Genomic DNA, 72,089 nt, shown 5'->3' with positions numbered 1-72,089 from the left:
TATCACCTGATTGATAGTGTGAATATGATCTATTGTTGAGTAGCCTTTACGGAATCCTGCTTGGTCCTTTGCTTGACAGAAGTCTAAGGTGTTCCTGATTCTATTTGCGATTGCCTTAGTAAATAGTTTGTAGGCAACAGACAGCAAGCTGATCGGTCTATAATTTTTCAAGTCTTTGGCGTCCCCTTTCTTATGCATTAGGATTATGGATGCGGATTGTATCACTGATTAACGGGTGTTTCGCAAAGTCCAGCGCAGGCTTCCAACAATGCGTAAAATTGAATGCTTTAGAAGTGGAAAGGGGGCTCGAAATCTTATTTTACGCTCGATACGGAGATTATTTACATAGTGCACTTGCGCACATTATTACACGTGGCAGTATTTTCTGAGGTGTGTCGCTCGACAAAATTTCTTACGACGCATCCTGATATCAGTATAGCTAACGAGGCAGCCATTCCCGTGCTTGATGTGGCAGTCGGCCGATGCGAATTGTTGCATCGACAAACGAGCGTTTTGCAAGGTCCAACATAGGCTTCCTACAACGCGTAGAATTGAGCCTTTTAGAACTGGAAAGCGTGCTTGAAATCTCACTTTACGTTCGATACTGAGATTAGTTACATAGATGACTTGCGCAGCTCGTTACACGTGGCAGTATTTTCTGAGGTGCATTGGTCGACAAAAGTTGTTAAGACGCATCCTGATATGAGTATATGTTACGAAGTGGCCATTTCCTTGCTTGATGTTGGCGGTCGACCGATGCGAATTGTAGCGTCGACTGAGGGGCGTTTGGCAAGGTCCAACGCAGGCTTCCCACAACGCGTAATAGTGAATGCTTTAGGACTGGAAAGCTGGCTCAACATCTCATTCTACTTTCTATACGGAGGTAATTTACATAGTTTACTTGCGCACATGATTAGACGCGGCAGTATTGTCTGAGGTGCATCGCTGGACGAAAGTAATTACGACGAATCGTGATAAGAGTCTGGGTTACGAGTCAGCTATTTCCGTGCTTGTTGTTGGCAGTCGGCCGATGCGAATTTTAGCTTCAACTGACGGGCCTTTCGCAACGTCTAACGCAGGCTTCCTACTTTGCGTAAAATTGAATACGTTACAGCTGCGAAGCGGGCTTGAAATCTTATTTTACGTTCGATACGGTGATTAGTTACATAGTTTACTTGCGCAAATGGTTACACATGGCAGTATTGTCTGACGTGCATCGCTCGACAATACTTGTTACGACGCAATGCGACATGAGAATAGGTTATGAGGCAGGATTTGCGTGCTTGAAGTTATCAGTCGGCCGATGCGAATTGTAGCATCGACTTAGGGCGTTTCGCAAGGTCTAACGCAAGCTTCCTACAACGCGTAAAATTGTATCCCTCAGAACTGGAAAGCGGACTAGAAATCTGATTTTACGTTAGATAGGGAGATTATTTACATCGCTGACTTGCGCAAATGGTTACACGTGATAGTATTGTCTTAGGTGCATCACTCGGCGAAAGTTGTTACGACGCAATGTGATCTGAATCAAGGTTACGAGGCAGCCATCACCGTGCTTGTTGTTGGTAGTCGGGCGATGCGAATTGTAGCATCGACTCACGGGGGTTCTGCAAGGTCTAACGCATGCTTCCTCCAGCGCGTAAAATGGAGTCCTTTAGAGCTATAAAGCGGGCTTGAAATCTCATTTTACATTCGACACGAAGGTTATTTGCAAAGTTGACTTGCGCATCTGGTTAGAGGTGGTAGTACTGTCTGAGGTGCATCGCTCGACGAAAGTTCTTACGATGCATCGTGATATGAGTCTTGGTTATGAGGCAGATTTTCCGTGCTTGATGTTGGCAGTCGGCCGATGTGAATTGTAGCAACGACTGACGGGCGTTTCGCAAGTTCCAACGCAGGCTTCCTACAACGCGTAGAATTGAGTCCTTTAGAACTGGAAAGCGGGTTCGAAATCTTATTTTACGTTCGATACGGAGATTATTTACATAGCTGACTTGGGCACATGATTACACGTTGCAGTATTGTCTGAGGAGCATCGCTCGACGAAAGTTGTTACCACGCAATGTGATCTGAATCAAGGTTACGAGGCAGCCATTGGCGTGCTTTTTGTTGGCAGTCGGCCGATGAGAATTGTAGCATCAAGTGACGGGCGTTTCGCAAGTTGACTTGCGCACATGATTACACGTGGCCGTATTGTCTGAGGTGCATCACTCGACAGAAGCTGTTACGACGCATCCTGATATGAGTATAAGTTACGAGGTGGCCATTTTCGTACTAGATGTTGGCCATCAGCAGAAGCGAATTGTAGCAACGACTGACAGGCGTTTAGCAAGGTCTAACGCAGGATTCTATACGAGTATAATTGAGTCCTTTAGAGCTATAAAGCGGGCTTGAAATCTCATTTTGCGTTCGACACGGAGATTGTTTGCAAAGTTGACTTGCGCATGTGGTTAGAGGTGGTAGTTTTGTCTGAGGTGCATCGCTCGACGAAAGTTCTTACGATATGCATCGTGATATGAGTCTAGGTTATCAGGCAGATTTTCCGTGCTTGATGTTGGCAGTCGGCCGATGCGAATTGTAGAACGACTAACGGGCGTTTCACAAGTTCCAACGCAGGCTTCCTAGAACGCGTAGAATTGAGTCCTTTAGAATTGGAAATCGGGCTCGAAATCTCATTTTACTTTAGATACGGAGAATATTTACATCGTTGACTTGCGCACATGGTTAAATTTGGCAGTATTGTCTTAGGTGCATCAGTCGACAAAAGTTGTTACGACGCAATGTGACCTGAATCTAGGTTACGAGGTAGCCATTTCCGTTCTTGATGTTGGCAGTCGGCCGATGCGAATTGTAGCAACGACTGACGCGCGTTTGGCAAGGTCTAACGCAGGCTTCTTACAACGCGTAAAATTGAATGCTTTTGAACTGGAAAGCGGGCTCGAAATCTCCTTTTACCTTTGATACGGAGATTATTTACATAGTTGACTCTCGCACATGGTTACACGTGGCAGTATTGTCTGAGGTGCATCGCTCGATTAAAATTGTTACGACGCGTCGGGATATGAGTCTATGTTACGAGGCAGCCATTTTCGTGCTTAGTGGTGTCAGTCGGCCGATGCAAATGGTAGCATCGACTGAGAGGTAACATCGACGGGGAGATGGAGACCGACGAGTGTTTAAGCTTTGAGGAACAGGAGATGAAGGAGCGAAGTGCGGAACTGGCGGCGAATAGCGGGACGTGGATTCAAGTGTATTCCTTCGATTTCTCGCAGTATCCGGGGGATACTGCGAGAAACCCTCATATACCCCTCATATCTCTTAGGTAATTCAATAATATCATCTGTGACCTGTAATAAATACTTGGGGCTTATCTTAACTCAAGATCTTTCATGGTCCTCTCACATTGCTAAAATAACTAACGAGGCTAACCGCACCTTAGGCTTCCTCCGGCGACATCTGAAATTTGCCCCTCCTCCAGTAAAAACTCTTGCCTACAAATCTGTGGTAAGGCCCAAACTTGAATACGCATGCTCAATTTGGGACCCTCATCACACTAATCTTTCTAACATGCTTGAATCTGTCCAAAACCGCGCAGCCCGATTCATTTTCCATGACTATTCTTCATATACAAGTGTCACAGCACTAAAATCTAATGCGAATCTTCCTAGACTACAAGCGAGGCGTCAAGTGTCCAGGCTCATTCTATATCACAAGTTTTATCATTCCCCGATTGGTAACAGCGTCATATCGCCAGCTCACCGCCATTCATCCCGGACTAATCATTCAAAGTCAGTGTACCCCCCGCATGCGCGCACATCATCCCATCTTCATTCGTTTTTTCCACGTACAGCGAGAGACTGGAATGATCTGCGTGAAGAAGCAGCGGACCACTCCAGTGTGACTGCATTCAGGACTGCCATCGAACGCATTTTCCTTTGAAGCAGCCCACCCCTTATGTAAAACCCCTCTCCAGGGGCATTTGAGCAATAAATAAATAAATAAATAAATAAATACCATCCCTGGTGGCGGCAGAGGCGTGCCACTTGGCCAGCAAAGCCACACGCGAAGCAGATCGGCCGGTTGTCTTGGGTACGCCACCACTTATCAACAGGGGCCTAGGTAGCAATACACATTTCTGGGCTGGGCGTAGTGGCTGCGGCGGCGCGCAGAAGCCGCTTCCGGCCAAGTAATACGCAGCTGGAGAAGGCGAGGCGTAGAAGCCGTTTATGGGGGGTAGTGCGCAACTTCAGGCGGAGATCTTGGCCTGGCAACAATGGCACCGTACGTGAGCGGAACCGGCGCTGAAGGTGGCTGATTTGCGAGAGGTAGTGCGTCACTGACTTGTTCATATATGACGCGTCGGAGTTCCGGGGAGAACGAGGACTCAGATGACTGGGTAGCAGGGAGCAGTGACAGTTGGTGCGTGACTTCTTCGCAAACGAGTTGCTTGATTTGGTCGAGGAACGAAGAGTGGGCGGGAGCAGTACTGGAACTGTCAGTTGGGCCAAAATCGTTTCGTCGGGCGCGGCAGCTCGCCGCGCAGTAAGGCGTTGTTAGCGGAGCTCATCGTAGCTCTGGCACAGTGTAATCACCTCGTCAATCGTTTGAAGATTTTTCGCCAAGAGCATTTGGAAGGCGTCATCCTCTATGCCCTTCATGACAGCCTTGATCTTTTCAGAGTCGTGCATGGCGGGATTAATGTGCCGGTAAAGGTCAACTACGTCTTCAATGTAGCTGGTGAAGTTCTCACCCTTTTGCTGAGCGCTGCCACGGAAGCGTTGTTCTGCGTGAAGCTTGCGTAAAGCAGGGCAACCGAAAACTTCTTTGAAAGACAGGGTAAATGCTGTCCAGGTGGAAAGGTTAGATTCTTGATTCGGGAACTAGAGATTAGCGACTCCAGAAAAATAGAAGATGACGTTAGGCAGTTTAGCTTTGTCATCCAATTTGTTATGCGCACTCACGCGATCGTACGACGAGAGCTAATCCTCCACGTCATGGTATTTGTTGCCGCTGAAGACCGGAGGATCTCGTTGGCGTAGAGCAGCCGAGTAGACGACATGCCATGCCAGGGGAGGATCGGGCTGCGCAGCGTCCTGAGGCGTGGCAGAAACGGTAGGGAGTGTACGGCTGCGGAGTTCCAGGTTTGGGAAGGGCCCAGCACGTCTACCAATCGTCAAGAGGCGTTATAGTTCAATGGATAGCTCAGATAGCAGAGCACCGCAGCGAGAGGACACAGAGGTTCGGCAACACAGGCACACGGCTTCGAAGCACTCGTCGTCGTCGTCTTTCTCGTTCTTCTCCAGTACGATATATACATATATTGTTTAAAATAGAGCATTTGGGATACACTCTGTAGAGGACTGCCAAAAAGGCAATTAACAGTCCTTACATTAGTGTAGTTTTGTATTTAGTGCAGAGCTGATCGTATGACCGGTCCCACTCGAATATTCTTTCCTATATGCCTCAACTTTTAAGTAATATTTTCTTCTTTAAATTATTAAAAGTACACTCATAATTTAGCAGAAAAATTTTTTCACTGGGATAAATATTCAGCGCTAGGTCAGAAACTTGTGGCGTTGATCGCATTCGCTATGAGCAATTATTTTTTACAGTAGTAGAAGGAAGACATTATGGTTGCATTTGATTCGCGATATATGACCCTACCTGTTTTGTTCGATAATGTGCGCTTGCAATACATGTGCCAAAAATTTATTTTCGATCGCGAACAAATTTTTCTACATGGCTATCTTCCGCGGCTGGCGCGAATGAGCAAATCGCGATCAATAAATAGTACCCCGATTCTTATTGCACAGTGACAACCGTATAGGACATGGTATGTCACCGTTCCCGATATTTAATCTCAATGATGTTACCATACAACAAAAAGCCGGACGGGGACTTTAAGTTTAATAGAAACGGCTGCGGCATAAGCCATGCTGCTACGTTACCAAATTGAAACAAATATATATTGCCGTATTACGTGCCACAATCATAATCTCATTCTGAAGCATGGCGCAGTGGGGGAGTCCCAGAATAATAGTGAACCCACGGGGTTGAACCGGGCTCGTAAATATGAATACAGGAGCGGTTTATGTTTTCTGCCCTATCGAATGTTTTCGCCATTATGCTTTGCCCCATTATGTTTTCGCCGCAACCGAACATGTGACTTCGAGCTCGCAGCGAAAAGCCATAACCACTGAGCTACCGCGGCAGGTATACGCACGTGCATGAGAATACAGGAACGATTGCCCGCGTTTCAGGTGGTTTCGTGCAGTGAAATTTATGGGGTTTGACCATGACCAACCAGCACCATTTATAATCCTCCTACATAGGCCAGGCCGCGAAACCGATAGATGTCCCGCACCTTCGCGCTCGAGTGAAAGCGTGTGCGACACGTTATGCCGTCAACCCGGACATCACGCCTGCGCAGCACTAGCACCGCACAAGCTGTTATGACACAGGCGCCGTGCACCACATGTGAATGAAACATTCAGTTGGGAGTACCGTATGAACACACAACATGCGAAAAAAACTCACCGAAGACAAGAACTATCATCGGGGCCACTGGTGTACAACTTCTTCCTTCCTACACGCTCGCACGCTCACACGCAGCAGTCGGTGGCAAACCTCCACGTTAGTCGATTCATGAATTCATGCATTCAAAAACTTTATTAAAGTCCTGAAGCTCTGTCTTTCAGAACAAAGTGGGCCGCTTCCATGTCAGCACCATCTGGCCGAGCCTTCCGGTGCCATCGTGGAAGCTCTGACCAGCCCGTACTTGACCCTGATATGAAGAGCGTGATATAATCTTTTGCGAGTAAAGCCATTTTTCTTCGGGCGAGAATCGTGGAACAGCTCGCCAGCATTTGCCTGATGTCAAGGATGTTATCGCACACATTACATTCTTTACTAATTTCTCTTTCAGGGTGAATTTTACTTACGAGATATGGAGTGGGGTTCGTCCTGGTTTGCAGTAAACCTAGAGTGACTGCTTGAGCGCTGTTCAACGTTACGTTTGGCAGGAAGAACTGCATGCAACTCAAGTAGTATTTTTTAGTGATGTCGTTGTAAGTCAGTAAATTATCTTTATGCTCCCCGGAATGGCAGTGGGCGTCGCTTCGGTTTTGACCAGCACGGCAAGCAAGTCCTCGTGCCAGGTCCTTTGTTACCTCGTTGAAGTAGAGCCGAGTCTCGTCCACTTGTCCCATATGTGCAGGAATCGGCCGGATATTAGTTTTGATAGTTTCAATTTTTTCGATAATTTCAGCTGCAGTACCAGTGACATAGCCTTTGTCAAAGTTCTTAATTGATGCTTTGGAGCGTCAGTCGGTGCTCTGTTATTCGAAATTATGTAGCACGGATGGTATACATAGCCCTTTTCGTCTTCTAGCCTCTTGACAAAATATGTTTGATTATAGCGCTACAGCAAACACAGCTGTGCTAAGAGCAGACCACATGGATAACGCTCACACGGAGACCACCAAAATATTCAAAATGGTAGCCAAGCAAACATCCCACCAAAAAAGTAACAATGAAAATACCAATGTTGGCTGCTTCCTTTTTAGAAATGCATAGTGTTACACGTTTAAAACAAATTTCTTGATTCAAATTCAATGAGCTTTTGCGAAGCTGTAAGGTTTACACAAAGGCTCACAAATAAAATACATCGTTGCTACAAATGATGTTGGCTGCGATAACAGAATTCTTTAGTATCGAGGGGAACGTAGAGGCTTGACCTCTCACATTGAGACAGTTTGTGGGCGCGCCATTTTAGTGTCAGAGGTCACAACTACGGCATTATAAATGGCGAGCATGCCGGCACTCAGATCGGTGATATCGCATGTTACAGCAGACAAGAAAAAGCAGAATATAAGAAAAAACACTGCAGCAATGGCTGCTGCCATTCTTTTTTTCATCTTTTTTTTTCGAGCGAGAGAGGGCAGCTGCAACCGCTAGGCTACCTGAATGCTCCTGGCCTTTGGAACTTCTCGGAAGCAACAGAAATGAAGGTATGCAGGCACCTTGGAAGACCGCAACCTTCTCTTTATAGCTTTGTCCTGTGGGGCTTCGGGCTAACGTGCCCGGACCCGGCTAGCTCAGGTCTAAGGAGACACGTAGCTCCTCCCCACTTCGCAGCGCACGCAAAGGGGCGCCGCGGCGGGTTCGCTGACTCACCGGCAAGGCGTAGAGACGACTCCAGCCGTGGCACCAACGAATGAGGGTTTATTCCCTGTTATGTACAAAATGCGCGTACAATACAGGAATGCGGCACTGGGGTGGCAGTCGCAGACTACGGGTGAAAGCTCCCGGGAAGTCTGCTCCGCCACGCTGGCTCTTCCGAGCAGGTTCGCCACACAAAAGGGGGCCGCCTTGCTCAGAGGGGCGCGGGACCGAGTGGGTGCGCACGTCCGACAGCCAATAGCACCAAAAGTCAATCTATCCGGGCGAAAGCGCCCGCGCACTTCCGATGCTGAAGGAGAGAGAAGCCGAAGAGAGGGCGAGAGGGGTCCGCTCCTCTGGCACTGTTCTTACGCGCGGCGTGCCCAACCACACGCGGTGAATAATGCGCGCCTGACTACGCGTCACGCGTCTACGAGGCCGTACGCGCCGGTCCTACGCGTCTAGAGAGAGCAGACGCGCAGGAATCGCGCGCGTCATGGAGGTCTTCATTTTGAGCGTCATATTGAGAGTACGCAACGGAAATGGCAGCTTCCGCACCGACGTCACGTGGGCCGCATGTACACTTCCGGCGGTTCGAAAAGGTTGTTGAAGTTTCAGAATTGAGCGGAGACGCCGGGAGTCGCTGCTGGTTTCGTGTCGATAGAGCACAGAGGCTATAGAGGCAATCAACAACGAAGCGCTGATTGCCTGCGTTGAGGCTCGACCTGAGCTTTGGTAGCCGGCTAAACACAAGCGCCACAAGAACAAGCACATGACGAAGTGGTCGTGGATCGTCAAGCCCAACGCTGCCTAACAGGTGAGTGCTCGGAATTTTATACGGTCGTCATACCGGAGTAGTTTCAATCGCGACCGAGCCCGATCGGGATCGGATTTTGTGATCATGATTGCCTGTACTGCGCAATCTGCGTAGAACCGATCGTGACCGAGAAATTTGATCGCGCTCGATCGCGATCGAAAGCCTGTGTGGCATCGGCATAAGCTGCCTCTCTCATCGGCCAACTCGCAGATACCGAAAACGCGTTCAATCTGTGCAGATGACGTTATCACAGCGCTCAAGAGGTGATGGAAGTGCTTGCGGAATAAATTTCGGGGCCTGGGAGTGCGCTTCAGAAAGAACTGAGCCGCGCCGTGCCAGACGACGTTCAGGACGACGTCATCTGGCTGTTTTTCGACCAGATGATGTTTCTGCGCTACACAATGGAGTGTAGACCGTAACTGATCTTGAAGTTACCATCTTAGCCGGCGTGTTAAAAATGAAAGAGGGGACTCTAGTGCTTTCCCTTTACCATGTTGACCGGCGATGCCATATGTTTGTATTATATCTGGGAATGCACCGCACTTATGTGAATCGACTCAAAATTGCGCTTACACAGGTAAATCTACGCGCAGTATGCATTATATTCAGCTTTGTCTAATTGGCGATAAAATGTTTCATCATCATTTATTGACCCTTAAGGACCCTTTTCAGGGTATTACGTAAGGGGGGGGGGAGGGGGCAAAAGCACCAAGAAACACTATGGTCATTATTATACAATGGTTAACTCATTTGTCCAACGGTAAACAAAACTTAGTATACATGCTAGTAGACAACGGGCAAGAAAATTAAAAAAAAAGTAAGGTACGAACCAGATGTAGAAATAGAAATGGCAACACAACCGGCACTATAACAGAAAAGTGAAAAAAAGAACTTAGACGTTAGAGTAACAGCATACTACTGGTAGGTTAAGGGTTTAGAAAACGACAAGAGGTGTCTAAATTTAACTGGATTACATTCATTTACTATGCTGTTGGGTAGCGCGTTCCACAATTCAATAGCACTGGGTAAGAAAGAATTGTTGAAGGCATTAGAGGAAGCATGGAGAACAATTAGAGGAACCATTTGTGCGGCATCGCGGCTCCGATTAACGCATATTTCGTTAAATGTGATCTGGTAAGGGGACATACAAGCAGTACAAGGATAGCTTGGTATATTTATTTTTTAGGTACCCACAAAGCCAGTTTGGCTTTGCAGTAGGGAGCAGAGAAAGCAGAAATACAGGTACAAAATAACAAGTAAAATAGCACATAAAAACCTAGCCATAAACATAAGACAAAAGTACAGAAAATATCCCATACAAATTAGCGGGACGAATCAAAAGAAAAGGCCTTGCATGGTGCACACACAAAAGCAAAATACAAAAGATGCCAGTAGTTTCTTTTTATTCTGTGCACTGATCATAGAAGGCAGCGTGCAAGTCAATGGCGAGTATTTAACCGAGTATTGAATGTTGCTATATTCACGTGTGTCTTGGGCACTCCAATGAACAGCTTTAATTTTGCATTTTGCTGCTTGCCAGCAGTGTGCAAATTGGCGCTTCATCACAGACCCTCAAATATTACCTAGCTTGCTTAGGGATTCATTCAGTGTCATCAAGCTGTAGGAATAAATGCACCATAGTACTGACGACATTGTCAGCTGTGTAATTGATAATTCTTATTTTGTGTCTGCTCAGGAGTGTCCTTACCTAATTATCAGCCTGCGGTTATTCTACAGATCCCAGCTGTGGTTACTGATTTCAGCGAAGCTTTCACGATGTTTGGGGAGAACGCTGTTCATGCTTAGCGAAATTTCCAAGGAAAGACTAGATGATCGAGTTAAACACATTCGCACTGTGCAAAAAATGATTATTGAAATTTGCATGCCAAAACCACGATCTAGCTACATTATTATAATAGGTATTTGTACTACTTCCGGTACTGGTTACTTGCCCAAGACAGTAGCCAGTAGTCAGCTGGGATGACAGTGGTTCAACGACTGCATTAATATCAGTATGAGGCATTCAGTAAGAGCGATTTGGCAAGACAGTAGGAGCAGCAGTAGAAAAGTTCAGAGAAGAGGGAAAAAAAGCTTAGCTTTAAGAAACCTTCTCGATGAGTTAGCTCGCTAAGTTCAGCTTTACTTGGCCAAAACACCCATTACAAGGCAGATGGCAATATGACAAACGGTATTATACGTAACTTCCTAAATACAAACAACAAATGCACTGCCTACTACGTACAAAGCTTGACACTGTGTTAAGACGTAGATTCAGTTAAGAAAAACAGTTTAGAATGCGATGAAGTTTACAAACAAATGAAAGGAAAACAAAGTTACAAGCCAAGAAGGTTTCAAGTAGAAAAACTAGAACAGGAGAGAGCCTTATGCTAAAGCATGACCTAACAATACTACTACTCTATGTTTAGAAAGTGCAAGCGTAGATATTTCAACATGAAATTTATTAAGTGGTTTTACTGATAAAATGTAGTGGAATGCATGCTGCTAATTACTTCAAAACTGTAACATTCCAGAGACCATGCACTGTTTCATGTACAAGGTATCACTAGGCTTTAGGCATGGAGATCTCATAAGAACTGCTTAAATGCATCAGAAGCAAAAGCAGAAAAAAATACAAAATCTACATTTAAGTGCATGCAGAAACTATTCATTCTGGTTGTATAGGCAAGCTACTTTTGTCCCTACAAAACTGACTCAGAGCTTCGGTGTTCTGTAATAAAATCACACATTAAAACAAATGTGGACGGATTTGAGCCTTTATATATTTTTGCGTTCAGACTGGGATGTTATTTACACATTGACAATGTGTGCAAACCTTATTACGCTCACATGCAGCATGTCCGCCAACCTTCCACCAGTGCCCCTATCTAGTGAGGAGGGAAGGGCTGCAGACATCTTAACGAAAAATGTGCCAGTTTTTCGAGCTGGTAACACTTGAAGTGGCATCACCGTCAAGTGAAGAATCACAAGCGCCAGCATCGACTCTGTCTTCGGCTTCGCACGAGTCTGTGGAGTCTCAGGACATTTTCGAATCTCTTGAATCACCAATGTTTCAAGAAGTTCTGGTTCCTGAGGCTTCTGAGGCACATCACAGCAGGCCGCAGTCACAAGCATCGCTGGTTTCAGCAGGAAGTCGCAGGCTGGATACGTTGGGAAGCATTGCTTCTGAAGCGATGTCAATAGGGAGGAAAAGGAAAAAGAAAGGTGAGAGTCAGTTAACATTAGAGGAATTATGCAATGTTTCAAGTGCAATAAAAAAAATGCAAACCGCAAGACGACCTCAAACTTTTGCAGTCTCTCTGCTCAAACACATGAGAGAGGCCAGTGAGGACAATCATCTCGATATGAAAATTTAATTGATGAAAGTAGTAAAGTAATTCAAAGAATTATGTTTTAATGTATACCTTTTGTATAATAAATGAAATCATTGAATAAAATAATTATTTATATTGAAATTGAGAAATAAGGAGGAAAATAAAATTGGATGAAAATATAACTTCCCATTAATGGTAGACGAACCCACAACCTTTAAATTATGCTTGCATTGCTTTATCAATAGAGCTGCAGCAATGGCTATCCCTCTGCAAACTTTCTTGAGCCTATATGTGCATGTACTAGATCTCATTCTGGTAGTGTTAGCCAGTTCTACTTGTGCAGCAACACTCCCAGAGCCTAATCTTGTAAACGTAAATATTCTAGGAAATTGATGGCAGAATGGCCTCCAGTGTAGGTCAATTTGTTTTGGGTTTAGCTCCCTCCAGTGGCAAGGTATATTTTGTCCACTTTCATTTCTCTTCTCCTTGTGATCTCGACATTATAAATAAGACTACAGTTACTTTCATCTATGCTTTACTACGTTTCTTTGTCTGTCAGTGTCATTTCAAAGCTCCTCAGTTCTTTTTTGCTCATTTTGCATTGTGTTGTATTTTTATTTTTGTGTGTAATTATTCAGGAATTTCATAAAGTTGATATATGTGGGCCTGGTTGCTTGGCCATTGCTGCTGTAGAGATGGGTGAACATGTTTTAACAACACACCTATAACAGAGAAACAAGCACTGACTTGTAACTAAAGGTTTCTTACAAGACAAGTGTTCATCGCCTTCATCTGTCCTTACCCATTGAAACTATCTTGCAGCAATGAACGTTTTTGAGTTCACCACCTGTGAATGTAGAGTTCGTGGATACATTTACGGGTGTATGTACATGCCTGTAAAGAAAAAAAATGTAATGGACCTTCAACCAATCCCCATAAGAAATTTCGGTGAGATGTTTCACGTTGTAAATCATTATATCGGGGCGTTCTAGCACCGCAAGTATTTTTCAAATAGTTTTTTTTATTAGAAGAGATAGCAGAAAGTGAAAAGTCGTATCCCCGCCTAGCCAGGAGGTGAGGTTCACTGCCAACACAGACAACCACAAGCCACATTTCTTGTTCTTTTTTTCGTTTTTTTTTTTGCTGTTGCATGACTGACTTCCAGAGTTGGTTTAGCATGTTCTGCGTTGGATGTTTGGCCAAAGTCATTGTACGTAATCAGTGACATTGAAGGCAATGCATAAATGAGGCATTTGTACATATGACCCTACTTCTCTGGCAGGAAGCAGGGCTACCTGACAGGAGCCGTCAAGAGGATGTGAGCTTTAAAAAATTCTTAAGCTTAAAGAAATGTAAGAAATTTGTGCTGCTGTCATGCTGTGCAGCAGTTTAATACTTTGCAGACACCCTCGTCACAAAACGACTTACATAGCATTGCAGAGTCTAGCCGTCTCAATCCCCGCATGGTAAGCAAAGACCACGTCTTTTATGTCTTGCCCGGATGCCAAGTAGCCGGAATGCAAGTTGGAAAAAGATTAGTGCCCATGTCTCAATTGTTGTTTGCACATTATTTATGATGACATCACTTTTCATCACAATGATTTCCATGGCTGTGGGGGCACTTCTTGGGTGACATACGATCAAATGCTTTTGTGTAGGTTAGCTACCACCTTTATTTAATGCTACATGTGCAAGCTTTCCTGAGTGCATGTTTTACAAGTTGCGCCAGGCCAATAGCGCTGAAGTAGCTTTTGTGCAATGCCACTCGATGGCAAAGTTTTTCTATTAATTTAGCCAGAACAGCTACACTGGTGATGCACTAAGGGCTAACTTTCAGTCTCTGTGATCATGTGATAATTTTCTTTCAGTTATCTTTATTTACGCACATTGTGAGTAGCTTCATTACTACTTCTCTTGGTTTTTATCAGTGTTTTCTGTCCCATCCTTTATGTTTTTATGAGTTCATAAATATTTAGTTGTGTTTAATGAACTAGATTATGTATTGCAATTCTTTAGGCATGCTCATTGTCAGCTGCTCCGTTTTTTCCGTTTTCTTGAATGTTTTGTGACCCCTCCCTGCTTTCGCTGCCAAAAGGCGGCGGGCAGTGTTATGTAAATAAATAAAATCAATGATACATCAACTCACAAAGAAACTGTGTTCTTTTGTATTCCTCCAATAGCACTTTATTACAGTAGGGGCAACTATCCTATGCAAACCTCAATGCTATAGCAAGTCGTTATCCAGGCTGCGTGGAATTTTCGAATGTGGTGCTTAGGTGTGAGGTCCTCTGTGACAAAGCACAATGGCTTGTCAAAAAGCTGCGGCGTCATGCGAAAGAAATTGTAGAAAAATCCGTGGTCATCCTGACACATGTGTTGCATCTGTAAAAAATGGTGCATTATTACTTGACAGAATGCCCGTGCCCTACCCACAAACACGCTCAGGTATCAGGAGCTGTACACCTTTCACCGACACACACGCATAGCCACTAACCCTGATTAACATTACCCTCTGCTTTGTTTATATGCTTGAGTACAAACGCTGTGTAAGCCAAATAGTAGAGCCAGTCAACGTTATATTAAGCAAAAACCGTGTGGCCACTGCCAAAAAACTTCCGAAAGCAGCCGCACTGCATTTTAACCGGCCAGGTCACAATTTATTTACATTACACTACATTACACAGAAAATACTACACTACATTACACAGAAAACATAGGAACTCATATCTCGTCCGCAAGCTTCATGTATGACAACCAAAACAAAAAAAAGGTGTTCTTGAATCCATGTGTTATACTAATGGCACAAACATAACCAGCAGCCCTTAACCTTTTTCCTAGGGGTGAGCTAATACCGAATAGCGGATTTAAAATCAAATATCAAATCAAGCGAAGAAAAAATAAGCTGGATGTCTAATAAAATATTGAATATAGCAGAAAATTTATTACAAAACATAATCCTTACAAATTTTGCGCAAGACGGTGCTACACAAGCACTGTATAAACAGTATGGTCTACTGTTAGTAGTGAAGGGAGCTCCAAATTAGTATTCCAGCAGTTGTTACACCTCTGTTCTAGTATATGAAGGTCTGGAAAATACTTCTTTTATTAACAGATTGTCGGTTGAATAGAATGGTGTACTTATTCCCCTCCAAAACTGAAGAATTAGTGACGGTGTGTTGTACTGCATACGCGGGTTAGACAGACGCCTGTTGAAATGGCGTAAAGTATCGTCACCGCGTACCCAATATACGATTTGCGAGCCTCCGGCGGCTAATCAGCCCGATCTTCGCCTATGCTTTCGTGCTTTCCGAAGTACACCCTGCTCTCATCGTTCCCTCTGTTGGCGTACGTCACGTTATCGTTTCGATCGGTGCTTTCAACCTGAACGGACCTTGTGCCGATGACGCGGTGCCGTTCTGCGAAATGTGGCGTTCGCGCGCTGCGAGTACGATCCCCGCATTACTATGTTAACCATTTCACTTATGGCTCGTATTTGTGCGCACTTAAAAACGCTGATAAGTAATTGCTGTCCCGGTGAAGATAAGTCCCCAGGTCCAAACACTGGCTTTTAGTTCTACCACTGTAGAGATGATCGAAAGGTAAGAAGTTACTCACCGCCGTAATGACCTTCTTCGTTACGCCGTTGAAAGACGGGCCGGACCCACGAACGTCGCTGCAGACGCTTTCTGCGCTCCCGCCGTCGTTGCAAGAGCAGCAGCAGCGAAAGCTTCTTTCTCATGTGGTCCATTGCGGGCAGAGAACGCTGAAGCCGGCGAAGCAAACGGCTAAGCAAAAGCTCGACCACAGTATCGGGCGAGGTCGCGCGCAGTTCTCAACTAAGCAGGCGCTATCGCGCGTGATGGTGGTCATTGATGTAGCTTTGCTTGCCAAAGGGATGTGTAGACACAAACGGCGCACATTTCTCAGCTTAAAAACAATATACTAGCTCTAACATTGATAAATTAAATAGAAAAGGCAGGCCATAATGAAATTAAGGATAAACTTTTCTCAAAGCCAAAGGCGAACTTTTCCGCCATCACTGAGCCGCTGGTCTGACAGCCCTGTGCTACGCTCAGCGAAGCGCGCACGTGTGCGCGTATCCTGTGGTTGGACGCCCTTCCCTTCATCACCCGCGTCGCGGGTGATGAAGGAAAGGGCGTCCAACCACAGGATACGCGCGTGTACACGTGTACACGCGCGTATCTACGTGTACACGTAAGCGTACGCAGACGCGTACCCTTACGTGTACACGTAGCGAGACGCGTATCCCGTGCTGCGTGTGGATGGGCCTTAACATGAGCCGCACGCGCAAGCAGCAGGCTCCGCTTCGTGCCGGTGCCAGTGGCTGCGGGGATGTACGCTATCCAAAATAAGGCTTCGAAAAGCGTGTCCCCAGCAATCGCGCGGGCGAAGGGCCCAAGTCGCGCGTGAACAGGAGACAGGGGTCCAAAAGGGGTCCCCACAGTGCAGATGAGGCGTTGTCCTCACATGCTTGTCTTTGAGAAGGTCGTCCTTATTGTTACGAGAGATGGCATGCTTTCGACTGCTTTTGCTGTAACGGAGAAGCCTTCCTTCACACGATAACCAGTTAGGGGAGTTGCCGGGGTCAATGTAACGAATCTTGCTGTGTTGACCAGTACATCTAGGTTCTGGGACGCCACACCTACGGGTGCCAAGACACATCTCCATATGACAACGGTACGTCGATATTCCACCCGCATACCCTCTTCTCGCCACCAGCCGCGGCATATGTTTAGGAGAACCGTATATACCGGGACAAAATTTATGGTAATTTATGGCGCTTTGCTACACTCCCACTTAAATTGAATCGCACAACTATGAAGGCAACTTCACCCTGACTGAGGGTTTCCCATCGTAGTGGGGCAGAGTAGGAGCGAAGAGGGGGGAGGGGGCATTAAGGTCATTCATCTAAACTTAAGTTCATTCCAGTCACACCTTATGTAAAAAATTAGACCAGAAATAAGTGTAACGTCGTCAAAGGAAAATTATAGAGCCATCCACAATGGAAGTTTCATGAAAATCTCATTGTGCTGACTCAGAGGGCGTTAAAATTCCGTGTACTTTGAAGTAAATCAATAATAGTACAACGGATTCACAACTCAAGTTCAAAGCCCATGTTCCTGTGGAATGAATGCATATCGAGGAATTATTTTTTGATACGGCAGACGTGGGAAAACAGGATAGTGGCTCTTTTTCACCACCTAGCACTTGGATACCTGAAGCCGAACACTGCCCAGACCATGATTTGCACATGAAGCCAATCTTAAATAAAGTTCTAGAGTCAACGCGGCATTGACGCAAGAGCCATAATTAATCCCCCGCTCAGCATCAAGTGCTTAAACATTTCGCGGACAGAAAGTATATTGTAAGAAAATAAGCAAACAAAGACGGCAGCACCGCAATCTGGTCTGTAGAAAACAAGAAAATTTAGAGCGTCAAGCAACTGAGCACCACGCTCATAAGAGAAAACTCGACGGCAAAGCAACTTCGCACTACAGCAGTGTTGCGGAGTAACAACGCTGGAATAGCAATGATTCCGGAATCATTCCTCATTTTGATGATCCCGGAATGGAATAGGAATGGAATTAAGCGCCTTTTGGTCGGAATAAAAGAGAATGGAATTAAGTCTTTATCCGAAAATAGCGCACTTTTTTGTATGCGCCCTGCTTCTGAAAAAAAAAAAAACGACCGAAGAACCGATCAGCCAACGTTGAGCTATTATTAAGCCAGAGACGCCAATTCGACAATAAAGCAACATTTTAAAATGGCTTGGCTATTTACAAGCACGATACCTTTAGAAGCAACGACGTTTACTGCAAATATACCCTTATAGGCATAATTGCTCCGAAGTTTGTCTCGATGGTTCACGTAACCCCGGGCCTATGTGTTGTCTGTCCTGCGGAACTGCGGTAGCGGAATACCCTCCCGCCCTCCCTTCCCCCCCCCCTCCTTATGCCCTGAGACCTTTCTTTCACCTTGGCGGTGCAGTCGCCCCCACCGCGCCCTGTCTCCCCACCTTTCACTACTTTGTTTTTTGCTTCTGGCTCCATCGGTTCCTCGCACGCATATTCTAAAAAGCGCTTCTCTAAGTCGCAATGCGCACTGGGGCTGGCACCTTGCTTGCGTTCACTGCAAGCTCCATTATTGGTATCCTTCTGGGGAGCTCCGGCTGGCGCCGCCGTTGCGCTGGCGCCTGTGGACGGCGCATTGTTGACGTTGTCGTTATTGTTGGCGAATTATTTAGTAACTCGCTCATACTCTGAACGCTAGCCAATGCTTCGAAGCCCCCCCCCCCCCTCAGTTTTCTGTGCTACCTCCCCCACTCCTATTTCCAGCCTTCTTTCTTGCAAATAAAAAAAGCTATTCGATAGCGCACTGCCACACAGGCTCCTACAGCCAGCGGCTCATTTTTACTTTTCAATTCTACACCCTTGCCGCTAACACAGCCTCGATACTTGCCTCGCCCACCCAATTTATCATATCTCCCCTTTAGGAGAACCGTAAATACTTTGCCGAGGAGAGCATATGTTACCTTGAAAAAGTCAAGTCCACTTGTCAAAATGTTGGCTCCTGCTTTCACCTTGTTCCCGTTTAGCTCATGGCCTAAGTGGTGTTAGCAAGCCTTCCTTTAGTATGTGTGTATCTCGTTCGAGCAAGCTCGGTAAAAAAGAAATTTCGAAGGCTTCTTTTTAATTTTTGGTGTCCTGGGTGAAGTTCAACCAGTTCGCTGTAAATGTTTCTCTCTGCTTGTATGTATTTTTGTCAGCGCGTATCTAACTTATTTTAAAACGACGCTGTTCCCTGGGTAATACATGGTTTAGAGGGCTGAACATCAGGCTGCTTTGCTAAAGCAAACGGTTTTGAAACTAACAGAAGTTGAATCTTCTGTGGCGGCGTCAATATGCACGTGCAGCTGTTCAATAAGCCTTATTGACGCCAGCTGGAGTTTCGGAGCATATGCCGCTCTTCAGTAGAGTTCCTTTGCAACATCTTTGAAGGAACGCCTTCGGAAATTAAACAGCCTAATGCGGTAAAGAAGTCATCCTGATTTGCAAGGACAGACTAAGGAGTCCAGATGATTTTGAGCATCGAGCACTTAGTTGGGCACGGAGCACGTTCTTTTTCAAAAGTTTAAGAAATTTTGTCAGGACCTTCGCGCAGACTGTGGACATTGATACGTTTGGCAATAATTCATTACAGCAACATAACGTGTTGCTACCACTGAAACTAGTTATGTGGGATGCTTGTTACCTAAAGGGATTCCTCGTTCGCGCCTAAATAATGATGATTGTCATCATGTTTATGTTGTTGTTCGGCATTTCTCTTAATTTTTTTCTGGGCCAAATATACCCTTAGCTATAGTGATCTATACACGTTTTTTATGTGTATAGCTATCCTACCTTTCCATAATTTGATCTCAATCCTACTAACGCCTATCAATAAAACGCCTATCACCATCCCGCACCATTACGAACATTTGAGATGACTCAACCTCTCCGAATCTCTTCCCTCCTTTTCTTCCATCAATATTTTAACCATCTTTAACGTACCAGATCGCACCAGAAATCTTTAAAGAAGCGCTAAACAGCAGTCCTCCAACACTACACGCCTCATAGACGCCTGGTCTCAGCGCTAGCAATATATTGTCTCGTTAAACTAATTTAACGCTTAACGCAATATTGTCGTAGTTATTGTATGATGGGTTGTGCCAAATTCTTTTATGAGAGTACACATAGTTTCACATTGGCTGATAAATAAAAGAAGGTATGGCATGCTGAAAGTTTTCCTAAATATGTGTTTATGATAGCTGTACTTCTTTCCACGCTGCAATCAAGATGTTTGACGCACAGCAGTTTTACGGTCCTTCGTGTAATGGTGCACCTTAGAAGAAAATACTTATATTTAGCTCACTACGACTAACGAAATGGCGGTGCTAATGCTTCTAGGGCTAATCAGTGTTTTAAAACACATGCTGTATATGGCAGAAAAACAAAAAACCCAATAATTGTATTGGTATGAAGGTGCGGTTCGTAAGTATTATGACGGGCTCTAAGATTTGTCTTCTGTTTTTATTTTCAGGCATTCGAAAGAGCACGAGAAAGCTTAAATACGGTAACGTAAAATCATCTGAAATAATTCTAAGAATTGAGTTCTACATCAATACTACAGTGACTATTTTGGGCTGCCTAAAATTGAGATGTAAATCTAAATTTCACAGTATACAAGGAGCTGTCCTACTTGGATGGAGTTGCTGCAGTCCTTTGTTTGCTTTCGCACTCGTTATTACGTGTGAATAAAACGCTGAAACTTCCGCCGACGTCCCTCGCATTTGAAAAGATCTTTGCAAATATTTTGATAAAAAGTCTCCTCCTTCTTGGTGTTCTTGTGACCGTACAAGACTGCATGCACACAAAATCAGAGGTAAATGAGCCGACTATACAAATCAGTTTCTCTTGCTTTTATGGAGGGCCGCGAATATCGATTACTGTTTTTGTTTGTTGTTATTGGTCCTTTGAGCATGTCTAGATACATCATTGAATTTCTAGCTGCAAAGCTTGCTGCGTAACCTTATTCGTGTGGCACTGCTGTACTTGTACAGGTATGGCTACAATGTTTTTGCACGAACCGGCTCTACAAAGGATTTTGTTACATTTTTATAACTTTAGCATTCATATTGTGCCTTAAACAATTATCCGTGATGTGGATAAAGTTATCTATCCTCCTGCATTTGTAATTATGTTTCCCTCTATGTATTCTTCACCAAAAACTCTCCCTCACCAGAACAGGAATTGGCCTCTCGGGTGCAGTATTCGGCCACTTCCTCCTGATTATTCCTACCATTAAGCAACGGCCCTCAATTCCCAGCAGCTGCGGAGCACTTGGCCGAGGTGGCGGTGACACCTGTAATGCAGCAGATGGTGCTAAGAATATCTGGGTCCGGACAGGGCGCGAATTTAAACTGACCCTAGCAACCTTTAATACCCGAACTCTATCGAGTGAGGCTAGCTTAACAAGGCTCTGGGGAACTATCAGACATTGTTTGGGATATCATCAACCTTAGTAAGATTAGAACTGGTGAGGCTGGTGAGAAGCCATGCGGGGTGGGATTCCTAATGCATAAGGACATAGCGGGACATATTGACGAATTCTACAGCATTAATGAGTTGGTAGCTGTAGTTCTAATCAAACTTAATAAGAGGCATCCAACAGGCTGATGATAATGATGATGGTGATGATTATGGCGAGGATGTTGGTGATGAGGATGGGAAAAAATGGAGCAGGGCGGGTTATGTAATGCGCCGGTTAGATAACTGTCGGACCATTAGTGTTACAGAATGGGTACCAACAGAAAGAAAACGCAATCGAGGACGAGAAAAGACTAGGTGGAATGATGAAATTAGGAAATTCGCGGGCGCTAGTTAGAATAGGTTGGCGCAGGACAGGGGTAGTTGGAGATCGCAGGGAGACGCGTTCGTTCTGCAGTGGACATAAAACGGGCTGCTGCTGCTGCTGATGCTGCTGCTGCTGATGATGATGATTAAACGTAGTACAAGCCTACGCTCCAACATCCAGTCACGATCATGAGGAAGTAGAACAGTTTAATTAAGATGTTGAATTAGCCATGGGAAAAGTGCAAACTTAGTATAATGTAGTAATAGGTGACTTATATGTAAAAGTGGGGAAAACGCAGGCTAACGAACAAGCATTTGGTAACTACGGCGTCGATTCTAGGAACGCTAGAGTCGAGATGCTGGTAGAATTTGCAGAAAGGAATAAGCTTCGAACAATGAAAACCTTTTTCGGGAAGCGTAGCAACAGAAAGTGGACCTGGAAAAGCCTTAATGGCGAAACAAGAAGTGAAATAGCGTTGACAAGTTCAGCCGAACACAGCATAGTGAAGGGTGTGGAAGTATTCAGTAGAATTAAGTGCAGTGATCATATGTTGATGAGGTGTATGATGCACCTTAATTTGAAGAGGGAAACAGCAAATTCGTCAGGAAGAAAGAGGCCAACCTATACAGACTAAGCCTAAAAGCAGACAAATTCAGGCTGATACTTGCAAACAAATATGTAGCCTTCGCACAGAGGTGAAGATGACATAGAGGTAATGAATGAAACCGTAAAGAGGCTCGCTTCAGGGGCAGGAATTTAAGTATGAGGCCAGACACCAAGGCAAACAGTAGGCAAGCTCTCCCAAGTAATAAAGAAGCTAATGAAGAAACGCCAAAGAATTAGCGTCCAACTCAAGAGATAAGATAATTGTGGCGGGGGTGTAACAGTTGATCAAAAGGCCAAAAGTGATATTCGAAATTATAACGTGCGAAAGGCTGAAGAAGCCGTAAGAAATGGACGAAGCCTGAGTTAGTGAGAAGGAAACTTGGCATAGGAGAAACCAAGATGTATGCATTGAAATATAAGCCGAGTAATATCATCAGCAATCTCGAAGGTACAATAAGAGCAGCGCAATTATTTTATACTGACCTGTACAATACCCAGGTAACTCAGGATTAACTCCATCCGAAAGAGTAATGAACAGGATACAGAAGCTCCTCCTATAACTAGCGATGAGGTCAGAAGGGCCTTACAAGACATGAAACGGGGAAGAGCGGCAGGAGAATATGAAATAACAGTCAATTTAATCAAAGATGGAGGAGACATACTGCTTAGAAAACTCGCGGCTCTCTATACAAAGTGCCTATTGACTGCAAGGGTCCTATAAAAGTGGAAGAATGCAAACCTTATATTAACCTACAGAAGGGAGACGTTAAATAATATAAAATTTATAGGCCCATTAGCTTACCTATAGTAAAATATAAAGTATTCACCAAGATTATTTGTAAGTGAATAAGGGCAACAGTGGAGTTTATCCAACCAAAGGAACAGATTGATTTCAGGAAGGGATGCCCTACCATAGATCACATCCATGTCATTATTCAGGTAATAATTTTATTTATTTATTGATTCACGTAACCCCCCAATGCTCTCCAGGAGAGGGTATTACATAGGGGGGGGGGATACAGCTTTTAATGAACGCGATGCATTCCAGTAAAAACTGCAATAAAACATTAGGCATAACACAAAAAGGAAAAATGAACACAAACAAAAGCAGCAAATTTTACACACTTCCGTCGCAGCGATGAAACTCTTGGAAATTTATGATGTCAGTTTCTGTGGCAATGGCTGGTGGTAATTTATTCCATTCGATGAGAGTACGGGGAATGAATGAAGTGGCGTGGGACGAGGAATGACACTTCACACGTTAAATTTGGAAGTATGATCACGGCCCGTAAAGATGGCATGAGATGACTGAAACAAATCACTTCGAAGGGAGGGGTGGCGATAAAGCTTATGGAAAAGTGTTAAACGAGCAAGTTTGTGGCAATATGAGAAATCTTCTAGTTCGGCACGTTTTTTAAATGCTGCACCACTTGTAAAGGTAAGTAGTCTTAAAGTATAAAGCGAACAGCGCGGTTCTGTAAAGATTCGGTGTTGTTGATAACGTAGGCTTTCTCAGGGTCCCAGGTGGCCGCATCATATTCGATTTTAGGGCGTATTAGAGTTAAATAAGACATTTTTTAACGTGCATAGGGGCATGTTTGAGGTTACGTTTGAGAAGAACAAGTGAGCGGTTAGCAGACGCTAGGGTGAGGTCGATATGGTGATGCCATGATAGGTCAAACTGAAGGTGGACACCAAGGTACTTAAATGTTGCTGTTATTTCTACAGTAGTTAAAATTATATTGAAGGGTTTAACGTACTAAAACCACTTTCTGATTATGAGGCACGCTGTAGTGGAGGACTCCGGAAATTTTGACCACCTGGGGTTCTTTAACGTGCCCCTAAATCTAAGTACACGAGTGTTTTCGCATCTCGCCCCCATCGAAATGCGGCCGCCGCGGCCGGGATTCGATCCCGCGACCTCGTGCTCAGCAGCCTAACACCATAGTGTTCTACAGTAGTGTCGTTAAGAATACAAGTGGCTGGAATGCGATCTGTGCTGCGAGTGAAAGATATCTGTTTTGTTTTAGAATCGTTTAAAGACATTAACCAGGATGAGCACAATAAGCTTGCTGCGTTGAGATCAGATTGTAGGGATTGGCGGTCACTGTCACTAGTATTGTTACGGTAAATTACGCGATCATCAGTGAAAAGTCGAATGCTAGATGTTACACAGGCAGGTAAATCATTATTATAGATTAAAAAGCGATGGTCTGAGCACACTTCCTTGTGGTGCACCAGATGTCACATAAGTATAGGACGAATTAGAATTACTAACTGAGGTGAAGTGTATTCTACATGACAGAAAGTGCTTAATCCAAGCAAGCACAGTAGGGTGGATGTTAAGCTGTGCTAGTTTCAGTAGAAGTCTGTGATGAGGAACCCGATCAAAACCTTTTCAAATATCTAGACAAACTGCGTCGTCCTGAGAGCCCACGTCAAGTTATAATTGTAAGTCGTTAACGAAGCGAGCTAGTTGAGTGTCACATGAAAATCGCTTGCGGAAACCGTACTGATAATGGAAAATAATGTTATGATATTTGAGGTAGTTAACGACTTGGATGTGAATGATATGCTCAAGAAGTTTGGGAATGGTGCTGGTTACCGAGATTGGGCGATAGTTCAAAGGAGAGCAACGCTCGCCAGATTTATATCCAGGTATTACTTTGGCTATCCGACAGACATTAGGAAATAGTTTGTGGGATAATGACTGCAAAAACAAACATGACAATATAGCGCAAATGCTTTGAGATGTACTCTTAAGTATCTTATTGTTAAAGCCGAGGTGATCTGAACTACTAGTAATTTTAACATTGTTTAATAAATCTAGAATACCTGTATCGCAGTCACAACTTCAGGCATGCAAATATCATGATTGTATTTATATCAGGGGATGAGCTAATGTCTTCTTTGGTGAATACTAATGATATGTCATTAAAAAACTGAGCACATTCAGACTCCTTAATTATGACGCCGTTACAGTCGGTAAGCAAAATGTCAGGATGAAAGCTAGGATTTATGATGCGCCAGAACTTACGAAGGATGTTGGTTAGCAAAAATGATAGGTTGTGATTGAAAACCTGGTGTCGAGTGGATTTTAGGAGTAACTGGTAGTCCTTGTGGCGTTTCTTATACTTGTCCCATGCGCTTAGAAGACCATTTTTAGTGCCTGCTGGTAATATCGCTTTTTGTTATTATTCATACATCATAACATCTGATTAAACCATGGTGCACTGCTGCTACATCATATGGTTATAAGTTAAACTAAGTCATCAACAAGTAAATAAAGTACTCTTGAATAAATCCCCATTCTGCTCAACAGTGCGCAATAAATATTGATTGATATTGATACTGTAGTGAAATAATCTAATCTGGAATTTATTTGTTCATAGCTGCGTTGTCACACCTTACTTGTTTAATAGTAGTTTTCCTTTCGTTAAAGGAACCGGTAATGCGTTCTGATATTACGTCATGATCCGAAATGCCATCTAGATGAACAATGTCTGAACGAATATCAGGATAATTCATTAATATTAAATCTATAATTTTGGGGGTACAAGATATGCGACGCAAGGGAGTGGTAATAAGCCAGCTTCGGCTTCACTCGCTGTGAAGGATTGGGACAACAGGTTTTTACTGGGGAAGTTGAAGTCTCCAAATATGAGTAAAGTACAGTTAGGGAAACGCGTAGATATTTCACACAGAATTCAATGAAATTAAGACGAAAAAGCACCATTCATATTAGGAGGATGGTAAACAGCACCAATTATTACACCACTTCAACAATACGCAAAAGAAATCCATACACATTCAAGAAAAGAACTAATCATCACAGGCACAGTTAGCAAATCATCCCTTATCCCGAAGGGTATACCACCTTCTTTACGGTAGGATCTGTGGGATCGACAGATGTTAAAACGTGTCTGGCTGAGAAAAATTGATTATCAGGAATAAGATAAGTCAGCCAAGTTTCCGTTAGCGTTACAAGTGATGCGGAGCATGAATCGATTAATGAAGGGATAGCAACGTCCTTCCATACAACACTTCTGGTGTTAGTGTAAAGGAAAGAAATGGTTCTGGAAGCATTACATGGCGATGTTTGAGGAAAATGGAAAGCAGGTGTGTCATTTCAGGGAGTGACAGACGAAGATAATTCTTGCGTGGGATGCCGAAAAACACATGCTGCGCGAGCAGCCTCAGTGTCCCATACATAAGTATGTTATTAATGAGAAGCTTGTTGAATGCGAGACGAATGCGGTCACCTTATTTTTTTACAGACTTCCCGTAGTGCCAGAGATGACGGCGCTTTTGTCGGACAACGTCAGAATAATCACGTGCGATGCTGAGACAGTGTCCTTCAGCTTCGATCCGTTGCTTAGCAGAGATTCAACTTCTTTATCATTGTAAAATTTAGCAATGATTGGTCTCGCCTTACTTGTAGAAAAACGACCCAAACGATGCACTCTCACAATTGAAGTTGCAACGACACCAAGTATGCTGGAACAAAATATGTTCCCGAGCTGCTCCGAAGTCACCCAAGTTTCATCGTCTGTATTATGCATTCCGTAAAAAAGGAAAACTAGACCGTCTAGACCGGTTTTCTAAATCATCAATTTTGTCATGCATTTTAGACATTTCTAAATTCGGGGTTAACGCGGACTGTGTAGAAGGCGCCAATTAAGTTTTAGATTCCAATTAAACGACACGCTGTGTTAGGGCATCCAAGTCATTCTACCAGCTGATATGAATGTTTAGCATTTTATTCAATGACTCCAAGACTGTAGTATGGCTAGCTTCCAAACGTTCAACCACACGAGCAATATTGTCTAGTTTGTCCTTTTGCGCCTTAGTCATGAGCCGAGGGTTCGATTCAGCATTGCCACCGAGAAGCAGAACGCGCCAAAGGTACATCAGAGCATCACGGGCACATTTGAAATAATTAAGGGGCAACGACACCGCGAAAAGGCAAACGTCGCCGTTACGGTAAGAGAAAATTTCACACTGACAGATCTGGAAGAACTTCAGCGGTGAGCGTGGCATCGTAACTGCGGTGCCGTGGCAAGTTGCGTCGGTGAAATGTGCGCGTTTTTGAGCGGCTGGGTGAGCTGGCGCCGTTCCATGTTACCGGACTATATACACAGTAGTGTCCAGACGTGACAGTGGTGGGTGCGGTGATGCGGTGCACTTGGCTGAGAATCGAGTCGCATAATGCCTAGCGGCATCAGGACCCCAAGAGGGTTGAGGCATGACCAGCCGTAGGGGTGCCGGCTTGACGGGAGATAGCTGGCCCAAGAATGATAGCAGCATCACCTGGAAAAACTTCAGCGGTGAGCGTGGCATCGTAACTGCGGTGCCGTGGCAAGTTGCGTCGGTGAAATGTGCGCATTTTTGAGCGGCTGGGTGAGCTGACGCCGTTCCATGTTACCGGACTGCATATAGAGTAGTGTCCAGAACTGACAGTCATGGGTGCGGTGATGCGGTGCACTTGGCTGAGAATCGAGTCGCATAATGCCTAGCGGCATCAGGACCCCAAGAGGGTTGAGACATGGCCAGCCATAGGGGTGCCTGCTTGACGGGAGACAGCTGGCCCAAGAATGATAGCAGCAGCACCTGGAAGAACTACAGCAGTGAGCGTGGCATCGTAACTGTGGTGCCATGGCCCCGTAATCGATGTAATCGAGGTGATCGAGAAATCCGCGGAGTACAATCAGCCTCTCTAAATGGCTTTCATATAATGCGAAAAGCTATTTAATTCAGTAGAGATACTACCAGCAGTGAGAGAGGCATTACGGAATCAAGGACTACAGATCACCTACGTAAATATCTAGGAAAACTTCTACAGATTCCACAGCTACCTCAATTCCGCACAAGGAAAGTAGGAAGATACCTACAAAGAAAGGGGTCAGACAAGGAGACACAATCTCTCCAATGATTTTCACTGCGTGCTTGAAAGAAGTATTCAAGCTACTAAACTGGGAAGGCGTAAGTGTAAGAACTGATGGCGAATATCTCAGCAACCTTCGGTTTTCTGATAATATTGTTCCATGGAGTGATACTCCAGACGAGTTACCACGAATCTTTGAGGAACATAGCAGAGAGAGGGCAAGGATAGCGTTGGAGAATAGTATACAAAAGACAAAGATAATGATGAATAGCCGTTCAAGGGAACAAGATTTCAGGATCGCTAGTCAGCCACTACAGTCTGTGAAGTAGTATGTTTACATAGGTCAATTATTCGCCGGGAATGCTGCTCATGAGAACGAAATTCATAAAAGAATAAAAATGATTGGATCATTTACGGCAGGTTTTCACAACTCCTGACTTGAAGCTGACCATTATCATTGAAATGAAAAGTATACAATCAGTGGATTTTAACGGTGCTTCCATATGGGGCAAAGACTTGGAGACTGACAAAGAAGCTTTCGAACAAGGTAAGGACCGCGGCCAAAGTGATGGAACTAAGAATGCTACGCGCAAGGTTAAGAGATAGAAAGAGAGCGGTTTGGATCAGAGAGCAAACGGGTACATCCAATTATCTGATTGGCATCACAATAAAAAATGGTTTGTGCGGCCCATGTAATGCGCATGTTTTGCAGAATTGGTACCAAGAGAAGGCAAGTGCAATCGCGTGCGGCAGAAGACTAGGTTGGGTGATGAACTTAGGGAATTCGCGGGCGCTAGTTGGAATTTGTTGGCAGAGGACCGGGGCAATTTGAAATCGCAGAGAGAGGCCTTCGTCCTGCATTGGACCTAATATTGACTGCAGCTGCTGATGATCATGATTTATGTATGCTGTATCTAACCTCTTTCCCGCCTTCCTGGAAAACTGGGTCATTGATGCCCACTTGGGCTATAATTTAGGCGCTAGAAGGCACGTGCTAAACTACAATGACAATATAGATTGCTTGAATTTATCCGATGCAGAGTGGCATCAAATTCACCTCATAAGGGCTTCTCAAGGGCAGGAAACGGACGCATTAGGAGGCTGCGCCACAAAGATACTGGATATGTGGCACTTCGCAATGAACCTGTCACCAACTTCGATCCCTGAGTAGGTGCGAACGTGTCCGCAGCAAACCAAGGAATGAGTTCTAATGTTCGATGGCACCGGAACGTCAAGCTTGTCATCTCGGAGGCCACGAAGGGGCAGCATTATCGGCTTTGCCACTAGGCGGAGCAGCGTACGCAGAAAGAAGCGTGAGGGAGGCCCCCGGTAGCATTGGTGGCCGCAGGGCGCATTTCTCAGCATTCGCACGCACTGGGGCGCCATGCATTTCGGAGGCGTATATGGCTCATGGTGGCCTCCAGCGTTGGCATAGCTAGGTCATCTGGCACCCGGGGCCCATAGCTTTTCTGTCACTCCGCTTCCCTTCCGGGTTTAGTCGAGGAAGGCGAGGATATCAACAATGTTCGGGTATCAATGTTCGGGTGTCCCCCCTGGCCCCTTGCACCCGGGGCCCACGGCCGCCCCACCCCGTTGCTACCACACTGACTACACGCCTCATGTAGCTGGGCAGGCCATTCAATGCGTAGGGTAGATAACCGGATCACAAACTTACAGAATGAGTGCCAAGGAAAGCGAAATGCTGTTCAGGAGGGCATAAAAATTAGGTGGGGTGGTGACAGTAAGAAATTCGGAAGCGGAATTTGGAATCAGCATGAGTAATGCACGAGCACGTTGAGAACACTTGGAGAGTTCTTCTTGCATTGGACATAAATCTAGGCTTCAAAAAAAAAAACATATTTCCGACGACATACATATTCACATACGTTCCGCTGATTTACGGTGAAGCTTTTTTCTTAATAGCGGTCGGAGTTCTGAATAAAGAAAATTGATCATTATTAGCAATGTTTCATACCTCTCCAAGCAATACCTAAATGCAGCGGAGAGGCTAAAATAGACAGGCTAAAATCGTAATGGAGAGGCCAAAAGCCCTGTGCAAATGGAAACGAACATTGCATGCTTTCAGTGGAATAACGCTTACAACGAACACAACAGAAAGGCGGTGGTTCTGAATCAGAATAAAATTTCCTACAACTACCAGGCTTTTCTTTTGAGGAAACCGTATAAGTTTTCTTTGCAGCTATTGCTTGGATTGGGTGTATCTGTCATTGCATCTTTAACTTTGCTGGATTCCGCAGAACTATCCCACTGAACTCTTCCCTTTGCTTCGAACAGTTGATAAGTTATACTTCGCCCTGCGTTTTCCTACCCACCTGGTTCGCTCAGATGGTAAAACGGCTGTGCCAGAAAGGCGGTGTTCCTTTACCAGGATAAATGTTTCTACAACTGCTGGGCTTTTGTTTCAAAGAAACAATATATGTTTCGTTTGCAGCTGTTGCGACGATTGGGTGATCTGTTATTTTCTCTTCAAGTATTACTTCTTTTGGCCTTCCGGGCTTCCGTAGAACTATCCCAACAAACTCCTCCCTTTGCTTCGAACTGTTGATAAGTTCGACTTCTCCTTGCATTCTCCTAGCTAACGTATTCACTCAGATGGTAAAGCGGGTGCGCCAGAAAGGCTGTGGCACTGAATAAGGTCAGATTTTTCTACAACTAGCATGCTTTCTTTTTCGACGAAACCATATAAGATTTTAAATATAACTTTTCTGAACCTTGCGGAGCTCCGTGGAACTATCCCACCTAACTCTTGACATTGCTTAGACCTGTTGATAAGTTCGACTTCAAGCGGCATTTTCTTAGCCACCTGGTTTGCTCAGACGGTAAGGCGTCTGCGCCAGAAAGCGATAGTCCTGTACCAGGACAAATTTTTTTTTAAAACTGCCAGGCTTTTCTGTCGAGGAACGCGTATATGTTTCTTTTGTAGCTATTGCTACGATTGGATGATCTGTTGTTATGAATTTATATATTACTTTTTTCGACCTTGTTGTTTTCCTTAGAACTATTCCATTGAACTCTTGCATTTGCTTCGAATTGTTGATAAGTTCGACTTCGCCCTGCATTGTCCTAGCCACCTTGTCCGCTCAGATGGTAAAGCGCCTGCGCCAGAACAGTGGTTTTCCTGTGCCAGGACAAAGTTTCCTGCAACTGCCAGGCTTTTCTTTCGAGGAACCCGTACTTTCTTTTGAATCTATTGCTTCGATTGGGTGTATCTGTCATTTTATCTTTAAACAATATTTCTTTCGCCCTTGCGGGTTTCTGCCGAACTAACCCACCGTACCATCGCCTTTTCTTAGAATGTTGATAAATTCCACTTCGCCTTGAATTCTACTAGCCACCTTGTTCTCTGAGGGGGCAAAGCGGCTGCGCAAGAAAGGTGGTCGTACTGAATCAGGACAAATTTTTCTATGACAGCGAGGCTGTTCTTTCGAGGAAGCCGTATCAGTTTCCTTTGCAGCTATTGCTTAGATTGGGTGTATATGTCGTCTCTTTAAATATTACTTCGACTTAGCGGGTTTCCGCAGAACTACACCACTGAACTGTTGCCATTGTTTCGAGCTATTGATCACTTCGACTTCGCCCTGCATTCTCCTTGCCACCTTGTTGGCTAAGGTAGTAAAGTGGGTGCGCCAGAAAGGCGGTGCTCCCGTACCAGGAGAATTTTTTCTAGCTCTGCCGCGCTTTTGTTTCAAGGAGCCAGTAAATGTTTCTTTTGTAGATATTGCTGCGATTGGGTGATCTGTCCTTTTCTCTTTAAATAATTCTTTCTTTCTACATTGCAGGTATCCACAGAACTATCCAACTGAACTCTTGCATTTGATTCGAACTGTTGATAAGTTCGACTTCGCCCTGCGTTCTCCTAGCCAACTACTTTGCTCAAATTCTAAAGCGGCTGCGCCAGAAAAGCGGTGGTACTGAATGAGGACATTTTTTTTTCAACTTCCAGGCTTTTCTTTCGAGGAATGCATATAAGTTTCTTTTGCAGCTATGGCTACGATTGGGTGCATGTGTCATTTTCTCTTGAAATATTACTTCTTTCAACCTTGCGGGATTCCGCACAACTATCTCACCGAACTCTTGCCTTTGCTTAGAGCTGTCAATATGTTCGACTTCGTCATGCATTTTCCTAGCTATCTTATTCTTTCAGATAGTAAAGCAGCGCCGCCAGAAAGGCGGTGGTCCTGGACAAATTTTTCTAAAGTGCAAGGCGTTTCTTTCGAGGAACCCATGCAGGTTTTTTTTTGTAGCTATTTTTACGATTGGGTGCTTATGTCATTTTCTCTTCAAGTATTACTTCTTTCGGCCTTGTGGCATTCCGCAGAACTATCCCACCGAACTCTTCCCTTCGCTTCGAGCTGCTGATAAGTTCAACTTCGCCCTGCATTCTCTTAGCCACCTTATTCACTCAGATGCTTAAGACCTGGAATCCTGGCTGGAGACCTACGAACGAATCGCGACTTTCACCAACTGGGACTCCGACGACAAGCTGCGGCACGTATATACTTCGCCTTAGAAGGCACCGTCAGAATGTCCTTTGAGAACCGGGAGTTGACCATCACAACATGGGACCTTTTCCGTAGCGACTTCCTGCGCACCTTTACGAGCGTCGTGCGCAAGGAAAGGGCCGAAGCTATGCTGGACGCCCGAGTGCTGCTACCTAACGAGAATGTTGCCATCTTTACGGAAGAAAGGAGCCGTTTGTTCCGCCATGCCGACAGGGACAGGGATAGAAGAAAGTCCGCCTACTGATGCGTGGTGTAAAGGAGGAACTTTTCGACGGAATGGTACGAAGCCCACCGAAGACTGTAGACCAGTTTCTTCTCGAGGCCACTAGCATCGAGAAGACACTGGAAATGTGAAACCAGAAATTCAATCTGTGCACGAACTCCAGAAGTTACGCCGGAGTTCAGTCAGTGGCCACCAACCACCTGCGTGAGATTATCCGACTGGTCGTGCAGGAGGAGCTACATAAGCTGTTCCCTTCATTACAACCTCAAGTGGCTTCGATTGCCGACGCCGTACGTAAGGAGCTCCATCAACAACTCGGAGTAGCCCCTGAATCGCCGGAGTCTCTGCCGCAGGCGATGATATACGCCGCGATAGCGCGCTCTCACCTTCCCCCTCCGCGCCCACGGCAGGGCCCACTGACGACATAGTACCGCCGTCTACCACCACCGGCGCCACCAGCACGCCAAGCCGTCACCCCACGTGACGTTCTAATGAAGACTGACATTTGGCGCGCCCCAACCCCCGTCCGCTTTGCTATCACAGCGGAGAAGCCGGGCACATCTACCGCCGATGCCACTACCGGGAGATGAGACTCCTAGGGTTCACAGTTAACGCACCGCGGCCATTGATTGGCGAACCACCTCGCGATATTGCCGAATACCTCGCCGCCACTAGGTGGAGCCCTCGACGACCATCCCATTCGCCGTCACCGTCAACATCCTTCACCGCCGAAGAAGACGACGAATAGACCATCTCGACGACATAATAACGACACGCCGCCGTCCAGACGAAGTCAGGAAGCCAAGACTACACCGACGAAAGACGACTTGAGGGCGCCACGTTCCAGTTTCAATTATACACAACGCAGCCGTGATCTGACTCCAAGACCTAACTGCAACGCCACACAAAGCACCACCAACCTCAACGTGCTTCTCGACGGCCACGCAGTTACCGCCTTAGTGGACACAGAGACCGATTACTCCGCAATGAGTGGACACATCGCCGACCAGTTGAAGACAGTTAAAACTGCATGGGAAGGCCCTAAAGTTCGAACCGCAGGAGGACACCTCATTAAGTCACCTGGAGTCTGCACGGCAAGAATTACCGTTCATGACCGTACTTACCCTGCCACCTTCGTTATACCCCAACAGTGTTCGCGAGACGTCATTCTCGGCATGGACTTCCTGAACCAACACGGCGCAATCATAGACCTGGAGTCAAAATCGATAACGCTGTCGGAAGATCAAGCGATACCGCCGGAGAGCCTTCGTAGTCACCACGTCTTGAGTGTGTTCGAAGATCAAGGGAGCATCCCGCCGCGCTCCAGCATTATTATTTCCATTGGCACCGAAACTCTCGCCGACGCAGAAGGCGTTATCGACGGCGACCAACAACTACTGCTCGACCGTGAAATTTGAGTCGCAAGAGGGATCGCTCGACTCCACGGAGGGAAAGCGAAAGTTATGCTAAACAACTTCAGCCAAGAGTTCGAGCACATCAACAAGGGCACGACCAACGCGTACATCGAGGAAATTGTGGGAACCAACAATGCCTTTTCCCTCTCGCATTCTGCCGCATCTACCCCGATGAGCATAGTCACCGAACCAGACTTCGACGTGAATCCATGTCTTCCTATGAATAAGCAGCAACAGATCAGAAGTCTTCTCCGACGATACAAAGACTGCTTTTCCACATCATCGAGGATTCGACAAACACCAGTTGCAAAGCATCGCATAATAACCAAAGAGTGCGCTCCACCACTCCGCCAGCGCCATTGCCGAGTTTCAATGCGAGAACGTGAAGCTATTAGGCAACAAGTCGACGAAATGCTGTGCGACGACATCATCCAGCCGTCGGAAAGCCCGTGGGCATCTCCTGTAGTCCTGGTGAAGGAAAAGGACGGAACCCTACGCTTCTGCGTCGATTATCGTCGACTGAACAAGATCACGAGGTGGAGGTGGAGCCTCAGACGTGTACCCCCTTCCACGCATAGACAACGCATTAGATCGGCTCTGCAATGCTAAATACTTCTCGTCATTGGACCTCAAATCTGGCTACTGGCAAATAGAAGTCCACGAGAGAGATCGCCAAAAGACCGCCTTCATCACGCCAGACGGCCTCTACGAGTTCACGGTCATGCCATTCGCACTGTTCTCGGCGCCTGCAACGTTTCAGAGCGTCGTGGACATGGTGTTAGCAGGATTGAAGTGGCAGACGTGCGTTGTTTATTTGGATGACGTCGTTGTCTTCGCCGGAAATTTCGACGATCACCTTAGGCGGCTTGCGACTGTATTAGAGGCCATCAAGGCATCAGGGTTCACTCTGAAGCCGAAAAAGTGCCGCTTCGCTTGCGATGAACTTCTCTTCCTAGGTTAGGTCATCAGCAAATCTGGAGTACGCCCCGACCCGCAGGAGACAGCAGCCATCGCAAAGTTCCCGCAGCCAATGCACAAGAAGGTAGTGCGTAGATTCCTCGGCATGTGTGCCTAGTACAGGCGCTTTTTCAAGGACTTTGCACGTTTCGCGGAGCCCTTAACACATCTAATCAAATGTGTTGTCGAGTTCAAGTGGGAAGCGCCGCAAGCCGACGCATTTCACGAACTCAAACAACGCATCCAGTCACCGCCAGTACTTGCACACTTCGACGAGGACGTCGATACCGAAATCCACACTGACGCCAGTAGCTTAGGCCTCGGAACCGTCCTAGTCCAGAGGAAAGACGGATTTGAACAGGTGATACCCTATGCTAACCGGTCGCTGTCAAAAGTGGAAGGCAATTATTCTACGACTGAAAAGGGATGCCTCACCATCATTAGCGTTACAGCAAAATTCCGCCGTTACCTCTATGGCAGGCCATTCAAAGTCGTCAGCGACCATCACGCGTTGTGTTGGCTAGCTTACTTAAAGGACCTTGCAGGACGGCTGGCGCGGTGGAGCCTCAGACTTCAACAATATGACGTCACCGGAATACACAAGTCCGGAAGAAAACACTCTGACACCGACCGCTTATCACGCGCCCCCGTCAACCCTCGCCGCAAGACGACGAGGACGACGAAGCCTTCCTTGGGATAATAAGCGCGGAAGACTTCACTAAACAGCAAAGAGCCGACCCGGAGCTAAAAGGCCTCGTCGAGTATTTGGAAGCGAACACCGACGTTGTCCCTAGGGCATTTAAGCGCGCGTTGTCTACGTTCACGCTACAAAACAACCTGCTCGTGAGGAAGAACTTCTCACCAATCCGCGCCAGCTACCTTGTTGTACCGTCAACGCTACGTTCAGAAGTACTGCACGCCCTACACGACGATCCAACCGCTGGCCACCTCGGATTCTCCCGTATGCTGTCGAGGGTACCTGAAAGGTATTACTGGCCGTGTCTGACTGCCGACATCGCCCATTAGGTCAAGACATGCCGAGACTGTCAGTGACGCAAGACACCACTGACAAGGCCGCCGGATTATTACAGCCGATGAAACCTCCTCGCCGACTATTCCAGCAGATTGGGATGGATTTGTTGGGGCCGTTTCCGACGCCAACATCCGGGAATAAGTGGATCGTCGTGGCGACGGACTACTTCACCGGCTTAGGTGGAACTAAAGCTCTACCGAAAGGCAGCGCAGCCGAAGTGGCGAAATTTTTTTCGAGAACACCCTGCTGCGACATGGTGCCCCAGAAGTCCTCATCACCGACAGAGGAACGGCTTTTACAGCAGAGCTCACGCAAGCAATTCTGCAATACAGCCAGACAAGCCAGAAGAGGACAGCTGCATGCCATCCGCAAACGAACGGTCTGGCGGGGCGCCTGAACAAGACCCTCGCCGACATGCTAGCAATGTACGTCGACGTCGAACACAAGACGTGGGACGCCGTCCTGCGTATGTAACCTTCGCTTACAACACGGCGGTTCAAGAAACAACACCGATCACGCCGTTCAAGTTGGTTTAAGGCAGCAACCCGACGACGAGGCTCGATGCCATGCTGTCGCACGTCACTCACGGATAATCTTGACTTCGCTAGGCGGGCGAGCCCGACAGCTTGCCCGCCTACGGATCAAGAACCAGCAGCGCACCGATAGCCGACACTACAACCTCCGACGACGCTTCGTCGAGTACCAGGCCTGCGACCGTGTTTGGGTGTCGACCCTGATACGTCGACGAGGACTAAGTGAGAAACAATCGCGACACTATTTTGGACCCTACAAGGTCATTGGACGCATTGGCGCACTGGACAATGAGGTCGTGCCAGACGGCATTTCGCATTCACAGCGGCGCCGCGCACGATCTGAAGTTTTCGACGTGGAGCGTCTTAAGCTATTTACGGATGCTGACGAACTTCCTTAATTTGTTTGCAGCATTCGAGCAATTTTGCAGCATCCAGTAGATGCTTCTTAAGAGGGGGGTATTGACACGTGTACTTTTCTTTATCGGGCGGCACGTTTAACCACCTAACAAATGGTATCCCACAGCGCAGGACGCGCCTGCATATATTGAAAGTTTCTGGAATGGTATCGATGCTTCGATCCGCTGTCTGTGACAAAACCTTGCGTAATCAGATCGCATGTGTGCGTGACGTGAATAATGTAGAACTCTGTAGTAGGCTCGCGGGTCGCAGCAATTACACTGGAACGTTCCACGACTGATGTATAAAAGCCGACGCTCTTGACCCACTGATCAGATTTTCGGCGATCACCGACTGTGTTCGCCGCTATCGTTATGCTATAAGTGTAGCCTTTTCTTGTGAGCACAGGTTCGCCCAATCAACGTTTCACAGTATTGCAACTGTGTTCTTCAACGTCACCACCACGTGACATTATGTTCGACTTCGTCCTGCATTCTCCTAGCCATCTTGTTCGCTCAGTAGGTAAAGCAGTTGCACCAAAAAGGCAGTGGTCCTGGACAAATGTTTCTGCAACTGAAAGGCTTTTCTGTCGAGGAACCCATACATGTTACTTTTGTAGTTATTTTTATAGTTGAGTGCAACTGTCATTTTATTTTCAAATGTTACTTCTATCGGCCTTGTGGGATTTCGCAGAACTATCCCACCGAACTCTTGCCTTTGCTTCGAACACTTGATAAGTTCGACTTCGCCCTGCATTCTCTTACCCACCTTCTTCGCTAAGATTGCAAAGCGCCTGCGCCAGAATGGGGGTGGTCCAGTACCAGGACAAGTTTCTACACCTTCCAGTCTTTTCGTCCGACGAACCCGTGAAGCTTTCTTTTGTAGCTATTGATACGATTGGATGCATCTCTTATTTCCTCTTCAAGTATTGCTTCTTTTGACCTTGCTGGTTTCCACCGAACTATCTCACTGAAATCTTGCCTTTGCTTCGAACTGTTGATAAGTTTGACTTCTCCCTGGATTATCCTAGCCACCTTGTTCGCTCAGATGTTAATGCGGGTGCGCCGGAAATGCGTTTTTCGTGAATCAGGACAAATTTTTCTACAACTGCCAGGCTTTTCTTTCTAGGAACCTTTATGAGTTTCCTTGGCAGCTACTGCATGGCTTGGGTGTCTCTGTCATTTTCTCTTTAAACATTACTTCTTGCAACCTGGCGGGTTTCTGCGGAACTATCCCACCGAACTGTTGCCTTTGCTTAGAGCTGTTGATAAGTTCCACTTCTCCCCCAGGACAAATTTTTCTCCAACTGCCAGGCTTTTCTGTGAGGAACCCGTGTAAATTTCCTTTGTATGTATTGTTACGATAGGGCGTATCTGTCATTTCCTCTTTAAATATTGCTTCTTTCAACCTTGCGGTTAGCGCAGAAATGTCGCGGTGAACCTTTGCATCTGCTTCGACATTTTGATAAGTTCTACTTCGCCATGCATTCTTCTAGCCACATTGTTCGCTCATATGATAAAGCTCCTGCAACAGAAAGGTGGTGTTCCTGTACCAGGACAAGCATTTCTGCAACGGCGAAGTTGTTCTTTCGAGGAACCCGTATAAGTTTCCTTTGTAGGTATTTCATAAGAATCAAACACTGACACGAAGGACAACAATGAGGAAATTACTTGTGCCTAATTCTTGAAATAAGGAAACGATAAATTAATTGAAATTAAAGTAATGAAAAAACAACTTGCCGCAGGTCGGAACCAAACGACGCAGCGGTAGTTGAATTGGTAGAGCATCGCCCATGAAATGCGAAGGTTGTGGGTTCGGTTCCCAACTGCTGTAAGTTGTTTATTCATCCAATTTATGTTCAATTAATTTATCGCTTCTTTATTTCTATAACTAGGTACAAATAATTTCGCCACGGTACTTATTGGCTTCTTATGTTATGACTAATAAAAATCGGCCCCTCGGTTTACCTCTATTTCTTCTCCTTTGTAGGTATTACGATTTGGTGTATCTTATTTTCTCTTTAAATATTAGTTCTTTCTACGTTGCCGGTTTACGCATAACTGTGCCACCTGACCCCTTGCCTTTGCTTCGAACTGTCGATAAGTTTGACACCGCTCCGCATTCTTCTAGACACCTTGTTGGCTCACATGGTAAAGTTGCAGAGCCAAAAAGGCGGTGGTCCAGTACCAGAACAAGCATTTCTAAAACGGCCAGGCTTTTCTTTCGTGGGATTCATATAAGCTTACCTTGTAGCTAATGCTACGATTGGATGAATCTGTCATTTTCTCTTTAATTATTACTTCGTGCGACCTTGCGGGTTCCCGCAGAACTATCCTACTGAACAGTTGCATTTGCTTCGAACTGTTGATAGGTTACAATACACCCTTCATTCTCCTATACACCTTGTTTGCTCAGATGGTAAAGCGGCGGCTCCCGAAGGACTGTGGTCCTGTACCAGGACAAAATTTTCTCGACCGGCCAGGTTTCTTTCGAGAAACCCGTATAAGCTTCCCTTGTTGATATTGCTGCGATTAGACGTAGGTGTCATTTGCTCTTTAAATATTACTTGTTACGACCTAGCTGCTTTCCGCAGAACTATCCCACAGAGCTCTTACCTTCACTTCGAAATGTTGATAAGTTTACCTTCGCCCTGCATTCTCCTAGCCACCTGGTTCGCACAAATGTTAAAGTGGGTGAGTCAGAAACGCGGTGGTCCTGTACTAGGACAAGTATTTCTACAACGGCCAGGAATTTGTTTCGAGGAACACGTATGAGTTTCCTTCGAAGGTATTCTTACGATTGGGTGTATCTGTCATTTTCTCTTTAAATATTACTTCTTGCGAGCTTGCGGGTTTCCGCAGAACTATCACACTGAACCCTCGCCTTTCATTCGAACTGTTGATAGGTTCGACTTCGCCCTGCATTCCTCCAGCCACCGTGTTCGCTCAGACGGTAAAGCTGCTGCGCCACAAAGACGGTGGCCCTGTACCAGAACAAAGTTTTCTCCAAGACTTTTCTTTTGAAGAGCCCGTACAAGTTTCTTTTGTAGCTGCTGCTACGATTCGATGTATCTGTGATTTCCTCTTTAAATATTACTTCTTTCAACTTTGCGGGTTTCCGCAGAACAATCCCAGGGAACTCTTGTCTTTGCTTCAAACTGTTGATAAGTTCGACTTCAGCCTGCATACTTATAGTCACCATGTTCGCGGAGATGGTAAAGCTGCTGCGCAGGAAAGGCGGTGGTCCATTACTAGGACAAATGTTTCTACAACTGCAAGGCTTTTCTTTGAAAGAACCGGTATAGGTTTCCTTGTAGCTATTGCTACGATTGAGTGTACTTGATTTACTTTTAAAATAGTAGTTCTTTCAACCTTGCGGGCTTCCACAGGACTATCCCACGGAATTCTTGAATTTGCTTGGAACAGTTGATAAGTTCGACTTCACCGTGCATTTTCTTAGCTACCTCGGTTGCTCAGATGGTAAAGCTTCTGAACCAGAAAGGCGGTGGTCCTGTACGAGGACACATTTTTCTACAATGACCAAGTTTTTATTTCGAGAAACCCGTATATTATTCCTTTGTAGCTGTTGCTACTATTGGTTGTGTCTGTCATTTTCTTTTTAAATATTGCCACGTGCGTTTATTTCAGCTTCTAGCGACGCGAGGTACGCAGCTCGCGTCGCTGCGACGCGACCGGCGTCGCTGCGCCGCAGGCGGCGTCGCTTGACGCGTTTCGATCATGCACGCGAAACGTATAAATGCAGGACCACCGCCTGCGCTGGCTCAGTCCGACGAACGCCCCAGACGCGCTTGCTGCATTCGCCGTCACCGCGTTGTTCATTTGATTTCGGGCACAAGTTCGCCCATTAAACTCTTTTTACATCTAACGTCGACGCAGTGTTCCTTTCTGTCTGCCTGCGTGCCAGGTAGCCCACCGTGACCTACGTGACATCTTGGTGGAGGTGCTTATGCCCCGGACACCCCCTCAAAGCCGGGACACCAGCCCAAGTGCATCTGGAGCTGGCGACGCGGAAGACAGCTCCAGAGAAGACAAGAAAGAAGAAACCCGGAGCAGCCGCCGACTTCAAGGACTGCCGGCTGAATTGGGACCACTACCTGCCCCTGGTCGCCGTGTGAACCACCGCTCGACGTCACCAACGCAAGCCGCCACTACACCTGCGCCGCTCGTCGTCCAGCAGCCGCGAGTACGTCCGCTTTTTAGCGGCTCCACTTGCGAAGATGTACAAGATTGGCTGGAACGTCACGAACGAGTTGCAACCTTCAACAAGTGGTCTGACGAAGACAAACTTCGGAACGTCTTTTTCTCTCTCGAAGACTCTGCTAGAACCTGGTACGAGAACCAGGAGCTGTCCCTGACAACGTGGGAGGCTTTCAAGAGGCACTTATCTGCAACTTTCGCAAGTATTCTGCGCAAAGAACGAGCTGAGGCCTTGCTTCAAACTCGCCAGCAGCATTCAAACGAGTCCGTAACCATCTTTGCGGAAGAAATGCAAAAGCTCTTCCGCCACGCGTATGCCAACATGACTGAAGACAAGACGCTTCAGTACCTTATGAGGGCCGTCAAGGAGCAACATTTCGTTGCTCTCATTCGCAACCCGCCGAGGACCGTCGCCGAATGGATTAGCGCAGCGGCCACTATCGAGAAGACGCTCGAGCTGCGCGCGAAGCAATACGACCGCAACTTACGCACTCCTCCGTCAGACTGCGACGACTCCCGAAGTACCTCCGCAATGGCCCTTCGAGATACCATCCGTGCCATCGTGCGCGACGAGCTGCGCAAGTTGCTACCGGGTCCGCAACCACAAATATCCTCACGCGCCGACGTTGTAAGGAACGAGGTACAACAAGCGCTGGGCACACTCGATCCTGCCGAAACGGCGCCAGCCATATCGCCACCTTGCCAGGAGCCACGCGTTTCAACTTACGCCGCCGCTCTGCAAAGCCAAGTGAGGCCGACCAGCTGGCGACGGGAAACGTACGTGCCACCTCAACGCAGCCAAGCCTACCCGCCACCGCCGCGTCCGCAGCAGGCCGTCCGCTCAAACACGTTTCGGCAAACCACCACGAGGAAGACTGACATCTGGAGAACCCCAGATCGACGACCGCTTTGTTTTCACTGTGGTGAAGCCGGCCACCTCCTTCGAGAATGCCCCTACCGTCAGATGGGCCTCCGCGGATACAACATCGACGCCCCACGACCTCTTCCTGGCCAACCGCCTCGAGAAATTGAAGCCTATCTTCGAGCGACCGAAGATGCCGCCCCACGTCGCTTCAGGTCCCCGTCACTCTACCCACGCCGTTCGTCTTCTCCGTACCCAGTGCACGCGAGGGAGAGGTCACTAGTTTCCCCTACGAGGGCTCAAAGCCAGCGACGTCAGGAGGTGACGCTGCTCTCGAGCGAAGACCGAAAAACCCTCCCACAACCACGACGCATTCCGCCGCCTCGACGCATCCCGACGCCTCGTTGCATCCCGACAACACGACGCGGCCCGACGCAGCGACGCCCCAAAACACGAAGCCGCAACCCGAGACCACCAATTTGATGACGCGGCTGAAGGCCACAACAGCACCTTGCCACGAGGCTTCCACCTGACGCAGCCGCGACCATGCGAAGCGACAGACCGCACAGTCGGTGACTGATCGACATCGAACGCGAACACCAAGTACCGACATAAAAGTTACCCTAGATGGACATCCAGTGGTTGCACTCGTCGACACCGGGGCCGACTACTCCGTCGTTAGTGGACGATTTTTGTCACAACCCAAGAAAGTCAAAACCGCATGGCAAGGTCCTCAAGTACGCACAGCAGGAGGCCACCTCATAACCCCGACGGGACAATGCACTGCGCGAGTGGCTGTTCACGGTCACACCTACCCTGTGAACTTCATCATCCTACAGCACTGCTCTCGCGACGTAATCCTCGGGATGGAATTCCTGAACGAAAACGGTGCGGTGATTGACCTGCAGACGAAAACCATAACACTGACGACAAAACGGTCAGAAAGAATGCAAAGCAATCATTATCATCGCGCCGCGTTCACCATCCTCGACGATCAAGTGAGCCTCCCGCCAAATGCTGGCGTCATCGCACTCGTCGAAACAGACGCGTCCTCAATCGGCGATGCGATTGTCGAAGCGAACTTGCAGCTGCTTCTGGATCGCCAAATTTGCGTCGCACGCGGTGTCGTCCACCTGCGTGAAGGCAGAGCGGCTCTGCTAATAACCAATTTCAGCACGGAACACAAGCACCTCAACAGGGCTACGACGGTCGCTTTCTTGGAAGAGTTTGCCGAAATAAGCGACGCATTAGCGCTCTCCGAGTCGTCCCATGAGGCGTCGTCGACGGTGGCTGATGAGGTGAACTTCGACATTAATGCCTCCCTGCCTCAACAAAAGCAAGAAAAGCTACGTCGCCTTCTTCTGCGATATTCCGAATGTTTTTCTAAGTCGTCGAGGATCCAGCAAACGCACATAGCGAAGCATCGCATTATAACCGATGAATCGACTCGTCCCGTCCGCCGAAGTCCCTACCGCGTTTCAGCGCGAGAACGTGAAACAATCAAGACACAAGTTGAAGAAATGCTTCGCGACGACGTCATTCAGCCGTCCAAGAGCCCGTGGTCTTCACCCGTGGTGCTTGTAAGGAAGAAAGACGGTACCCTACGATTTTGCGTCGATTATAGGCGTCTCAACAGCGTCACAAAAAAGGACGTCTACCCGCTTCCGAGAATCGACGACATGTTAGATCGACTGTGCGGTGCCAAGTATTTTTCGTTGATGGACCTCCGCAGCGGCTACTGGCAGATTGAGATCGATGAAAGAGACCGTGAGAAGACTGCCTTCATCACGCCGGACGGTCTTTACGAATTTAAAGTCATGCCATTTGGACTATGCGCAGCGCCGGCGACATTTCAGCGTGTCATGGACACCGTGTTGTCTGGGCTGAAATGGCAGATATGCCTCGTATATCTCGACGACGTAGTCGTTTTCGCATCCACCTTCGACGAGCACCTTAATAGGCTGGAGACCGTGCTAGAGGCAATTAGGGTGTCGGGACTCACTCTGAAACCAGAGAAATGTCGTTTCGCCTACGAAGAGCTCCTGTTCCTCGGTCACGTAGTTAATCGCGAAGGCGTGCGTCCGGACCCCAAAAAGACGGCAGCCATCGAAAGTTTCCCGATACCTAGTGATAAGAAAGCTGTCCGTAGATTTTTGGGGCTCTGTGCGTATTACAGGCGTTTTGTCCGAGATTTCTCTCGAATTGCGGAGCCTCTCACTCGCCTTACGAACGCCGACGCGCAGTTCACATGGAAGAAGCCCCAAGAAGACGCTTTTCGCGAACTTCAACGACGCTTGCAGTCACCGCCAGTACTCGGCCATTTCGACGAGAGCGCTGACACCGAGATCCACATGGATGCAAGCGGCATAGGATTCGGTGCAGTGTTGATTCAAAAGAAGAAGGGCCTGGAGCGAGCCATCGCGTACGCGAGCAGATCACTGTCCAAAGCCGAATTGAACTATTCGACGACCGAAAAGGAATGCCTCGCTGTCATCGGGGCGGTCACAAAATTTCGGCCGTACCTTTACGGGAAGCACTTCAAGGTCGTCAGTGACCACCACGCTCTGTGCTGGCTCGCTAACCTGAAAGACCCGTCAGGTCGCCTCGCACATTGGAGCCTGCGACTACAGGAGTTCGACGTCACCGTCGTGTATAAGTCAGGCCGAAAGCACACAGACGCCGACTGCCTTTCGAGAGCCCCTGTTGAATCCGCCCCGACCTCCGACAATGACGACGATGCCTTCCTTGGGCCCATAAGTTCTAACACCTTCGCACAAGATCAACGTGCTGATCCTGATCTACGCTGTGTGGTTCAATATCTCGAAGGGAAGACCGATTCAGTGCCAAAGGCATTCACACGCGCGCTTTCATCGCTATGCCTGCGCGACTATGTGCTTGTGAAAAAAAACTTCACGCCGTACAAAGCGGTATATATACTCGTCGTGCCAGTCAAGCTAAGGCAAGAGATTTTAGAAGCGTCTCACGATGAGCCGACAGCAGGGCATCTGGGATTCACTCGAACTCTCAAAAGAATTCAAGAAAAATACTACTGGCCGGCCCTGAACGCAGACGTCGCACGCTACGTGAAAACCTGCCGAGATTGCCAACGTCGGAAAACACCGCCTACAAGGCCAGCCGGCCTCCTGCAACCAATCGAGCCACCATGGAAACCATTCCAGCAGATAGGCATGGATCTGCTTGGCCCCTTCCCGACGTCTAGTTGCGGGAACAGGTGGATAGTGGTAGCAATGGACTATCTGACGCGCTATGCTGAGACAGCGGCGATAGCATCGGGAAATGCAATCGAGGTCGGTAGATTCTTCTTAAAGAACATCGTTCTCCGTCATGGTGCACCCGAGGTCCTTATTACAGACAGAGGTACGGCATTCACAGCTGAACTTACGCAACAGATTCTGCACTTGAGCCACACGAGCCATCGGCGCACTACAGCGTACCACCCGCAGACAAACGGCCTTGCGGAGCGTTTAAATAAAACACTCGCCGACATGCTCGCCATGTATGTCGACGCCGGGTACAAGACTTGGGACGAAGTCCTTCCATACGTGACGTTTGCCTACAACACCGCGCCACAGGAGACAACGCAGATGACGCCATTCGAGCTTGTCTTCGGTCGCCAAGTCGCCACTATGCTTGATGCGATGTTGCCTCACGTTGAAGACGACAGCATCCATGCAGACGTTGCCGGCTTCCTTCAACGTGCCGAGGAAGCTCGTCAGCTAGCCCGAATACGTATTAAAGAGCAGCAAAATGTCGACGCCCGACTCTACAACCTACGACGACGAGACCAAGAGTACGCACTTGGTGACCGCGTTTTAGTGTGGACACCGATTCGTCGCCGCGGCCTTAGTGAGAAGCTCCTGCGCTGTTACTTCGGGCCCTACAAGATAACTCGACGACTTGGACCGCTGGTGTACGAGGTAGTGCCCGATGGAGTGACGCAGTCACAGCGACGTGCGCACGACCTGAGATGGTGCACGACGCGCGCCTCAAAAAGTTTTTTGAGCGTTAGCGGCTAACAGACATTCTTTTTTTTATGCGAAGCATATTACGAGAGCTCAACCCAGCTCCTCAGGCGCGGCGGTGTCGCCTTCAATACCACGTGACACCGTGACGTCACGACAGAGGAGAAGTGGCTTTGGCTCAACTCTTGCAAGATGGGCTGGGTGGGAATCGAACCAGGTTCTCCGGAGTGTGAGACGGAGACGCTACCACTGAGCCACGAGTACTCTGCTTCAAAGCGGTACAAAAGCGCCTCTAGTGAATGCGGTGTTGCCTTAGAAACTAGCTGTTTCTAAGGCTAAGGCGTGCGTCGCTTGCTCAGGCGCACATTTCGTTGCCGCGCCGAACGCTGTGTTGCTCGACGCTCACCGCGTCCAATGCGGGGTGCGTAGTCGCTGCGCCGTAGCTCAATGTCTTACACCCCTTGGCGGGTCGACGGGAACGCTGTCGCGTTCCACTCTTGAAGGCGAAGCAGAGTAACGCATGAGTTGTTTCTTCGTCTAGCCGAACCATATATAGCGAAGCAACAGCAGTTCACCAGGCTAAACAGTGGTTCAACAACTAAAATAAAGGCTAGTATGCTTCGCATCCTGGGCTTAACCTTACCTAAGCCACAGCCATTTTTTTCGTTATCCTTTGTATTTGCATGCTTACAGGTTTCTTGTTTTCTTTAGCATCGGGGCGATGCTTTTTCACGGGGGGGGAGGGGTAATGCCACATGCGTTTATTTCAGCTTCTAGCGACGCGAGGTACGCTGCTCACGTCGCTGCGCCGCAGGCGGCGTCGCTTGACGCGTTTCGATCATGCACGCGAAACGTATAAATGCGGGACCACCACCTGCGCTGGCTCAGTCCGACGAACGCCCCAGACGGGCTTGCTGCTTTCGCCGTCACCGCGTTGTTCACTTGATTTCGGGCACAAGTTCGCCCATTAAACTCTTTTTACATCTAACGTCGACGCAGTGTTCCTTTCTGTCTGCCTGCGTGTCAGGTAGCCCACCGTGACCTACGTGACAATATCACCTCTTTTGGCCTTCCGGGTTTCCGGAGAACTATTTCACTGAACCCTTCACTTTGCTTTTAACTGTTTATAAGTTTGACTTCGCCTTGCATTCTCCTAGCCGCCTGGTTTACTCAGATCGTAAAGCTGCTGCGCCAGAAAGGTGTTGGTACTGTACAAGGACTAGTGTTGTTAAACGGCCTGGCTTTTCATTCGAGCAAACTGTATAAGTTTCCTTTTTAGGTATTGTTACCATTAGGTGTATCTGTCATTTTCTCTTTAAATATTGCTTATTTACCCCTTGCGGGATAACGCAGAAATATCCCACTGAACTCTTGCCTTCGTTTCAAACTGTTGATGAGTTCGACTTCACCTTCCATTTTTCTAGCCACCTTGTTCGCTCACGTAGTAAAGCTCGTGCGACAGAAAGGCGGCGGTCTTGTACCAGGAAAGGTATTTCTACAACGGCAAAGCTGTCCTTTCGGGGAACCCGTATAAGTTTCCTTTGTAGGTATTTCGTAAGAAGGAAACAAACACTGAAACCTAGGACAACATTAAGGAAATAACTTGTACTTTCTTATTGCACTAAAGAAACGATAAGTTAATGGAAAATAAAGTGGATCAAAAGACAACTTGCCGCAGGCGGAAACCAAACGGCGCCGCGGTAGCTAAATTGGTAGGGCATCGCACGCCAAATTCGAAGGTTGTGGGTTCGGTTCCCAACTGCGGCAAGTTGTTTATTGATCCACTTTCAGTTGCATTTATTTATGTTTTCTTTATTTCAATCTTCAGCACAAATAATTTCCCCATGGTGTTTATTGGCTTCTTATAATTTGAATAATAAAAATCGTACCCCTCAGCTAACCCGCTTTCCACCTCTTTTGTAGGAATTCTTACGACTGGGTGTATCTGTCATTTTCTCTTTAAATATTACTTCTTTCAACCATGTGGGCTTCCGCAGAACTATCCCGCAGAACTCTTGCCTTTGGTACGAACTGTTCATAACTTCGACTTCGGCGTGCGTTCTTCTAGTCACCGTTTTCGCTCAGATGGTAAGGCTGCTGCGACTGAAAGTCGGTGGTCCGGTACAAGGACAAATATTTCTACAACAGCCATGCGTTACTTTAGCTGAACCCGTATAACATTCCCTTGTAGCTACTGCCACGATTGAGTGTATCTGTCATTTTCTCTTTAAATATTACTTCTTTCAAGCTAGCAGGTGTCCGCAGAACAATCCAAGTGAATTCTTGCCTTTGCTTTCAGCTGCTGATAAGTTCGACTTGGCCCGGCCATCTGCTACCCACCTGGGAAGCTTATATGTAGAGCGGCTGCCCAGGAAAGGGGGCGGTCGCGGTTGCGAGTCCCCGACCCGTAGGAATTTTTCATCAAGTGCGAGGCTTTTTTTTCGGTAAACCCGTATAAATGTCCTTTGTTGCTATTGCAACGATTGGACGTATCTCTCATTGTCTCTTTAAATATTTGTTCTTTCGACCTTGTGGGTTTACGCAGAACTCTCCCACAGAATTCTTGCCTTTGCTTTGAACTGTGGATAAGTTAGACTTCGCCCTGCATTCTTATAGCTACCTCTTTCGCTAAGATCATAAAGCTGCTGGGCCAGAAAGGCAATGGTCCTGTGCGAGGACAAATGTTTGTAGAACTGCCAGATGTTTCTTTCTAGGAACCCGTACAAGTTTCCTTTGTAGGTATTGTTACGATTGGGCGTATCTGTAATCTTCTCTTAAACTATTACTTTTTTCGACCTTGAGGGTTTTCGCAGAACTATCCTACCGAACACTTGCTGTTGCTCCTAACTGTTCATAAGTTTGACTTCGCCCTGCGTTCTTCTAGCCGCCTGGTTTGCTCAGATGGTAAAGCTCCTGCACCAGAAAGGCCCTGGTCCTGTACAAGGACAAATATTTCTACAGCAGACAGGCGTTTCTTTCGAGGAACCCGTGTAAGCTTGCCTTATAGCTATTGCTACAATTGGGTGCATCTTATTTTCTCTTTAAATGTTACTTCTTTCGACGATGTGGTTTTCCGCAGAACTAACCCACGGAACTCTTGTCTTTCGTTCGAACTGTTGATAAGTTCGGATTAGGTGTGCATTCTTCTAGTCCATGTCTTCGCTCAGATGGCAAAGCTGCTGCGCCAGAAAGACAGTGGTCCTGTCCAAGGACAAGCACGAAAATAAACTGGAAATCTGGCCATGTCGTCTCCGGAAGCTGCTCGTCCCGTATGAATGTGCCGCCAAAGGAGATGTGATGACAGAAAATAATCATGCAATGACTGACCACATCGTCATTGGCAAGAGGAAAATCATGTCTAAAAGAGCTCTACACAATAATACCTCCCCGAGGGGTATGGGGTTGCAGAAGAACACATGCACTTAATCTACTTAACTTTGCGAAGCAGAAGACCGTGCTGTTGTCAGAAGACCATGGTTTTTCAATCAGCTCTTGTCAACCGTGCGATGCCTGTTTAAGGGTGTGTCATCGGTGTTCGCACTGCAGGGCACCGAGAATGAACCACGCATCCGCCAGCTGCCCTCCGGAAGCTACCCGTCCCATCTGAATGTGCCGCCAAAGAAGTTGCCATCACATAAAATCATCATGCCATTGGTGACCAACTCGACATTGGCAAGAGGAAAATCATGTATAAAAAAGCTTTACCTGATAATACATTTTCGATGGCTAAGGAATCGCAGTGGAACGCAGGCAATTTCTCTACTTTGCGGTGCAGAAGACCGTGCTTGTGTTTCCCAGCCTGCTGGTTAAACCGTGACATGCCTGTTTACAGTAGTGTCATCGGTGTTCACAATGCAGGGCACCGAGAAAGAACCGCGCATCCGCCACCTGCCTTCCGGAAGCTACCCGTCCCCTCTGAATGTGCCGCTAAAGAAATTTTCGTTGACAAGAAATCATCATGCCATTGGTGACCACATCCCGATTGGCAAGAGGAATGTCCTGCATGACACAGCTTTGCCTGAAAATGCCTCTCCGAGGGCTAGGGGATTGCACTAGAACGCAGGCACTTAATCCACTTTGCGATGCAGAAGTCCCTGCTTGCGATTTCCAGCCTGCTGTTGTAAACTGTGGCATGCCTGTTTAAGGGAGTGTCATCGCTGTTAGGAGTGCAGGGCACCGAGAATGAACCGCGCATGAGCCACCTGTCCTCCGCAAGCTGTCCGACCCCTCTGAATATGCCATCCAAGAAGTTGCGATGACAGGAAATCAGCATAGCATTGCTGACAACATCTTCATTGGCAAGAGGAATATCATGTACAAAAGAGCTTTACCTGAAAATGCTTCATGAGGGCTCGAGGACTATAGAAGAACGCAGGCACTCTATCCCCTTTGCGATGCAGAAGACCATGCTGTGTTTGCCAGCCTGCTGTTGTAAACCATGGCATGCCTGTTTACAGGAGTGTCATCGGTGTTAGGACTGCAGGGCACCGAGAATAAACCGCGCATGAGCCAGCTGTCCTCCGCAAGCTGCCCGTTCCCTCTGAATGTGCCACCAAAGCAGTAGCGATGGCAAGAAATCATCATGCCATTGGTGACCACATCCCGATTGGCAAGAGGAATGTCCTGTATGACACACCTTTACCTGATAATGCCTCTCCGAGGGCTATGGATATCAGTAGAATGCAGGCGCTTTATCCAGTTTGCGATGCAGAATTCCATCCTTGTGTTTCCCAGCCTGCTGTTGTAAAGTGTGGCATGCCTGTTTACAGGAGTGTCATCGGTGTTCCTATTACAGGGCACCGAGAATCAACCGCGCATCAGCCACCTGCCCTCCAGAAGCTGCCCATCCCCTCTGAATGTGATGCCAAAGGAGTTGCGGTTATTGGAAGTCACCATTCCATTAGTGACCACATCGTCAATGGCATGAGGACCCTCATCAATCAGAGAGCTTCACCCGATAATACCTCTCCGAGGGATAGGGTATTGCAAACAAAAAAGCAGGCACTTAATCCACATTGCGATGCAGAATACCACGCTTGCAATTCCCAGAATACTGTTGTAAACTGTGGCAAGTCTGTTTACGGGAGTGTCGTCAGCGTTCGGATTGTGGAGCACCAAAAAAGAACGGGAAATCTGCCACTTCCCCTCCGGAAGCTACCCGTCGCCTCCTTATGTGCCGCCAAAGATGTGGAAATGACAGCAAATCACCATGCCATTGTTGACCACATCGTCATAGGGAAGAGGGATATAAAGCACAAAACAGCTTTACCTGATAATGCCTCTCCGAGCACTAGGGATTGCAGTAGAACGCAGGGACTTTATCCACTTTGCGATGCAGAAGACCGTGTTTGTGTTTCCGAGCCTGCTGTTGTAAACTGTGGCATACCTGTTTACGGGAGTGTCATCGGTGTTAGCACTGCAGGACACCGAGAATGAACCCCGCATCTGCCACCTGCCATCCGGAAGCTGCCTGTGCCCTCTGAATGTGCCAGCAAAGCAGTTGCGATGACAGGAAATCATCATTGGTGACCACATCCCCATGGGCTACATGAATATCATGTATGAAACACCTTTACCTGATAATGCCTTTCCGAGGGCTAGGGGATTGCAGTATAACGCAGGCACTGAATCCACTTTGCGATGCAGAAAACCCTATTTGTGTTTCCCAGCCTACTGCTTTAAACTGTGGCATGCCTGTTTACGGGAGTGTCATCGGTGTTCGGACTGCAGGGCACCGATAATGAACCGCGCATGCGCCACCTGCCCTCCGGAAGCTGCCCGCCACCACTTAATATGCCGCCAAAGAATTGCGAAGACAGGAAATCATCATGCTATTGGTGACCACATCGTCATAGGCAAGAGGAATATCATGTGTAAAACAGCTTTACCTGATAACGCCTCTCCAAGAGCTAGGGGAATGCAGTAGAACGCAGGCACTTAATCCACTGTGTGATGCAGAAGACTGCGCTTGCGATTCCCAGCCTGCTGTTGTAAACTGTGGCATGCATGTGTAAGGAAGTATCATCGGGGTTCGGCTGCAGGGCACAGAGAACGAAACGGGCATGTGCCACCTCCCCTCTGGAAGCTGCCCGTCCCCTCTAAATGTGACGCCGAAGGAGATGTGGTTATGCGAAATCACCATGCCATGGGTGACCACTCCGTCATTGGCAAGAGGACCGTCATCTATCAGGGAGCTTTACTTGATAACATCTCTCCGAGTTATAGGGTATTGCAATAGAACGCAGGCACTTAATCCACTGCGCGAAGCAGAAGACTGCGCTTGCGATTCCCTGCCTGCTGCTGTAAACTGTGGCATGCATGTGTAAGGAAGTATCATCGGGGTTCGGCTGCAGGGCACCGAGAAGGAAACGGGCATCTGCCACCTCCCCTCTGGAAGCTGCCCGTCCCCTCTAAATGTGACGCCGAAGGAGATGTGGTTATGCGAAATCACCATGCCATGGGTGACCACACCGTCATTGGCAAGAGGACCGTCATCTATCAGAGAGCTTTACCTGATAACAGCTCTCCGAGTTATAGGGTATTGCGTAGCACGCAGGCACTTAATCCACTTTGCAATGATGAATACCGCGCTTGCGATTCCCAGCCTGCTGTTGTAAACTGTGGCGTGCTTGTTTGCGGGAGTGACGTTGGTGTTCGGAATGTAGGGCACCAAAAATGAACGGGAAATCTGCCACCTCCCCTCCGGAAGCTACCCGTCCCCCCTAATGTTCTGCCAAAGAAGTTGCGATGACAGAAAATGATCATGCCATTGGTGACCACACCATCATTGGCAAGAGGGATATCAAGTATAAAACAGGTTTAGCTAATAATTTCCCTCCAAGGGTTAGGCGATTGCAAAAGAGAGCAGGCACTTAACCCACCTTGCGATGCAGAAGATTGCGCTTTCGATTCGCAGCCTGCTGTTGTAAACATTGACATGCCTGTTTAAGGGAGTGTCATCGAGGTTCGGACTGCCATGCACAGACAATGAACCGCGTGTATGCCTCCTGCTCTTCGGACCAACCTGCTGTTGGAAACTGTGGCACGCCTGTTTACGGGAATGTCAACGGTGTTCACACTGCAGGGCACCGCGAATTAAACGCGCATCAGCCACCTGCCCTCCGGAAGCTACCCGTTGTTAAGAATGGCGAGCTGCAATGCAGGATTGCCACCCAATAATGACTGGGGAACAAGACGCGCATCCCCCACTCTCCGTCGCTTCAGCTAGGATGCGTTCGATGAAGCGGGCTTTGTGCTGAAACCACCGCCATCCTCTAGCCTCATCGCCGTTGTGAGGGAATGAGTTCGGCGGACGAACTATTGTGCCCGAACTCCCCAGCGCGGACCTGATCTGCTACGCGTGCGCGAGCTGCCGCGGGAAAGCCCTTTTTTGTTGCTTCCCACGCGCTGACCGGGACCCAGGACAATGAGCTACCCAGAATGGCTCCGAGCTACCCGGAACGGCTCCCCTCTGACGTCGGCTCCGGACATGGGAATGTGTGTGCCTTTGTGTCTGTAGGCCGTCCTGCGGGAGGCTTCTAGCTTTGGGATGAAAAACGAACGTTCGCCGCCTTGTATCGCTGACGGAGCGAGTGTTGCTGTTGTGCGAATGCTCGACACACTTTTCCTTATGCAGTCATGTTGGACTAACACTCTTTTTCTTATGCAGTCATGCTGGACTGACACTCTTTTTCTTAAGCAATCATGTTAGACTGATTTAAATACTGTAAATAAACCCATATTCCTCGTTCTCGATGAGAAGCAGTTCTTCCCTTCATCAACGTCCTCAGCGTGGATAAGTTGGACGACGTTATGCGCCAGTTACCTTCGAATTCATGCCGGACTCCAATCTTGACAACGGATCACGAGCGATGGGATTGAGCCCCCAATCCTGACAACTGGCTGACAGCGGTGAGATGGACTTTGCGACATGGTGCTGTATCTGTGGTGAGTGCTTGGTTCTTGCTTTGACTCTCTAGGCTTCATTTTGTGGTTGTTCTGTTTAGAACTGTAGGGAAGCTACATTGTTGAGTGTTAGTGTTGAGTGTTGAGGTTGTGTTTTCCTACCTAGATTTAGAGAGCAGAATCAAGGCAGTAAAGCAGCAATCATGGAGTTAAGGACACTGCTGAGAGACGAGTTGTTGATTGTTGGTGAGGAACTGGGCCTTGATGTACGCAAGTAAATACTAAAATCGGAATTATTGCAGCTAATTTCCGAAAAAGCAAGTGAGGAAGAAATCGAAATGGGGTTTCAACTTCTGAAAAGGAGAGAAGAACGAGAGAGAAAAGAACAAGAGAGAGAGGAACGCGAGTTAAGGAAAATGCAACTTGAACTTGAAAGCAAACGTTTGGAGTTGTCTCAAGGGAGTGAAGGCGCTCTGGGGCGATCAAGTGAGGCAGAATCGTACCGCATGGACGGGCTTTTAAAGCCACTTGAGGTCGGGACCGACATAGGCTTGTTTCTAAGCAATTTTGAAAGGACTTGCGAAAAGATGAACTTCGACCCGAGTACATGGCCACTGCGGCTGCTGTCTATGTTGCCGTGTGAGGCGGCGGAGGTAATCGCCAGACTGAGTGCACAGGATGCATATGATTATGCAAAAGTTAATGCTAGTCTCCTGAAGAAATGCCGCCTTTCAGCCGAAGCTTTTCGGCAAAGGTTTAGGAGCACAGGCAAGAAAGATACCGAGAGATATCTGGAGTTTGCATATAGCTTAAAGGCCAACCTAGTCGAGTGGCTTAAAAGCGCGGAAGCGTACGACAGCAGAGACATGATGATTGAATGCATGTGTCTAGAGCAGTTTTACAAAACCATCCCCCAAGCTCTTAAACTGTGGGTGCAAGCAGAGGGAATGTAAACACTGTGGAAAGGGCGGCTGAATTAGCCGAATAGCACGCAACCCGTAAAAAGTTAATGCCGAGGAAGGAAACTGGGACGGTCGAAATGGACCGCAGAAACCATTTCCGTTCAAAAAGGGTGCGCAGACTAGACGATCGGAGCCTGTAGACATGGTGGAAAAGCCCGCAGAAAAGAGCGAGGAGAAATTTAACGGAGAAACCGCACAAAAAGAACAGAAAAGAAAAACGAATCTTTTAGACCAATTCGCTGTTACAAATGCCACAAACTGGGACATATAGCTGTAAACTGCGGGAAGCCTAGCGTAGTTTTCTCCTACGTGGAGGAAAAAGACGAGAATATGGAACATTTATTTCCATATCTTCACGACCTGCAAGTTAATGGCAAACCATGCCGAGTTCTAAGAGACAGTGCCGCCACGATGGACATTGTCCATCCGTCTTACGTGACGGTAGATTTCACCGGAGAAGTAGCATGGATAAAACAGGTTGTAGAAGAGCACAGCGTGTGTCTGGCCATGGCCAAAGTCAAAACCAGTGGACCATTCGGGGAGCTAGAGACTGAGGCTGCAGTTTCCAAATTTTCGTCACTGCAGTATCCTTACATCTTTTCGAATCGTTCGAACCAGTTACTGCGTGACAAAGGGCTCAAACTGGGAGAGGGCATAGTACAGGCATTGACCCGAGGCCAAGCTCGTAAGATCGCGGCGCTTTCGACTGAAAATGCACAAGCTCCTCCAGCGGAAGCAGAAAAGGGGATAACTTCAATACCCGAATCCGAGCTAGGCCCGAGGGACAAAAGAACAGTTGAGGAGAGCCTGCCAGCTGACCAGCTCAATGAGAGCGTAGCACTAAAGCATCAAAGTTCTAGCCTGCAGGAAGAGCAAGCTGACGCACTCACAAGCTAGACAGGGTCGTTATTATCACTGGCCTCAAAGAACTTTGATCAGCTCTTACGTGTGAATAGAGAGTCACTGGCAGCTGAGCAAAATAATGATGAGAGCTTAGCTAAATTACATGACACCGCTAAAGAAGGCACTGCTAGGCGCAACGTGACGATACATGAGAGAGGAGGATTGTTGTATCGGCACTACAGAGATTGAAAGGGTAGGATTTTAGATCAGTTAGTCGTACCTACTAAGTATAGGGAGGACCTTTGGAGTCTCTGTCATGGAAATGGGTGGTCCGGCCACCTAGGCATAAACAAATCAAAGGAAAGATTGCTTATAGAATACTACTGGCCTGGCTGTTTCAAAGACGTAGAAAACCTTGTAAGATCATGCGACGCCTGCCTGCGTTCTGGTTTAACCAGGAGAGACATGGAAAGCTCCACTGAAGGTAGTGCCCTTAATAAAAGAGCCTTTCAGACGACATGTAATAGACACGGTAGGCCCTCTTCCAAAAACAAAATCGGGCTACAGGTACTTGTTTACCATGCTGTGTCCGGCTACCAAGTTTCCAGAAGCAATCCCTTTGAAAGAGCTCAGCTCCACCGAAGTAGTAGACGCGCTTTTGACAGTGTTTGCACGAGTTGGGTTTCCAGCCGAAATTCAGGCAGATCAAGGGTCAGTATTCACGAGCGCACTGACTTCCACATTCTTGCAGAAGTGCGGAGTAAAGTTAATGCACAGTTTGGTCTATCACCCTCAGTCAAACAGTGTAGAGAGGTGACATTCGGTGCTTAAGCGAGTTTTGCATGCGCTCTGTTACGAGCACAAAGAGGACTGGGAGAACTGTCTGCCGGCAACTTTGTTCGCTTTGCGAACGGTTCCACATGAAGCGACAGGGTTCTCGCCAGCAGAACTAGTGTATGGGAGGACACTCCGTTCTCCACTAAAAATGTTAAGAGAGATGTGGGAGGAAAGAGGGGAGAGGCCAACAGTGGTTGAATACATGCTAAATTTACTGGAACGGCTAAGCGCAACCTAAGAACTAGTCGGAAAGAACATGGGAATAGCTGAAAAGAGCGCCAAATTCTATTACGACAAGAATGCGAGGCTTCTTACGTTTAACACCGGAGACCAGGTAATGATCCTCAAACCTTCAAGAAAGAACAAGCTTGAAGTTCACTGGGATGGGCCCGTTAAAGTGTTGCACAAACTTTCAGAAACTAACTATGCTCTGAAAATGCCCGGTCGCAGGAAGGAGGTGACGATATATCACTGCAATTTGATGAAGCCGTATATAGAGCGAAGCGGAGTCGTTAACTATACCATCAAAGAGCAGGATGGCGCTACTACCAAGTTTAGGAAGTATAGGGCGACCTCCAACTCTGAAATCGGCCTTGAAGAAGTAGTAGAACACTCGGTAAGTTCGCACGCTCTAAGACCCCAGCAGCTAGATGAGCTAAAGGAGGTGTTAGGGGAATGTCTCGACAAATTCAGCGATCGGCTGGGTAGAACCGAACTAATAACGCATGAAATGGAGCTGACATCAACCGAACCAGCAAGATCGAAGCCGTACAGGGTGTCTCCAAGACAGAGAGAGATTATGTAGGCAGAGATACAGCGCATGCTAGAGTTGGGAGTTATTGAGCCCGCTGAGAGTGACTACACGTCACCACTAATACTCGTAGAAACCCCTAACAAGGACCCTCGTCCGTGTGTTGACTACAGGAAGTTAAATGCCATCACTAGGGATCAGCTGTACCCGATACCCAACATTGAGGAACGAATTGAAAGAGTTAGCGCTGCTAAATGCATTTCAACTATAGATCTCGTGCGGGGGTACTGGCAAGTTCCCCTTTCAGAAAGTGCCAGCCTTTATGCCGCATTCATATCACATGTAGGCCCTTTTCGCCCTCTCGCACTAGCTTCGGGCTGAAGAACGCGCCGTTTAGCTTCTCTAAGTTAATGGATATTGTCCTAAAAGGCTTGCAGGAGTTCGCCTTGCCCTATCTTGATGATGTAGCAATTTTTTCGGATGGCTGGGAACAACACGTATCGCACCTCAAACAGGTGTTCTCACGGTTGAGGGAAGCCAGCTTAACGATGAAAGCAGAACAGTGTAGGTTTGGTTGTTCGCGGGTTATTCGCAGGCCATGTTCAGGTTCGCAGGCCTGCGCAGGTTCGCAGGCCATGTTGTCGGTCAGGGCATTAGCCCTGACCGACAACATGGCCCAGCCGACAACCGACAGTCCATTAACGGACACCCTCCGAAAGGGAGCACCGAGTGACGTACACTGCGATAAGGAAAAAGAGAACGCTTTCCAAAGTTTGAAAACGCTATTGGTTTCTCGCCCGGTGCTTCGCGCGCCAGACTACACAAAGGAATTCATAGTTCAATGCAACGCAAGCGACAGAGGTATGGGCGTGGTACTTAGTCAAGGTCGGCGACGATAACGAGGAGCATCATATCCTCTATGCCAGCCGAAAACTAAATGTAAGAGAGGAAGCCTACAGCGCTTAAGAGAAGGAATGTGCTTGTTTAGTTTGGGTCGCCCAGAAGTTGTCGTGTTACTTGGACGGAGCGAAGTTCATCTTCGTGACCGACCACTGTCCTCTGACGTGGCTCAACCATATGTCACACAAAAATGGTCGCTTGCTCCGATGGAGCCTCCCTCTCCAAGAGTACAACTTCTCCGTTAGATATAAGAAGGGAAAGTTGCATAGCAATGCGGATGGATTGAGCTGGCTAATTTGAATTCTGCGTTTGAGGGTCCCGATTAAATTTTAGGGTTACTAGTGTTAATTTTATTAGGTGAAGAAAATCCTCTCTCATTTAGCAGGATTCCCTCCATGATTGCTGAATTTGTCAGCCGGAATTTGCTTCAGAAATTGGCATACCGAACTGCAGCATTTTTTTTGTTTCTGCACTCTTGTTTTTTTTTTTTTTTGAAGCCTAGCGGGTCTAAATTGAGAGCCTATGCACGTCACCTCGGCGCAGAGCCGTGTTGTGGGGTTCTTTTTGCAGTTGCCTGTCCTTGTTGGATGTTTTGGGGTGGTGACAACAATACACAAGTGGTCGCTGCGAGCCAAGACATCAATCCCCCCCTGACCACCAGCCGTTCTCTTCCTGCGTAGCGGTTGTCAGCGCTAGACAGTCGAGATTTTTCGGGCCACGGAGGCGCTGTTAAGAATCGCGAGCTGCAATGCAGGATTGCCACTCAAGTACGACTGGGGAACAAGACGCGCATCCGCCACTCCCCGTCGCTTCCGTTTGGATGCGTTCGATGAAGCGGGCTTTGTGCTGAAACGACCGCCATCCTCTAGCCCCATCGCCGTTGTGACGGAATGAGTTCGGTGGACGAACTATTGTGCCCGAACTCCCCAGCGCGGACCTGATCTGCTACGCGTGCGCGAGCTGCCGCGGGAAAGCCAGTTTTTGTTGCTTCCCACGCGCTGACCGGGACGCAGGACAACGAGCTACCCAGAATGGCTCCGAGCTACCCGGAACGGCTCCCCTCTGACGTCGGCTCCGGACATAAAAATGTGTGTACCTTTGTGTGCGTAGGCCGCCCTGCGGGAGGCGGCTAGTTTTGCAATGAAAAACGAACGTTCGCCGCCTTGTATCGCCGGCGGACCGAGTGTTTAAAAACTGCTGTTGTGCGAATGCTCGACACACTTTTCCTTAAGCAGTCATGTTGGACTGACACTCTTTTTCTTAATAATAATAATAATATTTGGGGTTTTACGTGCCAAAACCACTTTCTGATTATGAGGCACGCCGTAGTGGAGGACTCCGGAAATTTTGACCACCTGGGGTTCTTTAACGTGCACCTAAATCTAAGCACATGGGTGTTTTCGCATTTCGCCCCCATCGAAATGCGGCCGCCGTGGCCGGGATTCGATCCCGCGACCTTGTGCTCAGCAGCCCAACACCATAGCCACTGAGCAACCACGGCGGGTCCACTCTTTTTCTTATGCTGTCATGTTGGACTAATATTCTCTCTGAAGCAGTCATTTTAGACTGGTTTAAATACTGTAAATAAACCCATATTCCTCGTTCTTGATGAGAAGCAGTTCTTCCCTTCATCAACGTCCTCAGCGTGGATAAGTTGGACGACGGCATGGGTCAGCTACCTTCGAATTCATGCCGGACTCCAATCTTGACAACGAATCACGAGCGATGGGATTGAGCCCCCAATCCTGACACCGTCCCATCTGAATGTGCCGCCAAAGAAGTTGCAATGACCGGAAATCATCATGCCATTGGTGACCACATCCCCATTGGCAACAGGAATATCATGTATGACACAGCTTTACCTGATAATGCCTTTCCGAGGGCTAGGAGATTGCATTATGACGCAGGCACTGATTCCGCTTTGCGATGCAGAAGACCCTACTTGTGTTTCCCAGCCTACTGCTTTAAACTGTGGCATGCCTGTTTATGGTAGTGTCATTCGTGTTCGCACGGCGGGGCATCGATAATGAACCGCGCATGCGCCACCTGCCCTCCGGAAGCTGCCCGTCACCCCTCAACACGCCACCGAAAAATTGCGATGGCAGGGAATCATCATGCTATTGGTGACCCCATCCTCATTGGCAAGAGGAATATCATGTATAAAACAGCTTTACCTCATATTGCCTCTCCGAGGGCTAGAGATTGCAGTAGAACGCAGGCACTTTATCCACTTTGCGATGCAGAAGACCGTGCTTGTGTTTCCCAGCCTGCTGTTGTAAACTGTGGCATGCCTGTTTACGGGAGTGACATCTGTGTTCGCATTGCAGGGCACCAAGAATGAACCGCGCTTCCACCACCTGCACTCCGGAAGCTGCCCGTCACCTCTCAATATGCCGCCAAAGTATTGCGATCACAGGAAATTATCATGCCGTTGGTGACCACATTCCGACTGGCAAGAGCAATGTCATGTATGTATCAGCTTTACCTGATAATTCTTCTCCGAGGGCTAGGTGATTGCACTAGAACGCAGGCACTTAATCAACTTTGCGATGCAGAAGACTGCGCTTGCGATTCCCAGCCAGCTGTTGTAAAATGTGGCATGCCTGTTTAAGGGTGTGTCATCAGTGTTCGCACTGCAGGGCACCAAGAATGAACCACGCATCCGCCAGCTGCCCTCCGGAAGCTGCCCGTCCTATCTGAATGTGCCGCCAAAGAAGTTGCAATGACATAAAATCATAATGCCATTGGTGACCAACTCGTCATTGGAAAGAGGAATATCATGTATGAAAAAGCTTTACTTGATAATGCCTTTTCGATGGCTAAGGGATTGCAGTAGAACGCAGGCACTTAATGCACATTGTGATGCAGAAGACCATGCTTGTGTTTCCCAGCATGCTGTTGTAAACCATGGTATGCCTGTTTACAGGAGTGTCATCGGTGTTCGCACTGCAGAGCATCGAGAATGAACCCCGCGTGTGCCACCTGTCCTCAGAAAGCGGCCCGTCCCCTCTTCGTATGCCGCTATAGACGTTACGATGACCGGAAATCATCATGCCATTGACGACCACATCGCCATTGGCAAGAGGTATATCAAGTATAAAACCGCTTTAGCTGATAATGCCTCTCTTAGGGCTAGGGAATTGCAAACGAAAGCAGGCACCTAATCGACTTTGCGATGCAGAAGACTATGCTTGCGATTCCCAGGCTGTTGTTGTAAACCGTGGTATGCCTGTCTACAGGAGTGTCATCGGTGTTCGCACTGTACGGCATCAAGAAGAAGCCGCGAATCCGCAACCTGCCCTCAGAAAGCGGCCCGTCACCTCTGAATATGCCGCCAAAGAACTTGCAACGACAGGAAATCATCATGCCAGTGTTGAACACATCATCATTGGCAAGATGAATATCATGTATGAAACAGCTTTGCCTGATAATGCTCTCCGAGGGCTAATGGATTGCAGTAAAACGCAGGCATTTGTTCCACTTTGCAATCCAGAAGACTGTGCTTGTGTTTCCCAGCCTGCGGTTGTAAACCCTGACATGCCTGTTTACAGGAGTGGCATCGGTGTTCGGACTGCAGGACACTGAGAATGAACCGCGCATCAGCCACCTGCCCTCCGGAAGCTACCCATCCCATCTGAATGTGCCGCCAAAGAAGTTGCGATAAAAGGAAATCATCATGCCATTGGTGACCACATCCTCATGGGCAACAGGAATATCATGTATGAAACAGCTTTACCTGATAATGCCTTTCCGAGGGCTAGGGGATTGCAGTATAACGCAGGCACTGAATTCACTTTGCGATGCAGAAAACCCTACTTTTGTTTCCCAGCCTACTGCTTTAAACTGTGGCATGCCTGTTTACGGGAGTGTCATCGGTGTTCGGACAGCAGGGCACCGATAATGAACCGCGCATGCGCCACCTACTCTCCGGAAGCTGCCCGTCACCCCTCAATATGCCGCCAAAGAATTGCGATGTCAGGGAATCATCATGCTATTTGGGACCACATCGTCATAGGCAAGAGGAATATCATGTGTAAAACAGCTTTACCTGATAACGCCTCTCCAAGAGCTAGGGGAATGCAGTAGAACGCAGGCACTTAATCCACTGTGCGATGAAGAACACTGCGCTTGCGATTCCCAGCCTGCTGTTGTAAACTGTGGCATGCATGTATAAGGAAGTATCGTCGAGGTTCAGCTGCAGGGCACCGAGAAGGATACGGCAATCTGCCGCCTCCCCTCTGGAAGCTGCCTGTCCTCTAAATGTGACGCCGAAGCAGATGTGGTTACGCGAAATCACCATGCCATGGGTGACCACACCGTCATTGGCAGGAGGACCGTCATCTATCAGAGAGCTTTAACTGATAGCAGCTCTCCGACTGATAGGGTATTGCAAAAGAAAGCAGGCACTTAATCCACTTCGCAATGCAGAATACCACGCTTGCGATTCCCAGCCTGCTGTTGCAAACTGTGGCATGCTTGTTAGCGGGAGAGACGTTGGTGTTCGGAATGTAGGGCACCAAAAATGAAGGGGAAATCTGCCACCTCCCCTCCGGAAGCTACCCGTTCCGTCTTAATGTGCTGCCGAAGAAGTTGCGATGACAGAAAATCATCATGCCATTGGTGACCACACCGTCATTGGCAAGATGGATATCAAGTATAAGACAGCTTTAGCAAATAGTGTCCCTCCAAGGGTTAGGCGATTCCAAAAGAAAGCTGGCACTTAATCCACCTTGCGATGCAGAAGATTGCGCTTTCGATTCCCAGCCTGCTGTTGTAAACAGTGCCATGCCTGTTTAAGGGAGTGTAATCGGGGTTTGGACTGCCAGGCACCGAGAATGAACCGCGCGTATGCCACCTCCCCTCTGGAAGCTGCAAGTTCCCTCTGCATGTGCGGCCAAAGAAGTTGCGATGACTCGAAACCATCATGCGATTGGTGACCACATCGTCATTGGCAACAGGAGTATCACGTATAAAGCAGCTTTACCTGGTAATGCCTCTGCGGGGCTAGGGGATTGCAGTAGAACGCAGGCACTTATTCCACCTTGCGATGTAGAAGACCGTGCTTGTAAACCGTGGCATGCTTGTTTACGGGAGTGTCATCGGTGTTCGGACTGCAGGGCACCGAGAATGAACCACGTATCTGCCGCCTGCCGTCCGGAAGCTGCCCGTCCTCTCTGAATATGCCGCCAATAAAGGTGCGATGCTAGAAAGTCATCATGCAAATGCTGACCACATCATCATTGGAACGAGGAATATCATGTATAAAATAGCTTTACCTGATAATGCCTATCCCACGGCTAGGGATTTGCAGAAAAACAAAAGCACTTAAGCCACTTTCATATGTAGAAAACTGCGTTTGCGATTCCCAGCCTGCTGTTGTAAACCGTGGCATGCTTGTTTACGGGATTGTCATCGTGTTCGGACTGCAGGGCAGCGAGAATGAACAACGCATCTGCCACGTGCCGTCCGGAAGCTGCCCGTCATCTCTGAATATGATGCCAATAAAGTTGCGATGCGACGAAATCATCATGCTATTCCTGACCACATCGTCATTGAAACGAGGAATATCATGTGTAAAACAGCTTTACCTGATAATGCCTCTCCAAGGGCTAGGGGATTGCAGTAGAACGCAGGCACTTAATCCACTGTGCGATGCAGAAGACTGCGCTTGCGATTCCCAGCCTGCTGTTTTAAACTGTGTCCTGCCTGTATAAGGGAGTGTCATCGGGGTTCGGCTGCAGGGCACCGAGAAGGAAACGGAATCTGCCACCTCCCCTCCAGATGCTCCTGTCCCCCCTGAATGTGACGCCAAAGGAGATGCGATGACAGGAAACCATCATGCCATTGGCGACAACATCGTCTTTGGCAAGAGGAGCATCATGTATAAAACAGCTTTACGCGATAATGTCTCTGCAGGGCTAGGGTGTTCCAGTATGATGCAGGCACTCATTCCACCTCGCGATGCAGAAGACCGTGCTTGTATTTACCAACCTTCTGTTGTAAACCGTGGCATGCTTGTTTACGGGAGTGTCATCGGTGTTCGGACTGCAGGGCACCGAGAATGAAGTACACATCTGCCACCTGCCGTCCGGAAGCTGGCCGTCCTCTCTGAATATGCCGTCAAATAAGCTGCGATGAGAGGAAATCTTCATGCATTGTTGACCACATCGTCATTGAAACGAGGTATATCATATATAAAACAGCTTTACCCGATAATGCCTCTCGAAGCCCTAGGTGATTGCAATAGAACGCAGGCACTTAATCCACTGTGCGATCCAGAAGACCGTGCTCGCGATTCGCCGCCTGTTGTTGTAAGCCAAGGCGTGCCTGTTTAAGGGAGTGTATTGAATGTTCGGACTGCAGGGCGCATAGAATGAAACGGTCATCTGCTACTTTCCCTCTGGGAGCTCCTCGTCCCCTCTGAATGTGCCGCCTAAGATGTTACGATGACAGGAAAGCATGATGCCATTGAGGAACACATGGTCACGGGCAAGAGGAATATAATGTAAAAAACAGCTTTATCGTATAATGCTTCTCCGAAGGCTAGGGTATTGCAGAAAAACACAAACACCTAACGCATTTTCAGATGCAGAAAACCGCGTCTAAGATTCCCAGCTTCCTGTTGTAAACCGTGGCATGCCTGTTTACGGGAGTGTCATCGCTGTTCGGACTGCAGGGCACCGAGCATGAAACGGACATCTGCCACCTCCCCTCCGGAAGCTGCCCGTCCCCTCTGAATGTGCCACAAAAGAAGATGCGGCGACCGGAATTCACCATGCCACGGGTGACCGCATTGTCCTTGGCAAGAGAACCATAATGTATAAAAGAGCTTTACCCGTCATACTTCTCCGCGTGCTAGTGATTGTAGAAGAACACAGACACTCAATCCATTTAATACTGCGATTCAGAAAACCACGTGATCTGAAGTGAAGGCGCTAAAATGACGGAGGACAAAGAAGAAACACCCACACACACAGGGCGCCGGCGATTGCGATTCCCAGCCTCTTGTTGTAAACCCTGCTTTGCCTGTTTACGGGACTGTCATCGCTGTTCGGACTGCAGGGTACCGAGAATGAACCGGGAATTGACCACCTCCCCTCCGGAAGCTGCCCTCCCCTATGAGTGTGCCTCCAAAGCAGTTGCGATGACAGGAAATCATAATGCCATTGGTGACCTCATTGTCATTGGCAAGCGGACCATCGTGTGTAAAACAGCCTTACCTGATAATTTCTCTCGGATGGCTAGAGGATGGCAGAAGAACGCAGTCGTTTAAACGATTTCCGATGCAGAATACCACGTTTGCGATTCCAAGCCTGCTGTTGTAAACCGTGACATGCCTGTTTAGGGGAGTGTCATCCGTGTTCGGACTGTAGGGCACCGAGAATGAACCGGGAATTGACCACGTCCCCTCCGGAAGCACCCCGTCCCCTCTGAATGGGCCGCCAAAGAATTCCCGATGACAAGAAATCATTATGCCATCTGTAACCACATCGTCATTGGCAAGAGGACCATCATGTGTAAAGCAGCTTTACCTGATAATACCTCTCCGAAGGCTATGGGATTGCAGTAGAACGCAGACCTTTTATTCCACTCTGCTATGCAGAAGTCCACGCTTGCGATTCCCAGCCTGCTGTAATATCCGTGCCATGCTTTTTAGGGTAATGCAATCGGTGTTCGCACTGCAGGGCACCGAGAATTTCCTGGGCATCTGCCACATCCCCTCCGGAAGTTTTCCGTTCCCTCAGAATGTTCCGCCAAAGAAGATTCGATGACAGGAAATCACCGTGGTGTGCGTGACCACATCATCATGGTTACAGGACCATCATGTATAAAAAACCTTTACCTGATAATACGTCTCCGAGGCCTAGAGGATTGCAGATGAACACAGGCACTTAATCCATTTAACACTCTGATGTAGAACACCGTGCTTGCGATTTCCAGCCTCCTGTTGGAAACCCTGGCTTGCCTGTTTATGAGAATGTCATTGCTGTTCGGATTGCAGGGTACCGAGAATAAAGCGGGAATTGACCACCTCCACTCCGGACGCCACCCGTCCCCTCCGAATGTGCCACCGAATAAGTGTCGATGACAGGAAATCGTCATGCCAAAGGTGACCACATCGTCATTGCAAGAGGCCCATCATGTATAAAACAGTGTTACCTGACAATGCGTGTCTGAGGGCTAGGGGATTGCACTAGCACGCAGGCCTCTTAATCCGCTTTGGTATGCAGAAGACCGCGCTTGCGATTCGCAGCCTGCTGTAGTATCCGTGGCAGGCATGTTTACGGGAGTGCCATCTGTGTTCGGAATGCAGGGCACCGAGAATTAAGCGGGCATCTTCCACCTCCCCTCCGGAAGCTGCCCGTGCCCTCTGAATATGCCGCCAAATTAGATGTTATGGCAGGAAATGCTGCACAAGAGGATAATTCAGGAGTCCGCGAGTGCCTGTGCTGCGCCTGTCATTCTCGTGAAAAAGAAAGGCGGCAGTTGGTGATTATGTGTTGATTATCTGCGGCTAAACAACATTACCAAGAAAGATGTCCACCCACTTCTGCGTATAGATGATGCCCTTGGCTGCCTTCAATCGACTTCTAACTTCTTTTCTGTAGACTAGAAATCCGGCTACTGGCTAACCGCGATGCATACCGAGGATAAGGAAAAGACAGCATTCATAACACCCGAGGGACTTTTTGAACTCAATGTCCCGCCGTTCGGCTTGTCAAACGCATCCGCCACCTTCGAAGGATTCATGGATACTGTTCTGCGAGGTGTACAGTGGGATTTATGCATATGCTACCTGAGCGATGTTCTTATCTGTGCGCGCACATTTCACGACCACAACACACATCTCGGCATTGTCCTCCCCTGCATACAGAAGGCTTGTCTTGTGCTCAATTCTAACGAGTGCCCTTTTCATGAGCACCAAGCCTTGCTGTTGGGACATATTGTGTACAGTGACGGCGTCAGATCTCACCCTGCGAATACGGAGGCTCTTGAAGCGTTTGAACCACCTCAGTCTGTAAAACAACTTCGCAGCTTTCTAGGGCTCTGCTCCTATGTTGGGCGGTTCGTGCCTGGATATACTGATGCCACTTATCCTTTGACAAGCCTCCTGCACGAGAATGCCGCTTATGAATGGACGCCTGATTGTTCTGCTTCCTTTCTACAGCTAAAGTTTCTGCTGAAATCGTGACCAATCTTCCGACACTTCAATCCTTCCGCGACAATAGAAGTGCACACAGATGCGAGTTGTGTTGGTTTTGTTGCTGCTCTGGTTCGACGCTTGGTTAACTACGGACACGTCATCGCCTACGCAAATTGGTCATTCCCCAAACCCAAGCGCAACCAGGCGGTGACTGAGCAGGAATGTGTTGCAGTTATTTTGTGGTGCGGCAATTTCGGTCCCATCGTTATGGGCGTCTCTTTACGATCGTCACTGATCATCATACTTTCTGCTGGCTCGTGAAACTTCGCGATCCATCTGGGCGCCTTGCACAATGGGACCTGCGTCTGGAAGAGTACATCTTCACTGTACCCTACAAGAGCCCCCGACGAAACGCTGATGCCAATTCCCGTTCAAGGATTTCTCTTCGTACAATGGATTGCGACGCGGACAGCTTTTACCACCTCATCGCATCTGTACACCATGATTTCCCAGATGCCACAACCTTCGCAAGTGAGAAACGTGATGATCCGAGTTCAGAACCACTTTTCTCTGCAGCGAAAAAGTCGACATCATGTAGTTTTTTGTGTTCAGGATGGACTGCTGTATTAGAAAAATGTCTCCGCCATAGGTGCACGGATTCTTCTGGTTGTGTCAGAAGCCCTCCGCTCTTCCGTTTTGCGCGTCGTGCATGATTATCCAACTTTCGACTACTTAGGCTCCACGTGGGCGCTCCACCGTGCCAAAGAAAAAAACTTACTGACCTCAAATGAGCAAGACAACGGAGATATACGTAGCCATTTGCGCCGAGTGTCAAAGTCACAAGAGACCTGCAGCTCCAGCTGGTTTCATACAGCATGCGGTGCCACCCAGTCCCCCTTTGAGCAAGGAGGCATTGACCTCATAGGACCGTTCCCACGTTCTTGCATACGAAACTGATGGATCATAGTGTGTGCCGACTACCTGACCCTGTCCTCTGAGAAGGCAGCGCTATCCTCTGCCACTGCAGGTGAGGTTCAAATTTTACGCTGCATTTCTTTATCATTTGTCATGGTCCCCCTCAAGTGATCCCTCGCACCAAATTTTTTCACAGATGATGTTGAAAAACGTATACGGTTGTGTGCCTCGAACCTGCTACACTCAATGCCTTATCATTCGCAGGCCAATGATGTGAAGGAACGCTCGGACAGAACACTTGTGGTCTTGATTCTCACGTACGTAAGCTCGGACCACAAGAACTAAAACGAAGTATTACCATTCGTCACTTACGCATACAACGCAGTGCAACATGAGACAACTGGATGTAGTCTGCTTTTGCTTCTTTACGCTCGTCCACCCAGGTACACATTAAACACTATCTTTCATATTGGTAAGTGATAGGACGCTTGTATTGGGGAAACGCTCTGCCGAGCGAAGGATGCTCGGCGCCTTGCTCGATCACGTACTCTAGCTTCACAAAGGCAGTCAAAATGCCGATATGGTTCTCTACACCGGCAAGTCACTTATGCTCCGGGTGACCTAAGTGTGCCTATGGACTTCCGTGAGTAAACGCGGTCAAAAACTGCTTGCCGACTATGTTAGACCATTCATTGTGGTTGAGCGTCTCGGCGAGATGAATTATCAGATTGCACACCTGAATTCCAGTGGAAGATGGTCTTCCAAGGACAACATCATGCATGTAGCCCACTCAACGGGAGCCCCACTGACTAGTCACTCGGTGGGCTTCGTCTGCGACAGTAGCCATGTTACAGTGCATCAAAAGGTGTGCAGCAGCATCATCAGCAGCAACAACAACAACATTAAGAGGGCAACGACGAAGAGGAAGACGAAGTGCAGTACCGGCACCCACCTGCCCTACGGCTTCCCGAAATAAACGCCTGCTACACGCCCCATAACAACATCACGAATGAAACTTGGACCCCCTGGTTTTCTTTCTTTACGCCCATTACAAAGCGGGGGTCTTGAATGCGGCACCTTTCTTCTCTTCAGTTAGCATGTGTAGGTAAATTGTTCAGTTGCCTTGACATCAAAGTTGACAAAAGCAGACGCCTGCCGCCGAAACATTGTTCTGCATCCACCACTAAGGCTATCAGTGGTGGCGTTGGCTAACACTCCCACATTTAGGTGACGCAGATAGACATAAATACCGAAGAAAGTGGCTGGGTAAATGAAGCCCAGATTGCTCAATTGGTAAGAGCATCGCGCGCATCTTTCGAAGACGTGCGTTCGTATCCCACCTACCATCAGTAGTTTTTTCTCACACTTTTATACCAATTATTTTTAATGGCATGAGTACAGAATGACAATAGTTTCTTGCGCAGCACTTCCGGTTCAGCTCCTAAGATGAGCGGGAACGAAATTGAAAATATATCACAAAAAAAGAAAATTAAAAAACAGTACAGTACAAAATCCATGGGTTTCATTATCGATTTGATATCAAACCGTAAGTTTAGCGGCAAGTTCGGTTACTTAAACAGCTCGAATAATTTCAAGTAAGTAGAAATCACTGATTACCGGGGACCAAATTCAAGACAAACCAGAAAAATAGGAAAGAAATAGTACAGTATAGTATTCACGGGTTTCACTTAGGTATCATATCAGGTCATAAGTTTAGTTGCAAGTTGACTTAGTGAAGTGCCTGGAATAATTAGAATTTATTAGAAATTTCTGAATACCGTGGACGAAACACATGATAAATCAGAAAAATAGAAAAAAAGGACGGTAGAAAATTCATTAAATTCTATTATAGATGAGACATCGGTGCATAAGTCCAGTTACAAATTGAATGACAGAAGTCCCTGGAATAAGAAGACTTATTCCTTGCGCAGCACTTCATGTTCACCTCTTGTGACAAAGGCTGACGAAATTCAAAATAAACTGAACAAAAAAGAAATATAGTACACTACAAAATTCATGCATCTTTGTTAATATATCAGAGTATAAGTTTAGTTACAAGTTTACTTACCGAAGCGTCTAGAATAGTTATAATTAATTAGAAATCATTGATTACCCGTGTCGAATTCCGAAATATATCAGAAAAAGAAATTGTGCGGTACAATATTCGTGGGTTTTATTATAGGTACATCACAGGACAACTTTAGTAATCGGTTGAGTTAGTGAGATGTCAGGAATAATTGAAATTAATTATATATGGCTTATTACCGCACACCAAAACACCGAATCGTAGGCTTCACTGATCCGCCACGTCAGCGCTTTGGCGAAATTCCTGGAAACCCGGCAGCAGAAAACGGAAATAATGACGTCAATAATGACGTCAGTCACAAGAAGTTGGCATGATTTTTCACCGTTTAAATAACGCAAAGCAGTTGCCTGGCATGGAGTGAACACTTTTGCTCCTCTCTCCCGGTGAACAGGTGCTCGCTCGCTCGCTTGCTAGGTACAGCTGCGCGCGCACGCTCATTACACGTTCTGACGTCAGCACTGGAGAGGCCCCATAAGTTGCACTTCATGTGCCGTTCGCTAGGGAGCTACACCCCGACAGGTGGCGCACGCTGCGCTGCCTCAGTATCCTCCCTCGCTCCTCGCCCGTTGATCGTACTAGGGGAAGCTGTTAGCTCGCATGATCCACCGAGTTCGGTTCGTGTTTTGCGTTCGTCTGAAGCTAACCTCAATAACACCGACGATGAAGTGCACGTGTCACTAAGAGACACCTAAGCAAACGACTAATGTTGCTTGTCATTGTTTATCTCTATTTTATTTCAGTTTAGTTCTACGGGTCTCTTCCCCTATGTTTTACTTCTCAATATTTCTTCACTCCTATGATATCACTAATAAAAATCCGGCCCCTCGGTTTTCTTTTTTCTCATGTATTACATAGCAGGCTTTGATGTCTTGAGGTAGTATGACGGAGTTTTCGGCCAGTAGCCTTCACCTTAAAAGCTCACATAAACGAGACATCTGCGGCACAAATGATTTTCCACATCTGTCGCCATGACCGTGAGTGTTGGCACTGGCTGACAATTATAGGGATAGTTATAGTAGATAAACATAATCTAACAACAGAAAGATAAACATGAAAAGTGGATGGGTAAACAACGTCCCGCTGGTCAAAGTGGTAAGTGCATAGCGCGCGTAATGCGAAGAAGTGGGTTCGTATCATCCTTCGACAAATAGTTTTTTCACCCACATTCTTGTTTCTTTATATATCCTTTATTTACTTCAGTTAGTAACTTGGAGTAATTTCTCCGTTGCTGTACTTGGCGTGAGTGTTTGTTGGCTTCTGATGATGCCAGTAATAAAAATCGGGAATACTGATATTCTGTATACTTCTTCATTACACAGCAATCGTCCCGAATGCGGTATCCTTGATGTGTACTGGTAGCATGTGTGGGTTGATTGACCAGTTGGTTTAT

This window comes from Dermacentor andersoni, unplaced genomic scaffold (genome assembly GCF_023375885.2).
Source record: "Dermacentor andersoni unplaced genomic scaffold, qqDerAnde1_hic_scaffold ctg00000039.1, whole genome shotgun sequence".
Taxonomy (NCBI): domain Eukaryota; kingdom Metazoa; phylum Arthropoda; class Arachnida; order Ixodida; family Ixodidae; genus Dermacentor; species Dermacentor andersoni.
This window is presented reverse-complemented; position numbering follows the sequence as displayed.